This window comes from Musa acuminata, chromosome BXJ3-11, assembly GCF_036884655.1.
Source record: "Musa acuminata AAA Group cultivar baxijiao chromosome BXJ3-11, Cavendish_Baxijiao_AAA, whole genome shotgun sequence".
Taxonomy (NCBI): Eukaryota; Viridiplantae; Streptophyta; class Magnoliopsida; order Zingiberales; family Musaceae; genus Musa; species Musa acuminata.
The window spans coordinates 7,926,457-7,998,545 of NC_088359.1; the positions used below are offsets into that span (position 1 = coordinate 7,926,457).

General features: G+C 41.9%; 2 protein-coding genes and 1 pseudogene across 2 annotated transcripts; all 3 read left to right on the forward strand.

The window, feature by feature from the left end:
* The first annotated feature begins 30,403 nt into the window (after window positions 1-30,403).
* Window positions 30,404-32,083, forward strand: LOC135652641 (pentatricopeptide repeat-containing protein At3g26630, chloroplastic-like; annotated as a pseudogene).
* A 6,145-nt stretch (window positions 32,084-38,228) lies between these two features.
* On the forward strand, window positions 38,229-39,843 carry LOC135652360 (UPF0481 protein At3g47200-like). Its single transcript, XM_065173209.1, has 2 exons — window positions 38,229-38,909; window positions 38,951-39,843. Exons 1-2 carry the CDS (start codon window positions 38,247-38,249, stop codon window positions 39,677-39,679), a joined length of 1,392 nt encoding a protein of 463 aa, XP_065029281.1. The 5' UTR covers window positions 38,229-38,246; the 3' UTR covers window positions 39,680-39,843.
* Window positions 39,844-46,535: 6,692 nt separating this feature from the next.
* LOC135652689 (UPF0481 protein At3g47200-like) lies at window positions 46,536-48,031 on the forward strand. The gene is made up of 2 exons (XM_065173831.1): window positions 46,536-47,133; window positions 47,212-48,031. The coding sequence occupies exons 1-2, from the start codon at window positions 46,543-46,545 to the stop codon at window positions 47,914-47,916; spliced, it is 1,296 nt and encodes a 431-aa protein (XP_065029903.1). The 5' UTR covers window positions 46,536-46,542; the 3' UTR covers window positions 47,917-48,031.
* The last annotated feature ends 24,058 nt before the right edge of the window (window positions 48,032-72,089 follow it).

Genomic DNA, 72,089 nt, shown 5'->3' on the forward strand with positions numbered 1-72,089 from the left:
AACTGTGGCAAATCTAGGGAAGCTACAACCACTACCCATACCAGACTCAGTATGGACTGACATCTCCATGGACTTCATTGAAGGGCTGCCATCTTCCAAAGGTAAAAAAGCATGATTCTCGTGGTGGTTGATCGACTTACGAAATATGCTCATTTTTGTGCTGTGAGAAATCCCTACACTGCTGCTAGTATTGCTCAGATTTTCATAGAAAATATTGTTAAACTGCATGGGATGCTAAGGTCCATCGTAAGTGATCGTGACAGGATCTTCACTAGTAAATTTTGGACCGAGTTATTTCATTTACAAGGCACCAAACTCAAGATGAGCACAGCGTATCATCCATAAACTAACGGCCAAACAGAGGTGGTAAATAGGTGCTTAGAGACGTACCTCCGGTGTTTCGCTAAAGACCAACCAAAAGAGTGGGCGAAATGGCTTCCCTGGGCTGAATGGTGTTATAATACTACATATCATTCATCTACAAAATGTGCCCCTTATGAAGCATTGTATGGTCGACCAGCCCCTGTGATTCCAAAGTATGTAATTGGTTCGGCCAAGGTAGATCAGGTTGACCAAGAATTGATTGATAGGGACAAACTCTTACAACTGTTAAAAGATAATCTCTCTACTGCTCAAGCCAGAATGAAGCAGCAAGCTGACACACGACGAAGTGAAAGAGAATTTTCAGTAGGAGATTGGGTTTATCTTCACCTACAACTATACAAGCAACTCTCTATCAACACTCGAGCCTCCATGAAGCTATCCCCATGTTTTTATGGGCCCTATCAGATCACAGAGCGTATTGGAGCTGTGGCGTACAGACTTAAATTACCTGAGGATGCCAAACTTCACCCTGTCTTCCACGTATCATGCCTAAAGCCCAAGTTGGGAGAACACGAGTCACCCCAGATCCAACTGCCCAACACAACTGAGGATGGAGTTATTCAAGCCCAACCACAAGCCATCCTCGATCGCAGGATCGTGATGCGTCGCCGACATCCCTCTACTGAAGTACTAGTGCATTGGAATAATCTACCACTTGAAGACGCCACATGGGAACCATATGAGGAGCTGAAGACCCGGTTCCCTGAGTTCATGGAATCTCAGCCTTGAGGACAAGGCTGATTTGAAGAGGGCGGGTCTGTTAGGACTGTAGCTAGGAGAGTCCTAATTGAGAGGGACATTCTGTTAGGACACTAGCTATGAGAGTCCTAATTGAGAGGGACATTCATATAGGAGGTTTTTTCTTAGAGAAGGATTAGGAGTTGTAAGGGAATAGGAGTCTTGAGTAGGAGTTGGTTAGAAGTAAGAGTCTTAAGTAGGAGTCCTATTAGGAGTTAGGGTTTAGAAGCCCTATAAATAGCCATGTATTCCTTCTCTTTTCTTAAGCAATAGATGAATCTTTTCTGCAGCCTTTGAGCAGCAACTTGGAGGGAGGAACCCCTATAGAGTTCCAAGGAGGCCGATCCCCTAAAGAGATCAACCCCAAGTTTAGAATCTGCAAGGGTTCTAACACCGTCCTTCCTGCTTCCATCCTTCGTCCTATGCCTTGGCTTTTTGCTTGCAAACTTGAGGTCGGGATGTCTCCGTCATCGTCCTCGTTGTTATCTTCATCTCCTTCCCCTTCTCCTCCTCCTTCTCCTTCTTCTTCTCCTTCTGAGGGTTCCTGGGACGAGGTAGTCTGTGCGTCTTCGGGTAGCGCCTCCTCGGAGGCCTTAGGGAGTTCGGCTGCGCTTAGGGCTCTCAAGTCGTGGCATGACATGGACTCGGTGGTGACCGAGGACCTTTTGAGAGTACTTCAGGATTGCTACCACATCCCAGAGAATTACGGTCTGCATGTCCCTTAGCTCGGGCAGTGATCGTATGATCGGTTTCCCAATGGGTTCGGGCTGACCGTGGGGGCGCTAGAGGCGGGGCTGTGTTTCCCAATGCACCCTATCATTAGGGACTATCTTTGCCTCTGGGGGATCTCGCCCTCCCAAGTGTCACCGAACTCATGGCGGTACTTGGTGGCCTTCATTTGGGAGTGTCGGGTGGCTGGGATCAAGCCGTCTCGGGCCCTCTTTTTGACTTGCTTCCGCTTGGGCAAGGGGCCAGGCGGGTACTACTTGATCGCCCATAGCGGTTTTAAGATCAGTGGTGCGCCTTCCAACAACAAGGGTTGGAAGAGGTGTTTCTTCTTCATTAGCTGCAGCGAAGAGTGGGGCTTCAGCACTGGGTGGGCCTTTCAGACCATTGATAATGCCCCCCGGACGCTCTCCGGTGGGGAAACTACGATCGTGGATCGATTGAGGGGTATCATGTTCTCCTCTCGGGCAATTAAGGAGATGACCGAGGGGGGAATGGTTGAAGTAGAGATGAGTCCCGCTATCGGGGGTATGGTCGTTCGCCTATGATGGCTTGTTCGCCTGTCCTGACTTATTTGACTGACCAGTCCTCTCTTACAAATATGGTGGATCTTCGTTCCGTGAAGCAAACGACCTGCATCAAGGCTATCGTGCCCCCATCTCGGGATGGGGAGGGTTCCGGCAGCAAGGAGGGCACTCCTTCCTCTAGTGCCATGCCCCCATAGGAGGGCACTCCAAAGAGGGCGCCGGTGTCTCTGGCGGAGGGGCACCCTCTGAAAAGGACGAAGGTGCTAGCTCAAAAGACACCTGTGGGCCCCGCCACCCACTCGAGCATCGCCCTGGTATCACCCCGGGCCACCCCCTAGGGTGAGGGCTCAAGGGGCGTGAAGGGGAAGGAATCGGCCGAGGCATCCGACGAGGATCTTTCCAAGAGGGCACCGGTGTCCCCCCTGCCGATACGGGAGCTATGCTGCATCCACTCCTGGGCCGGCGGCAAGCAGTACCAGTCCCCGAGTATGGTCGGTCTTTCGGGGGCGACAGGCCTACTGCCCAGGAGTTCATCCGGGAGGTGCTCCATTCGATCATAACCAAAGACCTGTACGACTCCCGCTCAAAGGAGCTGGCCGAGCGGGCGGCCAAGTTGCTCGTCTAGGTAAGTGGTGGCTTCCTTTTCCTACTTGTGCCCATTTTGCCTGGGTGCTGATGTTGACCTTCGTGCAGAGCCAGCACTACGACATGGCGATGGTCGACTGAGTCCTCGATGCCGGGCGTGTGATTGGGTGCTAGTTGGAGGTCGACACTGCCCTCCGAAAGGAGAACTTGGAGTTGAGGGCCTAGGGGGGCCAGAGGCCATTATTGTTACCGCGGCCGAGAAGCGCGCCTCGGTACTGGGTGAAGAGGTGGCTCGTTTGAAGACCTAGCTGGAAGAAAGCTGGTCACACGTCCAATCTCTGGATGACGAGCTGTTGACACTTTCCCATGATGTCGAGACTGCCAGGTCCACCGCTTGGGGTGCCGAGGAGGCCCTAAAGGAGGAGCGGCTGGGGCTGCCTAAGAAGATCGATGAGGCAATCGCTGGGTACAAAGCATCCGCCGAGTTCGAACGTGGCCTAGTGCGGTTAGGGCGGGCCACGTATGAGTACGGGTACCGGGTGGCCTGCGCTCGCTTTCGGGTGAAGTACCCGGACTTGGAGCTCGAGTCAGATCCCTTTGTTGACAATCCAGTGGACCAGGATGTCAACATGCCGGCGAGCATCTCCTTCGATGATGGGCTAGAGACTCCCCCCTCGAGCTAAGGGTCGTGCTTCCCTTCCTCCTCTTTCTTCTTATTCATTTTTTTTTTTTTTGCTGGTCGATTTTGGGGTTGTCCCGCCCGACCTCTTCATGTAATGCCTCCTTTTGCCAGGAAATGTTTTCATTTTAAAATTCTGTCTAGGGTTTCTCCCGGCTGCATGTGCATATGCTTCACATGTCTTTCCCACACCCCGACCCGCTTTTCTCATAGGTAGAATTTCCTTAGGGTTTCTGCGTTCCAAGCTTTTGACAGGGGGCTTCCCTCCATGGTTTTGAGTTGGTAGGTCCCCTCTCGGACCACGTTGTAGACCCGATATGGGACTTCCCAGTTAGGCGCCAGCTTCCCTCTTGCTCGGGTCGAGTCACTCACCTCGGCCCTTCGGAGGACAAGGTCCCTGACTTTGATCGGCCATGGGCGGACCTTGCGGTTGTATACCTACATTGTTGCTTTCTTGTATGCCAAGGCATGTGGATGTGCCTTGGCTCTCCTTTCTTCGATGAGATCTAAGTTTACTCGGAGGCCTTCCCCGGAAGCCCTTTGTTCGTAATTGGAGGTGCGCAAGGTCGGGAACACCATCTCGGGCAGAAGGACCGCCTCGGTCCCATAAGCGAGGCTGAACAAAGATTCTCCAGAGGCTATTTTGGGAGTTATCTACATTGCCCATAAGATGCTGGGAAGCTCCTCCACCCAAGCTCCATGTGCGCCCGAGACCCTCCTCTTGAGGCCTTCTAAAATTGCCCGGTTCATTACCTCTGTTTGGCCATTGGTTTGGGGGTGCGCGACAGAGCTGAACTTTAGTTGGATCCCGTATGATTGGCAATAGGCCTTGAACTTAGCATTGTTGAATTGATCTCCGTTGTCGGTGATGATAGCCTTCAGGATCCTGAACCGAGTGATTATGTTCTTCCATGTGAAGCTTCAGACTTGCTTCTCAGTAATGGTGGCCAAGGGTTCGGCTTTGACCCACTTTGTGAAGTAGTCGATGCCAACTATAAGAAAGCCCCACTGTTCCGATGCTGGCGAGAAAGGTTCAAGAAGATCAAGCCCCCATTGGGCGAAGGGCTAGGCCGTGTCCATCGGGGTAAGGGGGACCGTCGGCTGGTGTGGTAGTCGGACATGCCTTTGGCATTGCGGGCACTGCTATACATATGGCAGGGCGTCCCGGTGCATGGTTGGCCAATAGTATCCCTGCCGAAGAATCTTGAAGGCCAAGGTTCGTCCCTCGATGTGCTCCCCACAGATCCCCTCGTGGAGCTCGACGAGGACTATCTCAACTTCCGATGGCGCGAGGCAACGTAAGAGAGATTGAGAGAAGACCCTTCGGTATAGCCTCCCTCCAACAACGCAGTACCAGTGTTGGGTTCGCCTTAACCGTCTCATGGTCGCCGGGTCATTGGGTTCCCTTCCGTCCATCTTGGAGCGGAGGATTTCCTCCATCTAGTTAGGCAGTAGATCTGTTTCGGTGACCTCGTGAGTCGCCACTATCGGTGTCGTTATGGACTCAATCGTTGGGACTGACGTCGAGTCACAGACGGAGGCCATCCTGGCTAGTGCGTCAACCCACACGTTCTGTGCCCAGGATATTCTAGCGATTGAGAGACGGTTGAAGTGGTGGAAGAGTCGCTTTGCTTCCATGAAGTATAGTGCCATCGTTGGGTCGCGGGATTCATAGCTCTCGTCGATGTGTCCCGTCACCAACTGGGAGTCGCTGAAAACCTGAAGGTTGTCCACATGCATCTCCAGAGCGAGGCGCAGGTCGTGGAGTAACACCTCATACTCGGCCTCGTTGTTGGTGGCTCAGAACTGTAACTGGAGCGACCTCTCATAGGTTTCCCCCGATGGGTCCTTGAGGATAAGCCCGATGCCAGCCGCTCCGGTAGTGGATGAGCCATCCACATGCAGGGTCCATGTGTTCTGGTTGTTGTCCTGCCCCACGTCAAGATCTTTAGGGGTTAGCTCGGAAACGAAATCAACCAGTACTTGAGCTTTGATGGCAGTCCTAGGGGAGTACTAAATGTCGAATTCGCTGAGCTCAATTGACCATCGCAGCATACGTCCCGCTGCATTGAAGTTGGAAAGGATCTGTCACAGCAGTTGGTCGATGATCACTTTGATCGGGTGGGCTTGGAAGTAGGGTCGCAACTTTCGGGCCATCTTCATGAGGGCGAGAGCCAGCCTCTCGATCGGGAGGTACCATGCCTCTGGCCCGACAAGGATATGGCTGACATAATATATGAGCTGTTGAGTAGGTGGCTCCTCCCCGACTAACACCGAGCCGATTGCTTGTGGCAAGGCTGCTAAGTAGAGACTAAGGGTTTCACCCGGTTTGGGCGAGGCGAGCCGGGGCAAGCGGGCGAGGCACACCTTTAGCTTTTGGAAGGCTTCCTCGCACTCCAGGGTCCATGTAAAACCGTCGACCTATCGTAGAGCCCGAAAAAGGGGGAGGCACTTGTCTCCTGATCGCGACACTAACCCGTTGAGCGCCGCCATCCTCCCAGCAAGTTGTTGTACCTCCTTGATTGAGCGGGGGGAGTGCATTTCGGCTATGGCCCGCACCTTTTCTAGGTTGGCGTCTATCCCCCTTTGGTGAATGATAAAGCCGAGAAACCTCCCCGAGTTGACTCCGAAGATGTGCTTTGCCAGATTTAGATGCATGTTGAATCGCCGGAGTGTCCGAAACATCTCCTCCAGTTCGGTTAGGTGTGCACTTGCGGCCCTACTCTTTACGATCATGTCGTCCATGTACACCTCCATATTCCTTCCGAGATGGTATTTAAAAAGTTTGTCGACCATCCTCTGGTAGGTCATGCTGGCGTTTTTTAGGCCGAAGGGCATTACTTTGTAACAGTATGCTCCTATGTGGGTGATGAAGGCTGTGTTCCCTTGATCCTGAGTTGCCATTTGGATTTGGTTGTAGCTGAAGAATGCATCCATGAACATAAGGAGCTCGTGGCCTATGGTGGCGTCGACCAATTGATCCACCCTGGGGAGCATATAGCAGTCCTTGGGGCATGTCTGGTTAAGATCAGTGTAATCAACACACATCCTCCAGCTTCTATTAGATTTCTTAACAAGGACTACATTCTACAGCCAACGAAGGTATTGGACCTTGGTAATAAATCTGACCTTTTTAAGGCGGTCGACCTCATTGTCGATCGCCTTCAATCGGTCGGGAGCGAACTTCCTCGGTCTTTGTCTCACTGGTCGAGCCTCGGGGACAATGTTGAGCTAGTGTTGGTCCACTTCCGGGCTGATCCCGGGCATCTCCTCGAGGGACCACGTGAACATATCGGCGTTCCTCCTCAGGAAGTCTATGAGGTGGAGTTGGTCCGCCTCGGGAAGTGTGGTTCTGACCTTGACGATCTAGTCAGGTCGGCTCCTTTTCAATGGCACCTTGATGAGCCGCTCGGGAGGCTCCAGTGGCATTAGTGCTGCGAGTCCTTCGTGCGGGTCAGGAAACTGAGCGGGGTGCGATTTTCCTGGGAGAGTAACCGCTGTGAGATAGCATTGCCTCGACTCCCTTGGGTCGCTGCGGGCCTCCCCGATCCCCGTCGAAGTCAGAAACTTGATGGCCTAGTGATAGGTGGAGACCACTGCCTTTAACTTGTTCAGCGTCGGTCGGCCGAGAATGATGTTGTAAGCCGAGGGGAGGTCGACTACCATAACGGTGGTTATCATTGTCTTCACTCTTGGTTCCTCTCCAATGGGGATAGGGAGGGTCGTAGTCCCGAGCAGGGATATAGAATCCCTCGTGAATCCTGTGAGTGCAGACGCCATGGGGGTGAGGTCTCAAGCCGAGCCTCCGGAAGGTGTCAAAGTAAAGAACGTTGGTGGAGCTTCCGGTGTCGACCATCACTCTTTTTACTCGAGCGTTGGTGACCTGGATGGAGATTACCAAGGCATCATAATGGTGGGAGCGCTCGACTTCTCCGGCCCCGAAGGTGATTTCGGGCTCGATCTCAGGCCGGGGACGTTTCTCGATCGTGCTGCGAGCGTAGGCTTTTCTTGCCACAAAGCTGTTGCCATCGGCCGCATGTCCCCTGGAGATGACGTCGATTTGTCTTTCAACAGGTTCCTTGGGGCATGAAGTGGCTTCCCGGGGTTCCCTGAGATAGCGCCCGAGGTGGCCTCTGCGGATCAGCCCCTCTATTTGGTTATGGAGGTCATGGTAGTCCTCCATATCATGGTCGTAGTCTCGGTGGAACCTGCAAAATTTAGACCGATCCTTGTGAGTGGCTCTCATGGGACATGGATGTCACAAGAGACCTTTTTCCTTAATTTGGAGGAAGATCTCAGTGCGGGAGGTTTTCAGGGGAAGAGGCAGGGGCCTCGGAAGTAGCTCTTATCGATCAGGCCCCCGGCGGGGTGGCGCCAAGGTTACTGAGGTTGATCCCCAGGGTTGTTCAGCCCTTGGCCTCTTGCCTCCCATACGCTTCACTGCCACCAACGCTTCGGCGGCGACGTACTGGTTGGTGCATTGAAGCATTTCGGAGATGGTCACCGGCGGCTTCTCGATGAGCGACCAGAAGAACCTTGAAGGCTTCAAACCCATCAGAAACATTTGCATGATTAGAGAGGGGTGAGCATTTGGGAATCCCTGGATCTCAGTGGTAAAACATGCCATGAATTGAGAAAGCGGCTCATCTTTACGTTGGGATAATGCGAGTAGGGTGGCCATGAAAAGCCTAGGTCGCACGCTGGCGAGGAAGTTCTGTTCGAACTCCCTAGCAAGCTGGTCGAAGGACGAGACCGAGTATTGACGTAAGCAGTTGAACCACGCTCGCGCCGGTCCCTCAGGGTGGTCGGGAATGCCTGGCACATTAATGCATTGGAGGTGCCATAGAGGGCCATCTGAGCCCGGAATACAAAGACGTGCTCCGCGGGGTCGGAGCCGTCGTCGTACATCTCTAATGCCGGCAGCCTGAAGTTGAGGGGTACCGGCTTGTCTTGTACTTCCTAAGTGAAAGGGGACCCGCCTGAGCCATTTTCGTTGGACTCGCTCTGCGACTTTCGAAACTCATGCTGGAAATCGTCCAAGAGTTGATTGACCGGGGACAGCTAGGCCCTAAGCGAATCGTCCACCGAATCGGATGATATGGTGTCAGGCTCGAGGTGGGGTAGGGTGACTCGGGTATGTTTTGTCCGGTCGGACCTCTCGTGTCCGTTGCTTGCTCTCGGGCTTCTCCAGTCCCGACCTGCTCCCCGCTCGACCCCTGCCGGGCCGGGTCAGTCGGGGGAGTTGCTAGCCACACGATCTGAGGAATGAGCAGAGCGAGCATTTGCATCATGCCCGCCATGGTCTGCACTTGCTTGGATAGGCCCAGGAACGCCTCGGGTGTAACAGCCGAGGGTCTTGTGACGAATCCGGGGGGCGACAACCCCGGGTCATTGAATAGGCGCCAGTAGCGATCTGGCATTGAGGTCAGAATCCCGCCATCTCTGGGAGCAGGGAGGGCCTGACTTTCAGGTTCGATGGAAGGGCGGTCGACATGTGGTTCTCCCTCAGGGAGGACTCCGGCCAAATGCTCCTGCCACATGGCCCTCCTTCTAGCGCCAAAATGTTGGTGAACAAATGCGCCATGGCTAGTGAGTCAGCATGGCCTGGTCCATGGGTTGATGTTGGGAGCTTTCTGTAGGGTGATTCGGATGATGAGGTACCCGAGCTCTTGGGAAGGAGTGCTAGTTGGCGTTGGTCGGAATCGGGGTTGATCAGCGAATTCCTTGGTGCTGGGCGAATCGTGCTTCCGTGCCGAGTCCTTCACCATTGATGAGTGGTCGCCCTCCTACAAAAATGGCCTTCGCCGGGTGGTACCCGGCCATGGCCCCTCCGACGAGCAAGTTAGTAATGAGTGGGATTACTTTTTCCCTCCTTTTTTCTTCTCCTCTGGCTGGAGGCTGGCCAGGGGTTTTATACCTTGGCGAGAGGGCTAAGGGCACATCGATTTGGTGTCATTGTTGGTCCCCGAGGGATGGGACGGCCCTTCTGACTGGCCACCGCACCGAGGCATGCAGTGCGACGTCAGACGGCATTGCCTCGAGCTGCCGGGATAGGATGTGTGGTATATCTTCTTAGTACGAGCTCCCAGGACGGGACGTGTGGCGTGGGGCTCTGACTTGGCGTCTGTGTCGGCTATGATATCTTCAGACTACCAAAATATACCGTATCAGCTGTCATCGTCTTGTTGGTCCTCACGGTGGTGTAGACCATATACACCGTGTTGCAGTTCCACATATCTGCATGAACTCTGTCGCCTTAATATATGATTATCTGCTTGGTTTGATTTCTTTCCTTATTTCTACGTATAGGGAAAATTTATTATAATAAAATTTTATTTTTCTCTTTTATATTTCTCATCAAAATATCAACTTGTTACCAAACGCAAATATTAACCAAAGTAACATAAATAGTAGAACAATGAATCAATAATAAAGTGAGATATCGAATTTTTATGTAAAAAAATCAATGCGAGAAAAAACACTGGACCATAATCTACTTCAAGCTTCCACTATCACTAATAATGATAGTAGGTTTACAATAAATATTTTCAAGAATAATCAGATGGTCATAAAAACATCAAGAACACATAACTCAATAATAACATATCATTATCACAAAGAAAAATTTTAGATTTCATAAAATAGGTATAGTAGGAAAGCACCTTAGAGAGGATAAATTACGGATCTGTATCATTAAGATTGTAGAACTTATTACAAGAATTTTTTACATAAAATTTGGATCAAAATTGATGAAGTTTAACTGCTTGATCATATAGCAAAAGCCCCAAGTCAATTAGTTCAAACTCACCTATAGGCTGAATTTAACAATTCTCCCCCTCTAGCTCATATGGTGGGCTATACTAAGCCCCTTTTTCATCTACATGCTTCAAGCTTTTCCTTAGATAAAGACTTTGTCAACATGTCTGATCCATTCTCATTGGTATACATATTTTTCAAGTACAATTCTTTCATCTCAAGCACATCACGAATCTAATGATATCTTACATCAATATGCTTGAATTTAGAATAATATCTTGAATTCTTAGTAAGGTGAATGATATTTTGACTATCACAATAAATAGTATATCCTTCATGTTTCAAGCCCAATTCTTGTAGAAACTTTTTAATCCATAAAGCTTCCTTGCAGGCTTCAGTAATTACTATGTATTCTACTTCTATGGTTGATAGAGTAATACAATTCTATAACTTAGACTGCCAAGAGACTACTTCCCTTGCAAATGTCATCAAGAACACTGGAGTTGACTTCTTGGAATCAGTATTACCTATCATGTCTGCATTTGTATACCCTTCTAGCACAGGTTCACCACTGCTAAAACATAAACACAACTTGAAAGTACCTCTTAGATGTCTTAATATTCATTTCACTATTGCCTAATGTTCTTTACCAGGATTATAGAGAGATTGACTGACAACTCTAATTGCATGAGCTATATCTGGCTTAGTACAAATTATAGCATAAATCAAACTACCTACTGCAGATGAGTACGGAACTTTAGATATTTCTTCTTTTTTTCTTACTTATAGGACATTATTTCGAACTAAGCTTGAAATGACCTACAAATAAAGAACAAACTACTTTGGCTTTATGTTAGGATCAAGAGCACTAAGAAAGGGGGGGGGGGAATTAGTGCAGCGCGAAACTTTCGACGATTTAAAATAACGTTCGTACGATAAAAACGATTTCGGTAAGAAAGCCGATTCGGAAATCACTTTAACTTATGATCAAGCGAGATGCAGTTAAAGTAAAAATATAGAGGCAGTTTGCAGTTAAGATAGAGAACATAATGTAATTGCAAATTGAAATACGACGTTCGTACGATAAAAGCAATTTCGGTATGAAAGCCGATTTGAAAGTTGCTTTAACTTAGATTAGGCGAAGTGCAATTAAAGTAATAAGGAAGTAAAGCACATATGGAGGTTTGCAGTAAGGTAAGCAGCAAGAAGAAATGCAAACCAAAGAGCACCGTAATTTTAGAGTGGTTCGGTCAATCTTGACCTACATCCACTTTTGGCTTCCTCCTCCGACGAGGTCACCGACGTCCACTAGAGGCCTTCCTTCAATAGGTGAAGGCCAATCACCCTTTTACAGTTTCACTCCTTTTGACGGGCTTAGGAGACAACCCTTACAAACTTTTCTCTCCTCTCTTGAAAGATCAAAACTTGAAAGAAAAGAGGGAGGAGAACTTCTAGCCTTTACAATACTTTTCTAAAAATCACAGAGTAAGATTGGATTTTCGATGCTTTTGGTTGCCCTTTTATGTAGAAAAGGGTGGGGTTTATATAGGCCCCAAACTGGTTTGAATTTGGAGCTCAAAAGTGTCTTTTCCCGGATTTCCGATGTCCTAGTGGTACTACCTCATGACTGGGGCGGTACAACTGCCTAACAGAGCTCGGAGACCGAGCTCTGGCGGTGCCACGGCCTGACAGGGGCGGTTGCACCACCCAATCTCACTCGGAGACTGAACCCAAGCGGTGCCACCGCCTGATTGGGGCGGTTGCACCACCAAGTCTCGCTCGGAGACTGAGCCCAAGCGGTGCCACCGCCTAACCTGGGCGGTTGCATCGCCCAGCTTTCCTGGGAGACTATCTCCTGGGCGGTGCCACCGCCTAGCAGGAATTCTGGTCCGAATGGGTTGATCCATTCGGCCCAATTTGAGTCTATCAAGGGCCCAATTGCCCCTAGGTTAAGTTAATGGGATCACCTCTCATTCCTAACTTAATCTACATGCTAACTATGATATTTCTTAAGACATTTACTGCAACTATCTTCGGTGCGTCAATCACTTCTTCCGACGAGCTTGTTAGGACTCTAGCTTGGAGAGTCCTAATTGAGAGGGACAATCATGTAAAAATGTTAGGACTCTAGCTAGGAGAGTCCTAATTGAGAGGGACATTCTGTTAGGACTCTAGCTAGGAGAGTCCTAATTGTGAGGGGCATTCATGTAGGAGGTTTTTTCTTAGAGAAGAATTAGGAGTTGTAAGGGAATAGAAGTCTTGAGTAGGAGTCCTATTAGGAGTTGGTTAGAAGTAAGAGTCTTAAGTAGGAGTCCTATTAGGAGTTAGGGTTTAGAAGCCCTATAAATAGCCATGTATTCCTTCTCTTTTCTTAAGCAATAGATGAATCTTTTATGCAGCCTTTGAGCAGCAACTTGGAGGGAGGAACCCCTATAGAGTTCCAAGGAGGCCGATCCCCTAAAGAGATCAACCCCAAGTTTAGAATCTGCAAGGGTTCTAACACCTGGTATCAGAGCAGCGTTCTTGGCATCTCGCTGCCCTTCCACTGCCATCCATCAACCCTCCACAACTGCCCAAAGCAATTCCCACAATTGCTTAAAAGATCGTCGCCAAATTCCACCGTCATCTCCACCACCGCAGATCATCCTTTGATCTCCCCGTGAATTGCAACAGGTTCTGGTTTCCTACCTTACTGCTGCTGCAATTTAGTTATCCTTATTCGAAAATCCAAAAAAAAAAAAATTGTTCCTATATTGTTGCATAAACCTTTCGTCACAAAGTTTTCATCTCTACGACGAAAGATAAATTGCAGAATTCTAGCCGCATAGCACCATCTGTTTGATCTTGCTACTGTGCTTTTTCTATCCAAATTTCTATGAAATTTTTATGACATCTTTGACACTTCCTAATAGCAGATTTCCCTTTGGTTTTTTCGAAAAATTCTCAATATAAACTATTGATCTTTTACGTCTAATCTGCTATACTTAAAAATCTGCACTGTAAAATTTCAGCCGCATAGCACTGTTTTTTGATCTTGATACTACGTTGTTTCTATCCAAATCTCTACGAAATTTTTATGATAGCTTTGACAGTTCCTAATAGTGGATTTTCCTTTGGTTTCATAAAAAAATTCTCAATATAAACTACTGATCTTTTACGTCCAATCTGCTATACCTAAAAATCTGTGCTGTAGAAAATTTCAGCCGCATATTGTTGCCTTAACCCATCTATTTGCAATCTTTTTTGAATGAAATTTCTTATACACTTCATAGATCATCTTGGCTTCCATCTAAGATTGATATATTAAGAAATTAATCTCTAAAAATGATTTTATATTGCTGCAAATTTTCGTCGTAACCTGCTGAAATTTTTGGACGAGAATTCTGCAACCGCAACTTGAACCAATTTCCTTACTGTTATACTGCCGAAATTTTCTTGATTAAATTAGATATCCTTGCTGTCATATAAACTGTGATTTTCTTATCAATTCTCTCCTCAATTCTCTCAAGTTTTTGGTGGAAATTACGTCGAGAAACCGCTTTTTCTTCGACGACAATTCTGCTCTTACAAGACAGCACATACTTGCTGTAACTTCCACTGATTTTTCTCAAACCTTTGCTGCCATCTACCACAGATCCAAAAACTTTCATCCACAGCCCTAAAACTCCACCAAACCACACCCTCAAACTGCACCCAAAACAGCCACAAAACAAGCCTAAATCGTAGCCTACATCCACCGATCCACCAACCCTTTCGACCATCACTTCTCTCAACCTATACATGCCTTTAACCTGACAACAAAAGAGAGATCTTAACATCATAGATTTGGAGGCATATACTATGGCATCTAAGAAGGCAATCGATGCTAAATTCGAAGCCTTGGAGGCACGAATGGAGGATAAGATTCGGATGCTCTTTACCGAACTCAGGTTGGGTCGACCACTAAGCCCGAAGAAATCACATCAAAGAGAGAGCTTTGACCAATCACACCAACCCCAAAGATATGACTTCCAAGAGAGGGGAAGCTCTATGACCAACCCTAACTATCCATGCATGAGAGTGGACTTCCCTAGATGGAAGAAGGAGACCCGATTGGTTGGATCTCGCGCGCGGAGCGATATTTTCGGTACCACAAAACCGCGGATGTATCTATGGTGAAAATTGCAACTATACATCTTGAAGGGGATGCTATACAGTGGTTTGACTGGTTTGAACATACTTATGGAGTCCTTTCATGGCGACAATTCAAAGAAGGACTGCTGATTCGCTTCAGACCAACCGATTACGAGAATATTGACGAACAACTAGCAAAGATCCAACAAACCTCCACCATTCAGGAGTACCAAACCAGGTTTGAAAGGTTATCTAATCAAACTCATGATTGGTCTCAAAAACAGCTATTGTGGACTTTCATTGAGGGCTTGAAGCCGGAGATCCGAGGAGAAGTTAAAGCGCGACAACCGTATACGCTTATGGCAGCCATCTCTTTCGCACGACATCAAGAGGAGCAATTGAACCATGAAGCTCGGAGGACTAGGGTCTCTCCTCAACCAGTAATATTGAAGCCCTTAGCCCCCCCACTGTCGACCAAGTCCCTACACTAAAGAGGTTAACAAGAGAAGAGCTTCGGGAGCGATATGCGAAGGGGTTATGTTGGTATTGTGACGAGCCGTGGAGCCGTGAGCATCACTGTAGTAAAGGGGGACTTCTTATGATTGAACCGATAGAAGAAGAGGTCATTGAACATCCAAAAGAGAGCCTTGAATATGAAGAAGAAGATGCAGAAGAAGAGACACAACCGACCGAAGTTACGGTACATACACTAGCTAGCTACTCAAACCCGGAAACGATGAAAATTGGAGGCCTTCTCAAACAACAATCAATCACTGTTCTCATCGACACGGGCAGTACTACTAACTTCCTAAATAGTAAGCTTGCTGTTCGGATATCATTACCTATCGAGAATTGCTGCAGGTTTGATGTTAAGGTCACCGACGGACGGATTTTGAATTGTGATCATAGGCGCTTGCAGGAGAAACTATTGCTGCAGGACCAAGAGATAATTGCATATTTCTTCCTTCTCCCTCTTAACAATCATGAGGCCATGCTCAGAATTAAATGGTTGACGACATTAGGTGATATTTCTTGGAATTTTATGAAACTAATTATGAAATTTTACAGTAAGGAGAAATAGGTGACATTGCACGGGAAACGTGGGGGCGACATAACAACGATTTGCACACAACAAATGGAGAATGTTTTGCATAAAGCATGCAGAGGCTTTTTGGTACAACTTGAGCAGCAAACTAAGGGAGAGCCAACAGAATTTGAAGATCCAAATCTACTTCCTTTGCTTGCTGAATTTTTAAATATATTTGACGAACCGCGCAACCTACCTCTTACCTATCGGCATGATCATTGTATAATGATTCTTCCAGGCAAATCTTCAGCAAATGCTCAGCCATATCAGTATCCACATCTCCAGAAGGATGAAATAGAAAGGATTATAAAAGAGATGCTCGAAACAGGAGTTATTCGGCCAAGTTGCAACCTCTACTCTTCGCCGGTGCTACTTGTACGCAAGAAGGACGGAACAACGCGAATATGTGTTGATTACCGAGCTCTCGATGGCATAATCATCAAGGACAAATACTTTATTCCAATAGTAGATGAATTGCTAGATGAAAGGGAGCACAAATCTTTACAAAGCTGGACCTTTGATCCGGGTATCATCAAATACGAGCATGCGAAGAAGACATATGGAAAACCACCTTTTGAACACACAACAACCACGAATTTTTGCTTTCTTCAACAAAAGGTGGAATATCTTGGGCATATCATATCAGAGGAAGGTGTGGCAGTGGACCCCTTCAAAATTGGAGCAATGTAAAACTGGCCAACCTCGAGAAACATAAAATTGCTAAATGGCTTTCTGGGTTTAACAGGCTACTACCGCAAGTTCGTGAAAAACTATGGAAATATCAGTGCACCACTTACTTTCTTACTAGAAAAAGATGTCTTCCAATGGTTGGACAGAGCCTCCGCTGCCTTCGACAAACTTAAGGTAGCCATGACGACGATGCCGGTGCTAACACTACCAGATTTCAACCGACCCTTCATTATTGAGGCCGACACATCTGGAGTCAGAATTGGAGCCATTCTCATGCAAGATGGTCGACCCCCATGGCTGGAAGATTCAGATATTAGTAAGATTATAAAAAAATTGGAGGAAGCACCAACCCCCATGGCTCATTACAATTGGGACTCAAAAGAATTACACTATAAGGGTACTAAATTGAAAAGGAGTACGACATATCACCCACAAACCAACAGCCAATCGGAAGTTTTAAACAGGTGCTTGGAGACAGCCCAAAGCCACCCACCAAATATGACTACCCAAAGAGAACTCCAGACCCAGCCAAGTGCCATTATTGATCGACGGATCGTGACTCGACGACGACGACCCACTAATGAAGTGCTAATACAGTGGGCGAACCTACCAAAAGAAGATGCCACTTGGGAGAACTATGACGACTTGAAGATCAAATTCCCAGAATTCATGAATCATCAGCCTCGAGGACAAGGCTGATTTGAAGAGGGCGGGTCTGTTAGGACTCTAGCTTGGAGAGTCCTAATTGAGAGGGACAATCATGTAAAAATGTTAGGACTCTAGCTAGGAGAGTCCTAATTGAGAGGGACATTCTGTTAGGACTCTAGCTAGGAGAGTCCTAATTGTGAGGGGCATTCATGTAGGAGGTTTTTTCTTAGAGAAGAATTAGGAGTTGTAAGGGAATAGGAGTCTTGAGTAGGAGTCCTATTAGGAGTTGGTTAGAAGTAAGAGTCTTAAGTAGGAGTCCTATTAGGAGTTAGGGTTTAGTAGCCCTATAAATAGCCATGTATTCCTTCTCTTTTTTTAAGTAATAGATGAATCTTTTATGCAGCCTTTGAGCAGCAACTTGGAGGGAGGAACCCCTATAGAGTTCCAAGGAGGCCGATCCCCTAAAGAGATCAACCCCAAGTTTAGAATCTGCAAGGGTTCTAACAGAGCTTCCGGCGAACTTCCAACAAACATCCGACGAACCTTCGATAATGCTCCAGTGGACTTCCGGCAAACTCCTCGACTTGAGACGATCCACTTGGCGAGTTCCGATGAGCTTCTTTGGCGAGCTCCTGGACTTCTCGGATTTATTCCCGTAGAACCTCCGATGACCGTCCGGACTTCCGTCGAACTCTCGAACTCCCAACATGATCATAGTCTTGACTCTGGTGCAACTCCTACTGCATGTCTTACTTCCATCGTAGTTAATCCTACACATGTAAAACAAAACTTCGATTGAGACAATTAATCCTAAGTAATTAACCAAGTTGTCCGGCATATCATTTGTCCCTCGACGCTTCGTCTGATTATTCGGCGCATCGTCCTCTCCTATGGCCTATTGCCTAATCGGTCAGTTGACTCCGCAACTCCGATATCGTTGGCGCAATACCCGCTCTTCTTGGCCCGATGCCCGAATCCATGGCCCAAAGCCTTCTGTCGATACGTTGATCGATCCACCGGCCTGACATCCAATCTTCTGACATGTTCCTCTAGCACAACATGATTTTTCCTGCTTTAATTGTCTCATCCTGATTGAAGCATCCTGTGTCACTCAAAACACAGATTAAAACATAAACACAATTATCAATTGGTTTCATCATCAAAATACGAGATTCAACAATCTCCCCCTTTTTTATGATGACAACCAATTGATGACGGAGTTAAACTTAACTCTCGGAGTTTGAACAAACTTCCCCTATCAATATGCCATATTGATAGAACTTTAAATTCAAACTGAATTCAAGTCATTACAATATTCATCATTAATACTTGCAACATGTCATCATGAACTTATGCATAAACTTATGCATATTATCATATTTCTCCTCCTTTGTCATCAATAAAAAGGAGAAGTCCAACTATTCTTGTGTTTGTAGTATTAATTCAACTTATTGCATGAAAAACATAATATCAAGTTTTATCATCATGCAGTTTTGAAGCTAGAAAATTTAACAAGTGTTACATCATGCTTAGAATATTCAAGCTATCAAGTTTTAGATATACAAGTTTTACAGCATACAAGATAGCACTTTTGGTAATGTTCAAGATAGCGAGTTCTACATCATGCAAGCTAGCAATGTTATAACATTTTAGAATATGCAAGCTAGCAATTTAGAGATGTTCAATAAAGCAACTCTTGCTTCTTGAAATATACAAGTTTTACAATATACAAGCTAGCAAATTCAAATATATGCAAGTTGGCATATTTGCTTTTCTTGAGATAGGCACGATAACACATTTTTGTATTTTCTTGAGATTTCAAGCTAGCAATTCTCGGTAGATAGCAATTTCTTCTCTTTTAAGAAGTGCAATTTTTGCTTTCTTCTTGAATTGTGCAAGCTAGCTATCTCCCCCTCAAAAAGAAGGGAAGACCCTTTATGTCAATTTCTAAATCATGACAAAGGTGAGTAATCATTCTTATTTCAAAATTCCATAATTGAGATAAACCTTGAATTCAAATTAAGATAATTTTAATCATGATTCATATCATATGCAATACATCACATACATCATAATAAAAAACATAAGTATTGCATGCATCATTTTAGCAACAAATCGTAGCATTTCATCACATGACAAGATATCAGCAAGTAAAATTACGATACAAGTTCTTGATATCTTAACATGATGCAAACATAGCATATTGGCAATCATAGCATTTCGATCATCAATTTACCATATATTTCGATGCAAGCTTCTTTTGATATCTTAACATAATTCAAATCCAAATATGGCACTTGTAGCATCAATTCATATATTTCTCATTCAAATATGGCAGTCATAGTATCAATTCATATATTTCTCCCCCTTTGTCATCAACAAAAGGAGAAGTAGCTCTAGCTATTTTAAAAGATATGCAAGTTTTTGTAACATGAAGCTAGATTTTCATCACAACATATAAGCACAAAAGCATAGCAAGATTCTTAAGTTCAATCATGGCAATTCAACACTTGCTTCTTGTGCAAGATTGCACTTTGCTTTTCTTTGCATGTTCTAACTAGCAAAAGCTTTCTCCCCTTTGTTTTTGTCGAAAAGAAGGGAAGAGTACAAGCTAGCCAGCATTTGCCTTGAGCTAGCAATCTTTCTCCCCCTATGTCATTGCCGAAAAGAAGGAGAGGAACCAATGATTTAGACTTTTACATAAACTATGAATTTGCATCAATCAATATTTCAATCATCACATGATACAAACAAGATAACAATGCAAAGAAATCATGTCATGAAAGACATCAATTGTTAAACATGATATGATAATAGTCTTAAAAATTTTAATTTGCGATACATGTGATACATTGCGATACACTAAAAAATTTAATACGATGCTTTTAAGGATATCAACCTATTTTTTATACAAAGCATGGTAAAAGCAATTATATTGCAAGTTTTCTAAGTTTTACATTTTTTTGCTTCTTTCGAGATAGCAATTCTTTGCTTCTCTTTAGATTGCAAGATTTGCAATTCATTGGTAGTGTTCATGATAGCAAATTCTTTCAATGAAATAATCAAGCTAGCAAATTTTCCTTCCTTTGAAATATGCAGGCTAGTAAACTAACTCCCCCTTTATCATTATCGAAAAGAAGGGAGAAATCAATGGCTAAAAAATTTTAATCATTATACAAGCCATATTACAAAATCATGTCATGATATCAAGAAAATTCAAGAAGGACATGATTCATTCGACAAATCTTTTTAATTGAGCAAAAGAATTATACAACCAAGAATCATGATTAAAATATATCAATATCATAGATCAAGTCATGATTCGTAATTCATCATAAAGCAAATTAATTTTCAGTCATCACATAAGGCATTTAAAGAATTTTTAAAACATAGGAGAATGATTAATTTAAGCATGCAATGTTTCAATCAAATTCAAGTCATGAATACCAATACTTTCATATTGTGAGTATTAATTTATGAATACCAAAAGATATTATTTGTGATTCCAATTTTGCAAGATCAAGATTATCATTTAGATAAAACTCATTCAAATCAAATCGTTAACTTGAAACTCATAATCAAGTCATCGAAATCAATTTCGAGATTCACAAAATATCATGAAATCATTAATCTCGATCAGATGGAAAATGTATTTTTTAAGTGATTCTTTTTCATCTAAGCATGCCTTAGTCTTTATATGCCAAATCAAGATAAGCATGAAAGTTCAAGACATAAAGACAAAATCTTATAAAACAACTCATCAAGCAAGATTTTAAACATCTATTTTCAAGCCATATAAAAAGTAAGTCAAGGATTCAATTATCTCATGTCATGAATTCCAATAGGCATCTCAAAATATCAACATCACATTAAAAAAATATTTCAAAAAGATATATCGATAAGTGATTCATTTGTATCATTTCATTCATTCGGAAGATTCTCCTCTTTGTTAAATAAATCTAGGAGAACAAAATGAATTAAAGGAGATATAACATGATTGATGCATTGAACATTATTCATATTTAAAATATGTCTCATGTCATAAGTATGAATCAAGCATTTATGAAATCCGAAATCATCCTCGAAGTCACATTCAATAAATTCATACATGACAAGCATAGATTTATTAAAAAGTCGATAAGATAGAGGATCGCATTTCGTTTTTATAAATTTCTATTCATATGATTTGCTTCTTATAAGCATGCCTTTACCTTTAATAAAACAAGTGTCAACATTTAAGATGAAAAGGTAAATTTCATAAAACAAATCATCAAGCATGATTCCATGATAACATCCTTTTAATATCTTGATATTTATCATCAAGTATGATTTCAAAAAGTATGTTCAAGAGAAACTAGTAAGACCAAATACATGATACACTCATTTATTTTCAAAATATTCATCATGTTTATTTTCATGAGATTCACAAGATTGGTAAAATAAATTCATTAATCTCAATAGGATAGAAAATTCATTTCCATTTCATACAATTGATTCCATGTGAGGGTATTCAAGTCTTTTGTGAAAACATGTATCATCATTTAAAATCGAAACATAAGTTTTATCATGAAACCGTCAAGACCAAACACATCATGATATCACATCTATCATCAAAAGACTATCAAGAAATTCATACATAGATGTACATGCACTATGTCATCTTAATATGTCATGAGAATGTCATCTTAATTCGTCATAAAAACGATTAGACCAAAAATATGTTAATCTAAAATGAGAGTTTCAAATCAACATTTACTTCAAAAACTCATGCATGACATAAAATCATCAAGATACACATGCATGGATTAATCCTAAGCATTATCATATATCATATAATTATTATCCCTAATGTTGCATATATCATTCAACATTTCAAAACATAATATGCATGAAACCTTAGCAATATACTTTTCATGATCAAATTTTTAATTTTTTAATGATGCTAAAAAGAGAAACATGATATAATTTTTGAAAAATAATTTTTTATTTCCTATTCCTACTATCTAAATTAAGCACTCATGAAAAACTTCAAGTAATTTCAAAATAATTCAAGAGAGTTGAGTTACTTACCTTGTAGTCGAAGCCCGTCGAAGCCCGTCAAAGCCTAATTCATCGTTTCACCTTTGGAAGTTCTTGATTCATCCTTGGTTGTCTTCCTCTTCTTTGGCCTCTTCCTCCATTCAAGTTCATTGTTTATTTTAGATTTTTGTTTAATAAACTTATTAAGATTTAGTATTCAAAGTTCAAGTTCATCATTATCCTCATCACTTGAGTCATCGCTCAAGTGGTATTCATTTGTCCGGAGTTTCAAATCCTTCCTATTCTTTGGAAAGTGATTCAAGTGCTCATCGGGTTCAAAATGTTCCAAAAGTATCATTTCATAGGTCATTAATGACCCGATTAATTCTTCTAATGGAAAATCATTTAAATTTTTTATCTCTTTTATTGCGGTTATTTTAGGATCCCACCTTTTTGGAAGGGATCTTAAGATCTTGCTTACGAGATCAAAATTCAAAAAAGATTTACTAAGAACTCTTAGATTATTGACAATATCTGTAAAACGGGTGTACATGTCGCCTATAGTCTCGCTTGGTTGCATTCGGAAAAGCTCAAAATCATGCAATAAAATGTTAACTTTCGAGTCTTTGACTCTACTAGTTCCCTCGTGCGTGATTTCAGGTGTTCACTAAATATCAAAAGTTGTTTCGCATGTAGAAATCCGATTGAACTCATTTTTGTCCAAAGCGCAAAATAAGGCATTCATAGCCTTTGCGTTTAAAGAAAAATACTTCTTCTCCAAATCCGACCATTCGTTCATCGGTTTAGAGGGAAGTTGAAAACCGTTTTCAATAATATTCCACAAATCCAAATTCATAGAAATCAAAAAAACTCTCATTCGAGTTTTCCAATAAGTATAGTCTAATCCGTTAAACAACGGTGGACGAACAACCGATAAGCCCTCTTGAAAGCCATAAAGAGTCATTTCTCTCGGGTGTAAATCTGAAATGAGAAATACCGAGCTCTGATACCAATTGTTATGATCAAGAGCACTAAGGAGGGGGGGGGGCGGGATGGAATTATTGCAGCGGAAAACTTTCGACGATTTAAAATGACGTTCGTATGATAAAAATGATTTCGGTAAGAAAGCCGATTCGAAAATAACTTTAACTTGTGATCAAGCGAGATGCAGTTAAAGTAAAGATATAGAGGCAGTTTGTAGTTAAGATAGAGAATAGAATGTAATTGCAAATTGAAATACGACGTTCGTACGATAAAAGCGATTTCGGTATGAAAGCCGATTCGGAAGTTGCTTTAACTTAGATTAGGTGAAGTGCAGTTAAAGTAATAAGGAAGTAAAGCATATATGGAGGTTTACAGTAAAGTAAGCAGCAAGAAGAAATGCAAACCAAAGATCACCGCAATTTTAGAGTGGTTCGGTCAATCGTGACCTACATCCACTTTTGGCTTCCTCCTCCGATGAGGTCATCGATGTCCACTAGAGGCCTTCCTTCAATAGGCGAAGACCAATCACCCTTTTACAATTTCACTCCTTTTGACGGGCTTAGGAGACAACCCTTACAAACTTTTCTCTCCTCTCTTGAAAGATCAAAACTTGGAAGAAAAGAGGGAGGAGAACTTCTAGCCTTTACAACAATTTTGAGCTCTAAAAATCACATAGTAAGATTGGATTTTTGGTGCTTTTGATTGCCCTTTCATACAAGAAAGGGTGGGGTTTATATAGGCCCTAAACTGGTTTGAATTTAGAGCTCAAAAGTGTCTTTTTCCGGATTTTCGGGGTCCTGGCGGTACTACCTCCTGACTGGGGCGGTACAACCGCCTGTTAGAGCTCGGAGACTGAGCTCTGGCGGTGCCACCGCCTGATAGGGGCAGTTGCACCACCTAGTCTCACTCAGAGACTGAGCCCAAGCGGTGCCACCGCCCAGCAGGAATTATGGTCCGAATAAGTTGATCCATTCGGCCCAATTTGAGTCTATCAAGAGCTCAATTGCCCCCATATTAAGTTAATGGGATCACCTCCCATTCTTAACTTAATCTATATGCTAACTATAATATTTCTTAAGATATTTACTACAACTTGCTCTGGTGCGTCAATCGCTTTTTCCGACGAGCTTCCGACGAACTTCCAGCGAACATCCGACGAACCTTCGACAATGCTCTAGTGGACTTCCGGCAAACTCTTGGACTTGAGACGATCCACTTGGCGAGTTCCGATGAGCTTCTTTGGCAAGCTCCTGGACTTCTCGGATTTGTTCCCGTAGAACCTCCGACGACCGTCCGAACTTCCGTCGAACTCTCGAACTCTCAACGTGATCATAGCCTTGACTCCGGTGCAACTCCTACTGCATGTCTTACTTCCATCATAGTTAATCCTGTACATATAAAACAAAACTTTGATCGAGACAATTAATCCTAAGCAATTAACCAAGTTGTCCGGCATGTCATTGGTCCCTCGACGCTTCGTCTGATTATTCGGCGCATCGTCCTCTCCTACGGCCTATTGCCTAATCGGCCAATTGACTCTGCAACTCCGATATCCTTGGCGCAATACCCGCTCTTCTTGGTCTGATGCCCGAATCCACGGCCCGAAGCCTTTTGTCGATACGTCGACCGATCCACCGGCCCAACGTCTAATCTTCTGACATGTTCCTTCGGCATAACATGATTTTTTCTGCTTTAATTGTCTCATCCTGATCGAAGCATCCTACGTCACTCAAAACACAGATTAAAACATAAATACAATTATCAATTGGTTTCATCATCAAAATACGAGATTCAACACTTTACTTATTGAATCTTTCAAGAACATTTTCAATGTAGGTCTCTTGATATAGTCAAATTTTCTCATTCTTCCTATCACGAAGAATCTTCATGTCAAGTATTTATTTTGTCGATCTTAAGTCTTTCATGGCAAAAGACTTAGCTCTCTTTTAAGCTTTTCAATTTTACTAGCATCATAGCCAACAATCAACATACCATCAACATATAGTAGGAGAATAATGAAATCATCATTTAAAATTATTTTTATAAATATACAATAATTAGATATGGTTCTATTGTATCCTTGGCTCATCATAAAAGAATCAAACTTTTTATATCACTGTTTGGGTGCTTGTTTGAGACCATATAAGTTTTTCTTAATATTGCACACTGTATTTTCTTTTCCCTTGACTTTGAAACCTTTTGGTTGCTCTTTGTAAATTTTTTCTTCTAAGTTACCACAAAGAAATACTGTTTTCAAATTAGTTTGCTCAACTTCTAAGTTTAAATTGACAGCCAAACCAAGAACAACTTAGATAGAGGATATTTCACTATAGGAGAAAATATTTTTTCAAAGTCAATACATTTCTTCTGACTGAATCATTTTACAACTAGTCGTACCTTGTATCTTTGTTATGAGCTATTAGTTTTAGTCTTCAATTTGTAAAGTCATTTATTCTTGAGAGCTTTCTTTCTTTTAGACAACTTTACTAAGTCATAGATATGGTTTTCAAGCAAGGATCTCATATCTTCTTACGTGGCTTTAACTCACTCATTCTTTTACTCATGTAAAATAGCTTCTTCGTAAGTTTTTGGCTCTCCCCATTAATAAGCATAACATACTCATGTGGAGGATATCTTGTAGATGGTTGTCGCTCTCCTGTAGATCTTTTCAATGGAATCTCAACTGGTGGTGGAGGTGCTTGTTCAAATTGTTTAGTTAGTTCAACATCATCAACTATAAGAGCATAATCACTAATATTCTCACCATAATCTTCTTGTTCATCTCTCTCATGATCATCATGAACTATAGGTGGAGGAATTTAACCCAAACTCTAAGGAATATAAATAGAGGTTTTTGACTTCAACATTGTCACCATCATCAAACAATTGGTCCTCAAGAAACACAATATCTCTACTTCTAATAATCTTCTTATTCACTAGATTTCATAATCTGTACCCACACTCTTCATGACTATACCCCAAGAAAATATATGCTTTTGCCTTATTATCAAGCTTGGACCTCTCATCTTTGGGAATATGAATAAATGCTTTATACTTAAAGACTCTTAAATGATCATAAGATATATCTTTTCCTTTTCATACTCTTTTTGGAACATGACCTTTTAGAGGAACTGATGGAGAAAGATTTATCAAGTCAACTATAGTTCTCATAGCCTCCCCTTAAAATGACTTAGGTAACTTGGCATGAGAAAGCATACACTTAATTCTTTCTTTAATGATTTTGTTCATTCTTTCTGCCACACTGTTTTGTTGAGGAGTTTTAGGAATTATTTTCTCAAACCTGATACCATGGAATCTATAATAATTCTCAAAAAGACCCTTGTACTCGCTACTATTATCTACTCAAATACACTTTAGCTTTTTGCCAGTTTTTCTTTCAACACTAACATGAAACTCTTTGAAAATATCGAGTACTTAATATTTAGATTTCAAAGCAAAGGCTCAAACTTTTCTAGAATGATCATCAACAAAAGTAATAAAATAAATAGCACCTCAAAGAGTTTTAGTTTGCATAGTACAAATATCAGTGTGAATCAAATCAATAACATTTGATCTTTTAAATAATGGATAAGTATGAAAAGTAACTCTATGTGTTTTTCCAACTAAGTAATGATCAAAAGATTTAAGAGATGTACCTTGCAATTCTAGTAAGATATGCTTTCTAGCAAGAGTTTGAAGTGACTTCTCACCGATATGACTAAGTCTCTTATGCGAAAGATCTATGCTTTCACCCTTTTAAATTGCATTAATCTCTCATTTGTGTAGCTTAGCTTCCATAACATAAAAAGAGTTTAGCTTCTTTCCTCTCGCTATAATTAGAAAAATTTTAGTGAACTTTCATTTACTTTCACCAAAATAGTATGTAAATCATTTATCATCAAGTCTGCTTGTAGATATCAAGTTAAGATGAATATCTAGAACATGTTTAACATCTTGATAAATATATAACTATTGGGCTTATATTTTGGTGACCCACTTATCGAGAGTTGAAAATTTAAAATATTATCCAATATATTTTACACTTAAAAGGCTAGTTTGGTGGTGGGGAACTAGGCTTAATTATGTTGAAAGTGTAAGTTAGCTTAGCTGGTTAAGATTTTGATAGATTATCATAAGGTTTTAAATTCGAATCACACCATTGTCACTTATCCTTATCATACTTACTATATAAAAGGGATCTCATATCTCTTGATTAGGAAATCATATATTCCCTAATTTCTACCATAAAAGAGATTTGACATCCCTTAATTTGTGTAAATTCAACTGTTTATGAGATTGATTTGATTATCTTTTACCCTATAAATAGGGTATATAACAAATATTAAGTAAAATTATAAGCTTCTTCTTATTTCTTTTTTTATAACATGATATTAGAGTTATTCTCTTGATAATCTTATACTCTATCGCTACTTCTACTCCATCGCTCGCAAACTTATGATCTACATAACTATAATAGTTTCTATTGCCCTTCTCGTGAGATTCCTTCACTATTGTGATTATTCTTTTATCTCTCTCCAGTTGAGTATAATCAAGATCTTACCCTTATCAACTGCTGAACATAGTCGAGATCCTACCCTAGTTAGATTCTTCGTTGTTAAACACAATTGAGATCTTGCTCTCACTATATCCTCTATCGCTGAGCACAGCCAAGCTCCTTTGTTATATATCTCATTGTCCTGACTCGATTATGTACTAAAGGATGGCATCATCCTCTAGAAGCATACCTTCATTGGATCTCCTTTTACCTCTAGTTAACAATATCATACTTTTATTAGTTTGCATTATATGAAATAATCCCTAGGTCAATCTATTAATGAATTTTATTTTCAGATGATATTTCTTTAGGATAAACTTATTTTATATAAACCTCGACGGGGATGCAAAAATAATGCTACATTATTTGAGACATATTATGATATATTAAGATTAAATTATATTTTAACAGCTTTAAATGATGATTCTGAGTGCTTTTTGGGTTTATTGCAAATTGATTCTTTGTTACTAATGCATAGTTAAATAAGTTGTAATAATCTAATAACTTAGCCATTGTTTAGTATTTGCAAACCTGATTCTCATGACCATTGTAAAAGCCTAAGGTATATTGTCATTTGACGCTGAGTTAAGTATCTCTACTCTAATTGTCTTTTAATTTGATACTATTAAACTGAATCTTTTGAACCTTATTATTAACTTAAAATATGAAAGAAGTTTTGCCAGCCCGAACATAATCTTATAAGAACTTGGCACGAGGATGTAATGTTTTCACTCTTAGCCATCCTATAACATAGGGTTAAGGTTCATTTTAGCTTATGCAGTTTTGGTCATCGATCACTTAAGTTCTTATAATTTACTCATATCTAAAATAACTCATTTATTTTTTAAAATATAACATATAAACCTCTAGTTAACAGACGTTAGTGTTTGCTTACGTTGCATGCTAACTCATAATAAATTATTAATATAATGATATATATAATTTAAGTTTAAAAAAAGATATCTATTCTAGCCCTTGTGGTTTTGATTATGGACAACTTAAGCCCTTATGGTTTTATTTATGTTTAAAATAACCTATACATTTTTAAAAAACGTAGCATATAAGCTCCTCCCGTCAAGTTTGAGTTAAGAAACGTTAAAGTATGCTTACATGGCATATTGACTCACAATAAATTATTAATATAATGACATGTGTAATTTAAGTTAAAAAAAATCTATCTTATCAAGAAAGAGGAAGCGACGGAGGCCATAGTAGCGAACAAAAGCGGAAAGGTAAAGGTAGGAGAAGTCGGAGGTAGAAGTGAGGAAAAGCTGGACCACCATATCGTAAACACGATAGGTGAAAGCATGGGAGAGGACGAAGTGAGAAGTGGTGGGGATGAAGATGCCCAGGAGAAAGAAGAGGGACCAGGATACCATTGTATAGCTAGCATCAGACTGATTAATGAACATCCACCTAAGGTAGGATCGGAAGCTCTTGAGCTTATCATTAGCGTGGGAGAGGCTACGTGCATACGACGCCCAACTAGGCAGTAGCAACTTAGTGTTGTTTCTAGTGAACGCTTCCATAATCATGCCTCCTCTCGTTATTGATGGTGGTCTCAATTTTTTTAATTTAAATTATATATATTATTATATTAATAATTTATTGTGAGTCAGTATATGACGTAAATATACTCTAATATCTGTTAACTCAAACTTGATAGGAAGGACTTATATGCTATGTTTTTTAAAATATAAAGGTTCTTTTAGACACGAGCAAAATCATAAGGGTATAAGTGGTCAATGATCAAAATCATAACTACTCAAATGGATCTTTTTTAATTTAAATTATGTATCATTATATTAATAGTTTATTATGAGTCAGCATGTTATGTTAGCAGATTCTAACATTGGTTAATTCAGACTTAATGGGAAGACCTTATATGTTATATTTTTAAAAATATAAGAATTATTTTAGACATGAGTAAACCATAAAGACTTAGTCAATGACCAAAACCTGCTAAAAAGAACTAAAATTAATATGTTCATGAACTAAAATTAAGTGGTCCATGACCTATAACATGTTCGAAAAAAAGATCAATCATTAATTGAACTAATCGGCTTATATGTATCAAATTAAGTGGTCCATGACCACTTAATTTTAGTCTTATGTAACCCATCTAACATAAGACTAAAATTAAAAAGACACATTCAATATATCTATAAATGTATATATATGCCTATATGTATCTAATCGGCTTTAGTCAAATTAAAATACCATTAATTGAACTTCGAAGGTTTTTGTCACTAAGCTCAAATAACAACGAAAAAAAGTATTTGGACAGCTATTATGTCATGATACTCTACCACAGCTATATGTCTACAGTTATGCTTGCAAATTATTATACTATTGCAAGAACTTTCATCTGAATTTGGTGGACCACAATCCATTCATTTAGATCAATAAAAAATACAAATCATTTATCTTGATATTCGGATAACCATTGCATTCCATTCATTCTCAAATGTTACTTGGCATAACCATTGCATTCATTCTCAAATGTTACTTGGCAGCTACTCAAGTTCCTTCCAAAACCATTGTTATTATTCGGATCGATCGATAGTCGATATGATTCTGATCTTATCCTAAAAGATACAAAATCATCTTAATAATCTGTATGACAATCTGACAAGATAATTCTTATGACATTAAGATGTTCGAGATGACTTTTCGCAATTGACGAACCACTCAGAATATTTTCTATCAATCAATATCCTAAAGAGAGATTTAATTTTATCATGCAATCTCATAAAACATATCATCAAATAATTGCTCAATCTCTAAGGTGCCATATTTGATTATTTTTTTAAAATTTAATTAATAATATATCATCATCATCATCATCATCAAGGAGATGACGTGGACCTGCGACACGTTCCCTCCTCAAGTTGGAGATAAGTAGGTCGACGGCACACTTGAAGAGGACAGAACGCCAGTAACTCCTCGCCGAACATATGCTATTATGCCTCGCCTGCAACCTCGATCCATTCGCCCACCGCAACTCCCATTCAGGCCGCGCGCCCGCCGACGGCGCGCTCGCCCTCGAGCCCCGCGAGGCTCTCCGCCTCCTCAGCCGAAGCGCCTCCACCACCCTGGGACATGTCAAGCTTACCCACGCCCGCATCTTCCGCTCCGGCCTGTACCACAACCCCGCCCTCCTCCCCTCCCTCCTCCGCCTCTACTCCTCCCACTGCCGTCTCGATCTCGCCGCCCGCCTCCTCGCCACCTTCCCCGACCCTCCCACCATCCCATGGAACCTCATGATCCGCGCCCACGCCGGCGCGGGCGCCCCCCTCGACGCCGTCCTTCTCTATAACCGCATGCTCTCCCGCGGCCTCCGACCTGATAAGTTCACCTTCCCCTTCGTCGTCAAGGCCTGTTCGATGCTCCTGGAGGTTAGTAAGGGCAAGGAGGTCCACGCCTTTGCTATCAAGTCTGGGTTCTGGCCTGACACGTTCCTGCGGAACGCCCTCATTCATCTCTACCTCTGCTGCGGCGACCCAGTGAGCGGGCGGAAGGTGTTCGACGAAATGCCAGTTAAAAGCGTCGTGTCGTGGACCGCTCTGCTTTCGGGACTCGTGGCGTGCGGCGAGGTAGAGGCCGCTAGAACCGTCTTCGACACCATGCCGATCCGAATCGTGGTGACTTGGACGGCGATGATCGACGGGTACGCGAGGAATGGGCGCCCAGATGAGGCGTTCAGGCTGTTCCGGAGGATGCAGGACGACGACGTGATGCCGAACGAGTTCACGGTGGTGGCGCTGTTGATCGCGTGCGCAGAGCTTGGGAGCCTGAGTGTGGGCCGTTGTGCATGAGTTTGCCCAAAAGAATGGCGGACTCGACAAGGTCGTCTTCGTGGGCACTGCGCTCATAGATATGTACAGCAAATGTGGAAGCTTGGAGGACGCGGTGAGAGTGTTTGATCATATGCCAGTCAAGAGCGTGGCAACTTGGAACTCCATGATCACTAGCTTCGGCGTTCATGGGCGGGGAAAGGAAGCGGTGGCTTTTTCATGGAAATGGAGAAGGCAAAGGTGCTGCCGGATGGAATCACCTTTGTGGGCGTCTTGAGCGCCTATGTGAGGGAGTGCATGGTGGAGGAGGCCTGCAGGTTCTTTGGGTCCATGGTCGAACGATATGGCATCGGCCCATGTCGCGAGCATTACGACTGTCTCGTGGAGCTCTTGAATCGTGCTGATGACTTAGATGAAGCAACCAAAATGGTTGATAATTCGCTGCTAAAGCTTGGCGTTGCTGCAAGACAAATGCTGAAGAAATTGTGCCAAACAAATGCCGACATGAGGCTCCAAAAAGTTAGTTGTTCATCCTCATGGATTCGAAAACCTTCAAAAGCCTTGAGCGTGAAGTAGAATAGTTTCAGCCTGGAAAACAAAGATGAGTGCTACCAAGACATGGCCGACAAGTTTATGCTAAGAATTGCAACTCTATTGCAGTGCTGGATCCTGGATTCCAGTCTCTGTAAACCTTACAGTTCAGTAGAAGAAGCTGGCTGTCTAAGATAAATGAAATGCGTGTTAGGCAAAACAGCAGAAAATGAACATTCAAACGGGAGTGTCTATTTCTTTGAAGCACTAGCGATCAGTTCCTCTCCCTCTTGGAAGTTCCGCTTTCTCCTCCCCTGGTACTACCTGACACAATTCCCTCTTCCTCTCTTGTTCATGGCAGCTGTGCTGCTATTCCCCCTGAAGCCCTCTTCGCCCCTATCTCGGATGGGTCTCGCCTCTACATGGCTTCAACCTCCCCCATCGTCTCGGGCAAATCTATTAACAAAAAAGCTAAAGGTGTTGCGGATGGGCAGATCGATCCCGTTCTTTAAAGGCAGTTCTTCCAGATTCAGTGCAAGTCCAACCTCAAGTTGGACCTATATGTCGATTAGTTTTCTTTCGCCTGTGATGGCTAGCAAACCAATCTATCTGACAAATTTTTGAGTAAAATTCTTTCACTTGACCTTATGAAATCTCTGTTTCCAAAGATTTGAAACCTGCCAGTTGGACGCGATATTATCCACCAAAGGTTTTTTTTTTCTTTTGATTTCACTTGTGGTGGAAATGAATCACGTCTTCTAGAGAGGACCCTAGTATTTCAAAATCAATCCCTCATCCTCGTCCTTTGAAAATTATATTTTTAGCTTTTATTGAAAAAAAAAAGCCCATCCCCACCTAGTTACAACTTTTGGGCCCTCTCTTGCAATTCCTTCTAACCCTAATTCCTCTCTCAAACATCTCTCAATAGTTTCTCAAAGTCAATCAAGCCACCTTATCCCTTGTCCATGACAATTTTACTTGGATTTGTGTTCTCTACAATCTTACTCAGTCAGCCCCAGGGAATTTGGATTCAAGTTGCCAATACAGTTTTTTCAAACCTCCCTAACATCTATTTTAGATGTGGGAAAAGCTTCCGATTACGAGTTTTCCCTTTAACCCATTCTATCTCCGGTTGCGGCCTTAGACATACATCTCAGGTTGATCATAGGGTTTCATCCCGAGTTTGAGGTGGACGATGAATTATTGTATGGGTCGTGGGTTCGAATCTAGAGAAGAACTAGATCCAAACCTTTTCTAGTTTGACAAGGGAAGAAACTAGTCTATGAACCTGTCAACTCTGATAGCTAGCTCCAACCTAATTCCTCTCTTTGCTTTAGCATCTTCAATACTCATTTTGGAGCCTTGCTTGCTCTCAAGACAGGTGAGGCAAACCTCTAAAGGACAAGTTGACAACTCATTATCATCATCCTCCATTAGGTCGAGACATACCCCTCGCACATGAGTTTAGTTGTGTCAAGATAAACCATCCCCCTCCCGTCCCATCAAATATTCCCCAAACTCTAACCCATCCCTACTACTAAATAACCCCATCGTCCCCCTCAACATCTACTAAATAACCCATCCCTCTCTTAGGTTTCTAATAATGCTCATTTATACTTCTCAACACAATCTAGAAATTCAAGAAATACTTTTTACCAACCTCTTTCATTTACTGCCCCCAGTAGTATGATTTTTTGGTAGAAAAAATAAATATTGCAGTCCAAAAACTTATTAATGAAGATGCCTTGATAAGCGACCCAAGCTTCCTTGAAGGTGAAATGGAAGAGTGGATTGCTCTGCCTATGAAAAAGAACTCTAAAGTCTAGCGCAGACTTATTTAGAAGAGTCTTAATTTGTCTTTAAAATATAGAAATAAAAAGAAAAAAAACTGAGGCTATTAAACCCCATGTTTTATCATAGTTTTTTATTGGATTCACTATTAACTCTTCCCATGATAATATTTCCTTGTGACTAAAGAGATTATCGTAAAATTTTATTTAGTTTGATTTATTCTTATAACTTAAACTTTATTGTGCTCTATGAAATACATACGCAGGAGACTTATTCCAAATCCTTCATTTAGTATATGGGGCAATAATAGCATGGAGAGTATATAGTAGCTTCAGGGAGATCAGGTAGAGTCCTAATTCTTTGTAAGCATGACAAATGTAAGGCTTCCCTCATTAGTTATAATTCTCAAACCCTAAATCCTAAACCTAATAATATTAAGGTAATCCTCCATGGCTCTTATTTGTTATTTATACTACTGATCTCACCCGTATTTGTAAGATGCTTTGGGATGAGTTTTTCTCAATTGATTCTCTTATAATTATTTTATATTTTCTATGTGGGAATTTTTTATTAATAACTTTTAGATTTTTTTATTCCATAATTTTTTGATCACCCATCTCCCTATATTACACTCTAACCATTCTCCCTTATTGATCAATGTTAGGTATAGCTCTCCTTAAACCAGATCTATAGGCCTTTTAAATTTGAGAATTATTAGATTGAGCATTGTGAGGTCCACTCCATTGTTCATGATCTGTTTGCTAACCCTGATTCAAGATTGTCCAATCTCATACTCTCTCTTCATCAGTGTTTATCTTCCTTTAGTGTCTCCATATCTTAGTGGAGAAGCAAGCACGACTATAATCTTGAAACCTCCATTAAGTAAACTTTTGTTGAGCTATCTTAACTAGAACTCAAAGAGGATTCTGGGTCCTCTCGAATCTTGAACATTTGCCTCTTCAAACCATACACAACAAACCGCTATCCTTAATCATCAACAACATCATAAGTAGTGGTCCCATACTAAAATCCAATGTATGGAGCAAAGAGATAAGAATATGAAATTCTTCCACAAGTTAGCCTCTTGTGTAAGCATAGGAAGAATTTTATTTCTCACATCAAAAAGGAGGATGGATCCTTTCTTTTTTTATCATATCTTAACTACTTTTTCCAACAGGTATACTAATCTTTGAGCTCCTACCTCCTTTAAACTCTTAATTGGACCCTTTGCCTCTTCTTTTCTATTATTCATGAAGCTATTCTCTCTAGTCTATCTAAGAATTTACTATCATCGAAATTGAAATTGCCCTCCACCAAACGAGTCGAGGTAAGAGTCCAAGTCTTAATAGTTTTAATGTAGAATTCTATAAATCCTTTTAGGAGTTCTTAAGAATCTCATTCTCTAGTCTTCTTCGTTCATTTCTATAATCTCTTTCCTCTTATTGGGGAAGAATTCAGTTTATCTTTATTTCGAAAAAGGTCAATCCTTCCCTAATCAAAGACTTTCATATGATTGCTCTATGTAATGTTATTTTTAAGTTTCTTTCTAAAGTCTTCACCAATTGCATTAAATCTATTCTCCCTGATATGATTAGCTCAAAATAATTCACTTTTATATAATGTAGATCCATCTATGATAATATTCTTATATCTAACGAGTTGGTTCCCAATATATCCAAATCTAAGGGCAAGTCCCCTATCATCATTCTCAAGCTAGATTTAGAGAAAGTATTTGACTCATTTTCTTAGAATATTATCCTTAAATTTCTCTCATTGATGAACATTTCTCCTATTTTTACCAAGTGGGTTGCTACTTCCATTTTTTTGCTTTCCTTCTCCTATCTTATAAATAGTTCCTCCTTGGCCACTAGAGGAATAAGGTAAGGAGACCCCATATCTTCTTACATTTTCATCTTTGCTTAATAAATCCTCTCATCCCTAATCTCTACCTCGGTTGAAAGGAAACATATTACTCCTTTTAACCTTAAAGGGATCAAATTAACTCATTTGATGTTTGATGATCTCCTTTTTGCTTAGGCCAACAATAAATCTTGTTCAAAGATATTGAAGATTCTTAACACTTTTTAGTAACTTATTAATCTCAAGGTTAACCTTCATAAATCATATATTAGAATTAAAGAAAGATTTTGGCCTATTAAATATCTATGTTCATTTATATCTTTAGGTCACTTTATCCTCAGTCATCAAAATATCCTTATTGACAAAGCTTGATCGAAAGTTCAAAGCTAATATAAAGGTCTTCTATCCCAAGTGAAAAAATGATTTTAATTAATTCAGTGGTGATTCCTACCCATTTTCTCTTTGACCATTGTATTTCAAACTCTATTTCAAACACATGACCAAAATGGTTAAAAATTTCTTCTAAAGTTTTGATTCTTTTTACATTTAGGCTAAAACTCATAAGTAGGGATATTATTACTAAGCCTAAGGACTATAGTGAGCTTAGGTTGAGAGATGTACTCACTATTAAAAGATTCATATGTGTAAAACATATTCTATCACTCCTGAACGATATTGATATATTTTGGGTTTAAATCCTTAAAGCTAAGCATGGAGACCTTTATCGGTGTCAAATTTCTCCACCTTGTCTAGATCTAAGAGAAACATTAATAAGTTTACTAAGCATATTAGACTTGGATTTAGGAGATTAATTAATGATGAAAAAATCATTAATATTTGGATAGAGTCTTGGTTTGATAATATTTCTATCAGTTTTTAGCCGGTTAACTTAGGAGTTATGATTTCTTTCTACCATGACATCTGATAGTCTATAATTATTGGAGCTTTTGAAGTTTGAATTATTTTTTCACCCTATCTTAATTGATAGGATTTTGATGATTCATGTTGTTTGACTTCTCAACTTTTTAAGTTTAAAACTAATTGGATAACACTTTCTTATTTCCCCGTCTTTCTCATAAATTCTCTCCTTGGCCATACGTGTTATGTCTATCATCTCTTTGAGAATTCTTCAACTCACATTTTTCTTAATTGTTCCTCTTCCCTCGTTTTTTTAAGCTTTCTTCAGAACCGAATAGGCCTCAAATTCAAATACTTTGATTCTTGGTCATTGTGCACCTGGCTGCGGAAGGGGAAGGGTATAACAAACCTATCTATAGCTAATTTCTAAGTCTTATTTTCTACTCTTTGGCTCAATAGGAACGGTGATGGATTTTTCAACCATTGTGTCAGTCCCTTTAACATAGTTTAAAAGGCTCTTATCCTCCTTAATGAAACTCTCAGCTCATAACCCCTATCTGAGGGGCCTAGCATATGGGTGTACTAACTATACTTTGAAGTGTGATGGATCTTTTCTTTCTCCTAATTTACCTACAGGTATCTAACATACTCTATAGGCTCCTAATGGCAGTGCTTTAGCAGTTGGTTTAGCAGTTGGTTGCTCAGTTTGCAAGGCCCACAATGCTCCTATGGTGAAAGTGATGGCCACATGCAGAATACGAGGGTTGGAAGAATTTTCTCCTTTAAATTGATGTGCAAACCATTGTCCACAGTGTTAATGGCTTCCAACACCCCCTCTTCCATGCAATCGTTTCATACATCCTCCGCTTAATGTCTAATCTCCTTGGCATTTGTTATATTTTCAGATCTTGGAACAGCAAGTCTCATCAGTTTGCTGCTTTTAGCAGAACCTCTGAGTTGTTAATTATTATTATTATTACCTTGGATGACTTAGAGAGCTCGTCCACCCCTTAAGCTCAGTTTTACTTACACAACAAAACTGGAAAAAACAGCAGAAAATGTTGCAACAGAAGCAATGCTGCCTCATCAACGAGAAAAGAACTCAAACCCATGGCTTAAGGATACAATCTGCAGCCTAAGCTGTCATCTCCTCTGGATTAGTTTCACTAGCAGATCACTCATACCGTGATTTCTTTTGTCTCTCTTCTTGGCTGTTCATCTTGTTGAACGAATCAATTTTGACCATGTTGGTATATCATCAGAAACACACATGACACGAATGGAGTATCTATGACTTGGTTCCTAAATATCCAGTCGGTGAATTAATGGGTATGAAGTAGTGAGTTTGTTTTTTAGGTGGCAAAGTGTTCTCTTGAATTTGCTCAGAGACTTTGGGGAAGTTCTTTGCTGCGTTCGTTACGGATCTATCACCGACTTTAATGCTTTTATTGTTGCCTTGCCCTATTAAATGTTCTCATTCCATGATAGCTTGTGGCTTTCACACACCCACACCGAAAGATTTTGTCTTGTAGAAGTTGGCGCCACTTTGTGTGCATTACGCACGAGAGAGGAATAGGTGACGTGATCCAAAGGAAGAATCTTAAAGGAGTGCCATTTTGTGTGCATTACGCACAAGTTGGTGCCACAGCATCCTTCAATCTCAAAGGAACACTCAACTCTCCCCTAACACGTTCGAGTTGGCTTCATGCTTTATTGGGTAGTGTAGTTTCGCGGAAATATCCCTAATAACTCCTTCAGATATATTCATCTGTTATGCATCCTCGGATCACTAATTGGTCCCAATGCTCCAATTAAACAGGTAATGACGTGGAAATGTTCCACGTTGCATGCTTATAAAGCACAGCCAAGTGATGGCGTTTTTAAGCTGCTTGGACTACCGAACACCACACCCACTTCCATGGCCACTAGAGAGAACAAGTGGGCGGTGAAGATTAGTGACCAGCCCATGGCCGCCGAAGAGAGAAGCTGGGCGGTGGAGATCGATGACCAACACAAGAACACCGGTAAGTCGGCCGAGAAGCAGCAAAGCCCGAAGCCATCCATATACATAGTTCCTCCTTACATCAGAAATTTGAACTGCCATGCCTACAAGCCACACATCGTCTCCTTTGGACCATACCACCATGGTGACCCCGACGTCATGCCGATGGAGGAGCACAAGGATCGGGCCCTCACCCGCTTCCTCAAGAGAGCCAATAAGTCTCTCCAAGACGTCATGACCGCCATAGAGGAGGTCGTGCAACAGCTACGGGGCGCTTATCAGAGCCTCGACGGGAAGTGGGCGGAGGACAAGAGGTTCATGCATCTGATGATCCTTGACGGGTGCTTCATGCTCGAGATAATTCGTGTCGCGACCAAGAAGCCGGATGACGGTGGCCATGGCTACGAAATGGATGAACCCATCTTTAGCGACCACGGGAATCTGTACACCGTGCCCTGCATAAAGCGAGATATGATGATGATCGAGAACCAGCTGCCCCTGCTTGTTTTGTACAAACTGGTTTTTGTTGAGGGTGGTAGAAATTGCGTGGTAATACTAACTTTTATTCTCTGTCTGTGTCTATAATTTCCCCTTAATTCTTGTCTCACTAATCTGCACACCAGAAGGTCGTGAACGAACTGGTGCTGAAATTCTGGGGCAAGCCGTCGACGGTGGAAGAAGAACACCTCCTCCTTGAAGAACGCCGCCACCTCCTTGACTTGCTCCGACTTAGCCGGTTGGTTAAGCGATCGTCAACGGACAATAGTCGTGGCCGGACAAACAGGCGAAAAGTCTCGAACATCCGGTCGGCTTTTGAGCTGCGCGAGGCTGGCATCCACTTCAGGAAGAGCAATTCCAACAGCCTCCTTGACATCGAGTTCAAGCACGGTGTCCTCAGCCTGCCGAATCTTACAGTCGACGACAACACGGAGTACATGTTTCTCAACCTCATGGCCTTCGAGCGCCTCAATGTCGGCACCGGCAACGAGGTCACTTCCTACGTCGTGTTCATGGACAGCATCATCGACTCCGCCAAGGACGTCAGCCTGCTGCAGTCCAAGGATATCATCGAGAACGCGTTCGGGAGCGATGAGGCCGCCGCCGAGCTGTTCAACCGCCTCTCCAAGGACGTGGTCATCCCCCCGCAAGGCATCCTTGGCGACGTGTATGGGGAGGTTAAATATTACTTCGGGAGGCGCCGGAACAGGTGGTGGGCCAACTTGAAGCACACTCACTTCAGCAGCCCTTGGAGCCTTCTCTCGCTTGTCGCCGCCATTGTGCTGCTGGTTCTCACGGTGTTGCAGACCATCTACACCTTGTTGCAATTCTACCACCCGCCGTCTGCTTAGCCATTCTAATCAGGCGCTTCATCTGCTTGGTTTTGTTTGTTTGTTTCTTCTTCTCCTTTCTAATTCGGGTATGATGTGAGTTTACGTATTCAAGTTTATGTATTCACTATTTGGGGGGGTTTATGTTTTTGGAGACAACTTTTGCAAGGTTTATTGGTGATATGTTGGCAGATGCAATTTACTTCTCTATGTAGCATTATTCTCTGTTCCACACAGCATGAGTATTAGGATCAAATGCATCAAGACAAAATTGATTACTTGTTTAGCGTCTAAATCATATTCTTTTACCATTTTGCGAACGAAAAGGTACATATATATATATATAGTCATTGAGATTTATAAAAGATGAAGTTATAAAAATATTTTTCTGGACTATAGAACTGATTATGATGAAGATGATACATCAAACATTAAATGACGAATCATGTGAGCACTTGCATGCGCTCCAACTTTATACCATTGCGTACGGTGGCCATTAGCCATCACAAACAAATCAAAGATCCAATTATTATATTACAGACATCCAATCCTACATGAACCAACTTAGGTTCTCACTCACAATTTGTGATGTTCTTGACCCGAATTGTCTTAAACTTTCTTTAAAGCCTAAGCTTTTCTTTAGCTTAATTAGCCTCCTTTCTTCTCAGCTAGGTAGTGGCACTCTTCATGGCTACCGACAAAAGAAACCTTTGAAGGAGCCTTGGCGTAGGGTTTAGGGTTAGGGTACGGGCTGAAAGAACACGGAGGACACAACAAGAGGATGCATCTGAAAGTTCATTTGAGGTTGAGATCATTGCAGTTACTTAGCCTTTTATAAAAGATTCCCACCAGTTCTTCCTGAACAACAGATAGTCAGTTCACGAGACACACTTTCCCTTATGCAAATTAACTTCCGCCCAATTGCTTCCAAGCAATTGAATGAGCTCGGTGATACTGCGACGAACCGCCCATTACGAGAGTATGGGATTCATGGTTCCTTTCCCCTCTAACGGTGTGCCTCTATTCAAAATGAACAATCGATTGCTTCTATTCAAAATGATATGCTCGTTTAGAGATGGAGATTATTGGGGGCATTACATGAACTCGGAGTTTGGTATTGTTGGGAAAAAATATGTTAAAGTGAAATAATTATTTTTCCTCTTTGTGTATAAAAATGGGTTCCTTATCAAAATACCAACTTGATATCAAAATACAAATATCAATCAGCACAGCATAAATAATAGAGCAATAAATCAATCACAGACCAAATCTTTTAACGTGAAAAACCCAATGAGGAAAAATCACGGGACCGTAGTTCACCTTAAACTTCTACTATCAATAATAATGATAACAGGTTTACAGTAAATCTTTTCTAGAATAACCAAAGGATTATAATAACATTAAGAACATAGATCTTGGCTCAAGAATAGTATATCTTCATCACATAGGATGGATCTCATCAAAAGAGAATTCTAGGTCTCACAAAGTGGATATAGCAGAAAAACACCTTAAAGAGGGTAAACTATAGATCAACACTATTAGGATTATAGAGCTTGCTACAAAGATTCTCTGCACAAAATTTGAGCCAAAACTGACAACGTTTGGTCACTGATCGTCAAGTAAAAAACTCAATATTATCTCTCCTTTTTCTCTCTCTCTTTGTGCCATCGTTGCTCGCTGTGCGCTCACTGCTCATGCTCGCTACCCTCACCTTTTGCCTTTTAATTAATATTTGGGTTCAAAAAAGCCCAATTGTCCAAGCCCACATATGGGTTGGACCTAACAATTCTCCCCCTCCAGCTCATTTGGTGGGCTGTACTAAGCCCGCTCTTCGCTTACATGCTTTAAACTTCTCCTTAGGCAAAGACTTTGTCAATATATTTGAATCATTCTCATTGGTATGCACTTTTTCTAACTGTAATTCTCTCATCTCAAGCACATTACAAATCCAGTGATATCTCACATCAATATGCTTGGATCTAGAATAATATGTTGAATTCATGGAGAGGTGAATGACACTTTGACTATCACAGTAAATAGTATATCCTTCATGTTTCAAGCCCAATTCTTGTAAAAACCTTTTCATTTATAAAGTTTTCTTACAGGCTTCAGTAATTGTTATGTATTCTGCTTTTGTGGTTGATAGAGTAACACAATTCTGTAACTTTGATTGCCAAGAGACTACTCCCCCTACAAATGTCATTAAGAACCCCGAAGTAGATTTCCTAGGATCAGTATCACCTACCATGTTTGCATCTGTGTAGCCTTCTAACATAGGTTTATCATTGCCAAAACATAAACATAACCTGGAAGTATCTCTTAGATATCTTATTATCCATTTCACTACTACCCAATATTCCTTTATAGGATTAGAGAGAAATCGACTGACAACTCTAAATACATAAGTTATATCTGACCTAGTATAAACCATAACATACATCAAACTGCCTACTGTATATGAGTAAGGCACTCTGAACATTTCTTCTTTTTCTTTCTCGTTTGTAGGATATTGTTTCGAACTAAGCTTGAAATGATCTACAAGTGGAGAACAAACTGCTTTGGCTTTACTCATATTGAATCTTTCAAGAACCTTTTTAACGTAAGTCTCCTGAGATAGTCAAATCTCCCTTCTCTTCCTATCACGAAAAATCTTCATGCCAAGTATTTGTTTCACCGATCCCAAGTTTTTCATGGCAAAAGACTTACTTAGTTCTCTTTTAAGCTTTTCAATTTTACCAGGATCATGGTCAATAATTAGCATATCATCAACATATAACAGTAGAATAATAAAATCATAATCTGAAAATTTCTTCATAAACACACAATGATCATATGTAGTTCTATCATTCCCTTGGCTCATCATAAAGGAATCAAACTTCTTGTATTATTGTCTAGGTGCCTGTTTAAGTCCATATAAGTTTTTCCTAAGTTTACACACTAGATTTTCTTTTCCCTTGACTTTGAAACCTTCAGGTTGCTTTATGTAAATTTCTTCTTCTAAATCACCATGAAGAAATGCTGTTTTCACATCAAGTTGCTCAACTTCTAAATTCAAGCGTAGCCAAACCAAGAATAACTCAGATAGAGAACATTTTCACCATAGGAGAAAATATTTCTTCAAAGTCAATACCTTTCTTCTGACTGAATCCTTTCACAACTAGTTGTGCCTTGTATCTTTGTTGTGAGCTATTATTTTTAGTCTTCAATTTGTAAACCCACTCATTCTTGAGAGCTTTTTTCTTTTTAAACAACTTTACCAAGTCATAGGTGTGGTTCTCAAGCAAAGATCTCATTTCTTCTTGCATGACTTTAACCCACTCATTCTTATACTTATGTAGAATAGCTTCTTGCTAAGTTTCTAACTCTCTCCCGTCAGTAAGCATAACATACTCATGTGGAGGATATCTAGTAGATAGTTGTTTCTCTCTAGTGGATCTTCTCAATGAAATCTCAACTGGTGGTAGAGGTGCTTGTTCAGTTGGTTCAACATCATCAACTATAGGAGTATCATCACTTACATTCTCACCACAATCTTCTTGGTTATCTCCCCCATGATTATCATGAACTACAGGTGAAGGAACTAGACCCAAACTCCAAAGAATATAAACAGAGGTTTCTGGCTTCTCAATATTATCATCATCATTAAACAATTGGTCTTCAAGAAATACAACATCTCTGTTTCTAATAATCTTCTTGTTCACTAGATCTCATAATCTGTACCCAAACTCTTCATGACTATATCCCAAGAAGAAACATGCTTTTGTCTTATTATCAAGCTTCGACCTCTCATCTTTGGAAATATAAATAAATGCTTTATACCTAAAGACTCTCAAATGATTATAATATATATCTTTTCCTCTCCATACTTTCTCTGGAACATCACCTTTCAGATGAATTATTGGAAAAAGATTTATCAGGTCAACTATAGTTCTCATAGCCTCCCCTCCAAAATGACTTAGGTAACTTGGCATGGGAAATCACCTAATCCTTTCTTCAATTATTTTGTTCATCCTTTCTACCACACCGTTTTGCTGAGGAGTTTTAGGAACTATTTTCTCAAGCCTGATACCATGGAACCTATAATAATTCTCAAAAGGACCCTTGTACTCGTTACCATTATCTGATCAAACACACTTTAGCTTTCTGTCAGTTTCTATTTCAACACTAACATGAAACTCTTTGAAAACATCGAGTACCTAGTCTTTAGATTTCAAAGTAAAAGCTCACACTTTTCTAGAATGGTCATCAATAAAAGTATCAAATAAAAAGTACATCCAAGAGTTGTAGTTTGCATAGTACAAACATCAGTATGAACTAAATCAATAACATCTAATCTTCTAGATGATAGATATGTATAAAATGCAACTCTATGTGTTTTTCCAACTAAGCAATGATCACAAGATTTAAGAGATGTACCTTACAACTCTAGTAAGAACTGCTTTATAGCAAGAGTTTGAAGTTCCTTCTAGTTGATATGACCAAGCCTCTTATGTCAAAGATCTATACTTTCACCTTTTTGAATTGCATTAATCTCTCCTTTATGTAGCTCAGCTTCCATGACATAAAAAGAGTTAAGCTTCTTTCCTCTTGCCACAATTAGAGAACCTTTAGTGAGTTTCTATTTGCTTTTACTAAAATAATGTGCAAAGCCCTCATCATCAAGTTTTCCTGTAGATATCAAGTTAAGACAAATATCTGAAACATGCCATACATCTTTGAGTATCAATTTGCTCCCAATACCGGCCTCCAAGCAAATATCTCTAATACCCACAATCTTAGATGTACCATTGTTTCCCATTCTAACATTACCAAAATCACCAACAGTGTAAGATCTAAAGAAATCAATATGAGAAGTGACATGAAATGAAGCACCAAAGTCAATTACCTAGTTACTATCCTGAGTTGCAAGACTGACACAACCGTCATCACAAACAATAATGATATTACCTTTAGCAACAACTTTATTGGTCTTTTTCTTTATTTTTCTTCATTTCATTCTGTTATTGTTTCCAAAACATATACTCTTTTTTCATGTGACCTGGTCTATTACAGTGGAAACATTTGATATCTCTTCTAGACTTGGATCTTTCTCTATAACCATATGGATTTCTGCTATGACTTCTTCCACGTTTTTCTTGTTTTTCAGTAACAAATGCACCAGAAGAAGATTCATCCCGTTCTTTCCTTCTGGCATCTTCATTTAGCAAACTATCTTTAACCATATCTATATTTAGAGTCCCCTCTGGCGTAGAGTTACAAATTATCACCATAAATGTTTCTCAACTTTCTAGTAAAGAGCTGAGAAGTAATAATCCTTGCATCTCATCATCTATATTCATTTTCATAGCAACCAACTTGTTTGCAAGACTCTGAAATAGGCTTATATGCTCAACAATATTACCACCATCTTTATACTTTAAATTTACAAGCCTTTTGAGGAAAGAAATTTTATTTCCCATTGTCTTTTTCGCAAAGAGATTTTCTAACTTTTGACAAACAACATCAGCTCAGGTTTCATCTGAAATATACTCATGCAAGTTTATATCCATCCATCTTCTAATATAGGCCATAAATTTTCTATGTTGAACTTCCCATTCTTCATTATCCATAGTAGAAGGTTTATCTTTAACCTTGATGGGCTTATATAAATTTTACAATAAAGTATATCTTCCATCATACGCTTCCAAGTGGAATAATTTGATGAGTTCAATTTAATCATATCATCTGACTGCTCCATTTTAATCACACAAGAAAAACTAGCACCAAATAACCTATTGCTTTGATACCACTTATTGGAAAAAAACATGTTAAAACGGAATCATTATTTTCCCTCTTTGTGTATCAAAATGGGTTCCTCATCAAAATACCAACTTGATATCAAAATACAAATATCAACCAGCATAGCATAAACAATAGAGCAATAAATCAATCACATAGTGAGACCAAATCTTTTAACGTAGAAATCTCAATGTGAGAAAAACCACGGGACCACTGTCCACCTCAAATTTCCACTATTAATAGAAATGATAATAGGTTTACAGTAAATCTTCTCTAGAATAACCAGATGATCATAATAACATCAAGAACATAGATCTTGGCTAAGAATAATATATCTCATCAAAAGAGAATTCTAGGTCTCACAAAATGGGTATAGTAGAAAAATACCTTGAAGAGGGTAAACTACAGATGAACACCATTAAGATTGTAGAGCTTGCTCCAAGGATTCTCGGCATAAAATTTAGGTCAAAACTAATAACGTTTGACCATTAATCGTCAAGAAAACTCAATATCCTAATTTTTCTCTTTTTTTTTTCTTTTTCTCTTTCCCCTTTCTCTCTCTATCTCCGTGTTTACTGCTCTCAAAGTCGCTGCCCTAAATTTTTTACCTTTTAATTAATATTTGAGCTCAAAAAAAATTAATTGTCGAAGGCACATATGAGCTGGACCCCCACAGGTATCCCTCTCATAGTATACAGTTTTACTGCTTTTGTTGTTGCCTTGCGCCACTAAAAGCCTGTGGCTTTGATATATGCACAGCGATAGAGGGATGAAATTTTGTCTTGTAGACGTTGGTGCCACTTTATGTGCATGAGGGAACAGCTCAGGTGACGTAAACTAAAGAAGCGGGGCGGAAGAGCATAATGGCAATTGCTTGCTACCACAGTATGCTTCATTCTTAAAGGAACACCGGACAGTGAAGCTCCGATTACCCATCACGTCTTCTTTCCTTTTTGTTCTCTCCCGATTAATCAAGTTGTGCACATCCTTCATCCACGGAAAAGTAATCGTAACTGAGAAGTAGAGAGGAGAGAAGAGCTTAAAGCATCCTGAGACCTGTGAACTGCATGCTCCACTTCTCATTCTTGTATTCCATGGCACGGGTGATGGAGATTGACGATGGGACCGTGGGAGAGAAAAGCTGGGTGGTGGAGATCGATGGCCAGTCCAAGAAAATCGATCCACTAATCGAGAACAAACAATGGTCGAAGCAGTCCATATACAGGGTTCCTGCTTGCATAAAAAAATTGAACAGAGCGGTCTACACGCCCCAGATCGTCTCCTTCGGCCCGTACCACCATGGCGAGAATGACCTCATGCCGATGGAGGAGCACAAGCACAGAGCACTGCTCCACTTCCTCAAGAAAGCAAAGAAGCCTTTCCACGAGTTCATGGCCGCCATGGAGGCTGAGTTTGAGCGACTGCAAGAGGCTTATCAGAGCCTCGACGAGCGATGGAAGGATAAGGAATCGTTCCTGCGGCTGATGATCCTCGATGGCTGCTTCATGCTCGAGATAATGCGCGTCAAGACGAAGAAGTCCTCCGACCATGGCTACGCGTACGATGATCCCGTCTTTAGCGAAAGTGGCATTCACCACAACGTGCCCTACATAAAGCGAGATATGATGATGATCGAGAATCAACTGCCTCTGCTGGTTTTGGACCAACTGGTTCTCGTTGAGGGTCTTCATCGCACGGTAAGTGCAGCTTTACGCTTTCTTATTTCGTTTTACCTGAATTATTACCTCGTCTTTCGACGTTGAACTATGCCACAGGCGGAGAAGTACGTAGACGAGCTGATGCAAAGATTCTGGGAGTGGAATTCCACGGCGAGCCTGGGGCAGCGCCTCCACCCCCTTGGCGTGCTCCACAGCGTCCTGCTGAAACCCTGCGGGAAGAAGAACAGGGATCCCAAGACGCCGAAGATGGACACGATCATCCGGTCGGCGGTTGAGCTGCACGAGGCCGGCATCCGCTTCAAGACGAGCGAGTCCGACAGCCTCCTTGACATCTGGTTCGATAACGGTGTCCTCAGCCTGCCGAAACTTACAGTCGACGACAACACCAAGTACATGTTCCTCAACCTCATGGCGTTCGAGCGCCTCCACGTCCGCGCCGGCAACGACGTCACCTCCTTCGTCTGCTTCATGGACCACATCATCGACTCCGCCAAGGACATCAACCTGCTGCACTACAAGGGGATCATCCTGAACGCGGTGGGAAGCGACGAGGCCGCCGCCGAGCTGTTCAACCGCCTGACCAAGGACGTGGTACTCGACCCCAGCAGCAGCCTCGGCAAGGTCCAAAACGACGTCAAGAATTATATCCAGAATGATTGGAGAAGGCATCGGGCCAACCTCAGACACACCTACTTCACGAGCCCATGGACCACCCTCTCACTCATGGCCGCCATCGTCTTGTTGATTCTCACGGTGCTGCAGACCATTTACACCATGTTGCAGTTCCACCTATCTGCATGATCTCTGTCGCCGTAATCTGTGATGCTCTGCTTGGTTTGATTTCTTTTCTTATTGCTACGTCTTTACATGGCTTGACCAGACGGATCTTTTGATTCAGTTGTGTTTTCCTCTCATATCTACGAACAAGTTTCAATTACCGATATTTGTTTGGTTCATTGGGATTGGTTTGTAACATATTGATGTTTTTTTCCTTACAAGTGACCAAACTGGATTGGTTTGTGTTAAATTAGTTTTTGGTTATCTGTATGTTGATTCGGAGCTAATAAAGGTTCATCTTTCACTCTTATCATTAGGTGAATTCAGTCGAATTATGTCAAATCCTTCTTATAAAGATACATCGAAAACACTCCCAACAAAATATCGAAATCTTCGATGTCTAAATTGTTAGAATAAAAATAAAAATAAATTAAATTAGTTTGAACTGAATTGATTTGGATTGAAAACCTACTGCTCCGAACCAAAGGGCAACGCTGTACTTCTCTACCATTTATAAATTATTGTTACCTCAACTATTCTTATTCAAGGAATATATATCTATTCTACCGCGGCTGGACAATCGGATAGAATTTACTGCATCATTAGGAAGGATCTCTCACCCTTCATCTCGTGAAGACGATCACAAGCGACTTCGTCAGCATCCATATCCACCTGCAATCCCGATATAAATTCGAACAGAGAAAATTAGGCAAATGTTGCTGAATTGATAGAGACGTCGACCCTCTTTTGGCCCATACATCTCAAGCTTGGATCGCTTTCCAATCCAGTTTGCAAGTTTGTCTTCTCTTATGTTCGAGCTATGCTTAATCCTGTGGACACTTTGCTTCCAGCAGGTGGAGAAGTACGTAGACGAGCTGATGCAAAGTTTCTGGGAGCGGAAGTCCACGGCGAGCCTGGGGCAGCGCCTCCACCCCCTTGCGTGCTCCACAGCTGCCTGCTGAAACGCGGCGGGCAGCAGAACAGGGATCTCAAGACACCGAAGAAGGACACGATCATCCGGTCGGCGGTTGAGCTGCACGAGGCCGGCATCCGCTTCGAGAGCAGGCAGTTAAGCAGCATCAACGACATCGAGTTCAAGGACGGCGTCCTCAGCATCCCCGTGTTCACTGTCGATGATAACACTGAGTACATGTATCTCAATCTCATGGCGTTCGAACGCCTCTACGGTCGCGCCGGCTGATGGGGATATAAACAAGAATAATCTTTGTATATGAACAAATATTAGAAGATCATAATACGCAGCGGAATTAAATGAAAGCATAATCAAACAGAACACCAAGATATATGTGGAAAACCCCTCCAATGTGAAGGGTAAAAACCATGGGGCAAACTAGAGATAATCCACTATGAGAATAATGAATATACAAATCTCAATCTTTTGCCTTAAACCCTAGCAACAATCTCAAGAGAATAACTAGGATACAATGATCACGTCACTGCCCACAATATCTAAAATCTTCCCAAGTAATCACAGCAAGAGTCTACTATAGATTTAATCTAACCTGAGATAGAACACTGCTAGATGATTGAGAATAGCCTCTCTGCGTTGTCCTTGTCTTCTTCCCTTTCTTTTTCTTCCTTTTCTGCCTTGTTTTCCTCCTTTTCTTTGGAATCCCGTGGCTATTTTCTTCTCCCACATTGTTGCCCTATTTATGCCTTTTTCTGCCTCCAAAACGCAGCCACCACACCCCTATAATGTTAATTAGGGTTAGGTTAAGAGAGGGTGTGGGCTGTGGGCTGCCCAAGCCCACTATGGGCTGAATCTGTAGGCTGCCAGCCCAACAACCTCCTCCTTCAGCCCATAAGAGAGGCTGTCCCATGACTCCTCAATGTGAAGCCATGTCGACCAGTTGTCGGCATATCTCCTGCCTTTCTTTTGATAAGGCTTTCATTCCATTTGGTAGCAGTACCAAATCATAAGTGTGATTCTTCTGAAGAGCATCCATCTCTTCTTGCATAGCAACTAACCACTTCTCTATCTGTGGGAAGTTGCTCTCCAACTTCTTCTTGCTCAACATGTCCTGTAGGTAGATCAACATCAGGCTCTACACCATCTTCCTGCACATCTCCCCCATCACCCTGATATACTAGAGGAATAACTGGGTCACAATCTGCTAATCCTTTTGTAGAAGTCTTGGCTGGTGCCTTCTTCTTCAAATCCTCAAAGGTTTGATCCTCAAAAAAGACTACATCTCTGCTTCTAAACACCTTCTGCTTTTCTGGATCCCAAAGCCTGTAACCAAAATGATCATGTGAGTAACCAAGAAAAATATATTCTTTAGTCTTACCATCCAGCTTGGACCTCTCATTATCTGAAACATATGCAAATGCACGACAACCAAACACTCTCAAATGCCTGTAGGAAACATCTTTCCATGACCATACATGCTCTGCAACATCACCATCTAGGGCTGTACATGGTGATAAGTTGATCACATCAACTACAGTACTCAAAGCCTCATCCCAAAACCTTTTGGGTAGCTTGGCCTGTGAAAGCATACATCTGATCTTTTCCATGACGGTGCGGTTCATCCTCTCTGCAATTGCATTATGCTGAGGTGTACCAAGAACTGTCATCTCATGTTGGATCCCATATGACCTGCAATAGTCATTAAACAATCCTGTATACTCACTACCATTATCTGATCTTATGTATTTCAATTGCCTTTTTGTCTCCCTTTCAACCCTAGCATGAAATTCTTTGAAGATATTAATCACCTGATCTTTAGTCTTCAAAGCATAGGCCCAAACTTTCTTGGAAAAATCATCTATAAAAGTGACAAAATAAAGTGCACCACTTATACCAAGAACATCAACAGATCCACCAAGAGTTTTTGTCCTTCAAGGACCACATACATCTGTATAAACACGGTCTAAGGCATGCATTTTTCTAGACAAAGCAGGACTAGCAAATAAAACTCTATGTTGTTTACCTGCCAAACAATCAATACAAGGATTCAAATGTATACCTCTGAGGTTTGGTAATACCTCTCTCTTGGAAAGAGCTTGCAACCCCTTCTCGCTTATGTGTCCCAGTCGCCTATGCCACAACTCCATGCTGAAGTTTTTTTCTATAGCATTTAATTGCTCACCATAAGCTTTAGCTTGCAACCTGTACAAAGTATGATATTTCTTTCCATTAGCTATAACAAGAGAACCCTTACTGAGATTTCATTGCCCTTTGTGAAATCTGCTTTCATAGTCTTCGTTATCTAGCCTTCCAACTGAAATTAGATTCAGCCTCAAGTCAACCACATGCCTCACATCCTTAAGCACCAACTTACAGTCAAAGTTGGTCTTTAAATGGATATCACCCGTGCCTATGATGTCTGTTATGTCATAGTTGCCCATCTTGACAATACCAAAATTTCCAGACCTGTATGTAGCAAAAAACTCTCTCCGTGGTGTAGCATGATAAGAAGCACTTGTGTCAATCACCCACTCAAGATCCTGACACACACAAGAAAAAATATCATCAGAAGGAGACAAAATCAAATAATCACCACCCTGCATTGTAGCTGTGATATTATCTTTTGACTCTATAGACTCCACTTCTTTTCCCTTTTTCTTGCTCTTCTTAGGTTGCTTACATTGGTTCTTGTATTATCCTTTCTCACCATAATTATAGCAAACAATATCTTTTCTTGATCTTGACTTGCTTCTACCCATGCGTGAACTGCTTCTAGACTTTGACCTTCCTCTGTTCTCTGAGATAAGTGCCTGTGAATCATTCTGAGATGTTGCTGAATTCTTTCTTTTCAACTCCTCATTCAACAAACTGCTTGTTACTTGACTCATAATGACAACACCATCTAGCGCAGAATTACTGAGGGAAACCACCAGTGTCTCCCAACTTTCTGGTAATGAATTGAGAAGTAACAATGCCTGCAACTCATCATCAAGAGACATTTTCATAGAGGATAACTGGTTAGTAATACTTTGCATTTCATTCAAATGTTCAGCAATAGAAGCACCCTCTCTATATTTTAGGTTCACAAGTTTTCTGATCAAAAAAGCTTTGTTGCCAGCTATTTTTCTTTCATAGAGACTTTCCAACTTTTTCCAAAAAGAATATGCAGAAATTTCAGTAGAAACATGGTGAAAGACACTATCATCAAGCCACTGTTGAATAAATCCAATTGTTTTTTGATCTAACCTCTTCCACTCATCATTTGTCATAGTTGTGGGTTTTGCATTATCCCCCTGCAAAGGTCCATACAAATCTTTGTAATACAAGAGATCTTCCATTCTTGGTTTCATATCATCCAATTGTTTCCATTCAAACTAATCATGCGAGAAACATTACTGGCCTCTATGTTCAAATACAAAATTTAAATCACCAAAACCCCTTGCTCTGATACCAGTTGATGGGGATATAAACAGAAATAACCTTTGTATATGAATAAATACTAGAAGACCATAATATGCAGCGGAATTAAATGGAAGCACAATCAAACAGAACACCAAGATATACATGGAAAACCCCTCCAATGTGAAGGGTAAAAACCATAGGACAAACTAGAGATAATCCACTATGAGAATAATGAATCTATAAATCTCAATCTTTTGCCCTAAACCCTAGCAACAATCTCAAGAGAATAACTGGGATACAAGGATCACGTCACTGCCCACAATATCTAAAACCTTCCCAAGTAATCACAGCAAGAATCTACTGTAGATTTGATCTAACCTGAGATAGAACACTACTAGATGATTGAGAACAGCCTCTCTGCGTTGTCCTTGTCTTCTTCCCTTTCTTTCTCTTCCTTTTCTGCCTTGTTTTCCTCCTTTTCTTTAGAATCCCGTGGCTGTTTTCTTCTCCCACATTGTTGCCCTATTTATGCCTTTTTCTACCTCCAAAACGTAGCTACCACACCCCCCTAATGTTAATTAGGGTTAGGTTAAGAAGGGGTGTGGGCTGTGGGCTACCCAAGCCCACTATGGGCTGAATCTGTGGGCTGCCAGCCCAACACCGGCAACGACGTCACCTCCTTCATCTGCTTCATGGACCACATCATTGACTCCGCCAAAGACATCAACTTGCTGCACTATAAGGGGATCATCCTAAACGCGGTGAGAAGCGATGAGGCCGCCGCCGAACTGTTCAACCGCCTGACCAAGGACGTGGTACTCGACCCTAACAACAGCTTCGATAAGGTGTTAGGAATCTAGCTAGGAGAGTCCTAATTGAGAGGGATATTCATGTAAAACCTACCTAAGCTGACCCTTATTAAAGAGGTGAAGAGGCCGGCTAGGGTTGGGAGGTTGTTTCTTAGAGAAGAATTAGGAGTTGCAAAGGAATAGGAGTCTTGAGTAGAAGTCCTATTAGGAGTTGGTTAGAAGTAGGAGTCTTGAGTAGGAGTCCTATTAGGAGTTAGGGTTTAGAAACCCTATAAATAGCTATGTATTCCTCCTCTTTTAATAAGCAATAGATGAATCTTTTCTGTAGCCTTTGAGCAGCAACTTGGAGGGAGGAACCCCTATAGAGTTCCAAGGAGGTCGATCCCCTAAAGAGATCAACCCCAAGTTTAGAATCTATAAGGGTTCTAACACCTAGTATCAGAGCAGCGTTCTTGGTATCTCGCTGCCCTTCCACTGCCATCCATCAGGCTTCCACAACCGCCCAAAGTAATTCCCACAATTGCTTAAAAGATCGTCGCCGAATTCCACTATCATCTCCACCACCGCGGATCATCCTTTGATCTCCCCGTGAATTGCAACAAGTTCTGGTTTCCAACCTTACTGCTACTGTAATTTAGTTATCCTTATTTGAAAATAAAAAAAAAAACTGTTCCTATATTGCTGCATAAACATTTCGTCACAAAGTTTTTATCTCTATGACGAAAGATACATTGCAGAATTCCAACCACACAACACCATCTGTTTGATCTTGCTACTGTGCTTTTTCTATCCAAATTTCTATGAAATTTTTATGACATCTTTGATACTTCCTAACAACAGATTTCCCTTTAGTTTTTTTTTTAAATTCTCAATATAAACCATTGATCTTTTATGTCTAATCTGCTATACTTAAAAATCTACATTGTAAAATTTCAGCCGCATAACACTGTTTGTTTGATCTTGATACAATATATTTTCTATCCAAATCTCTATGAAATTTTTATGATAGCTTTGACACTTCCTAACAGTGGATTTTCCTTTGGTTTCACCAAAAAATTTTCAATATAAACTACTGATCTTTTATATCCAATATGCTATACTTGAAAATCTGTGCTGTAGAAAATTTCAACCGCATATTATTGCTTTAACCCATCTATTTGTAATCTTTTTTAGATAAAATTTCGTATACACTTCATAAATCATCTTTGCTTCCATCTAAGATTGATCTATAGAGGAATTCATCTCTAAAAATGATTTTGTGTTTTTGTAAATTTTCGTCCCAAACCGCTGAAATTTTTCGATAAGAATTTGCTATCGTAGCTTGCACCAATTTCCTTGCTGTTATACTACCGAAATTTTTTTAATTAAATTAGAGATCCTTGCTGTCATATAAACTATGATTTTGCTGTCAATTCCCTCCTTAAATCTCTCAAGTTTTCGGTGGAAATTTCATCGAGAAACTACTATTTCTTCGACGACAATTCTGCTCTTACAAGACAGCACATACTTGCAGCAACTTCTACTGATTTCTTTCAAACCTTTACTTCCATCTACCACAGATCCAAAACTTTCATCCATAGCCCTAAAACTCCACTAAACCACACCCTCAAACTGCACCCAAAACAGCTACAAAACAAGCCTAAACCGCAGCCTACATCTACCAATCCACCAACCCTTTCGACCATCACCTCTCTTAACCTATACACGCCTTTAACCCGACAACAAAAGAGAGATCATAACATCACAGATTTGGAGGCATGTACAATGGCATCTGAGGAGGCAATCAATGCTAAATTCAAAGCCTTTGAGGCATGAATGGAGGATACGATTCAGACACTCTTTACTGAACTCAGATTGGGCCGACCACTAAGCCCGAAGAAATCACATTAAGGAGAGAGCTCTACCCAATCTCACCAAGCCCGAAGAGATGACTTCAAAATGAGGGGAGGTTCTATGATCGATCCCAACTATCCACGCATGAGGGTGGACTTCCATAGATGGGAAGAAGGAGACCCAATTGGTTGGATCTCGCGCGCGGAGCGATATTTTCGGTACCACAAAACCACGGATGCATCTATGGTGAAAATTGCAGCTATACATCTTGAAGGGGATGCTATATAGTGATTTGACTAGTTTGAACATACTTATGGAGTCCTTTCATGGTGACAATTCAAAGAAGGATTGCTGATCCGCTTCAGACCAACCGATTACGAGAATATTGACGGTCAATTAGCAAAGATCCGACAAACCTTTACCATTCTGGAGTACCAAACCAGGTTTGAAAGGTTATCTAATCAAACTCATGATTGGTCTTAAAAATAGCTATTGAGGACCTTTATTGAGGGCTTGAAGCTGGAGATCCGGGGAGAAGTTAAAGCGCGACAACCGTACACGCTTATGGCAGCCATCTCTTTCGTACGACATCAAGAGGAGCGATTGAATCATGAAGCTTGGAGGACTAGAGTTGCTCCTCAACCAGAAATATTGAAGCCCTCAGCCCCCCCTACTGTCGATCGAGTCCCTGCACCAAAGAGGTTGATAAGAGAAGAGCTTCGGGAGCAATCTGTGAAGCGGTTATGTTGGTATTGTGACGAGCCGTGGAGTTACAAGCATTGCTGTAGAAAAGGGAGACTTCTTTTGATTGAACCAATAGAAGAAGAGGTCATTGAGCATTCAAAAGAGAGCCTTAAACATAATGAAGAAGATGCAGAAGAAGAGCCACAACCGACCGACATTACAGTACACACACTAGCTGGCTACTCAAACCCACAAACAATGAAAGGGAGACTTCTTATGATTGAACCAATAGAAGAAGAGGTTATTGAACATTCAGAAGAGAACCTTGAATATAAAGAAGATGCAGAAGAAGAGCCACAACCGACTAACGTTACAGTACACGCACTAGCCGGCTACTCAAACCCGCAAACGATGAAAGTTGGAGGCCTTCTCAAACAATAACCGATCACTGTTCTCATCGACATGGGCAGTACTACTAACTTCCTAAATAGTAAGCTTGTTGTTCGGATAGTATTACCTATCGAGAATTGCTGTAGGTTTGATGTTAAGGTCACCGACAGACGGATTTTGAATTGTGATTGTAAGCGCCCGTAGGATAAACTATTGCTACAGGACCAAGAGATAATTACAGATTTCTTCCTTCTCCCACTGAACAATCATGAGGCCATGCTCAGAATTAAATGGTTGACGACATTAGGTGATGTTTCCTGGAATTTTATGAAACTAATTATGAAATTTTACAGTAAGGAGAAACATATGACATTGCACGGGAAACGTGGGGGCGACATAACAATGATTTGCACACAACAAATGGTGAAGGTTTTGCATAAAGCATGCAGCAGCTTTTTGGTACAACTTGAGCAGCAAACAAAGGGAGAGCCAATAGAATTTGAAGATCCAAATATACATCCTTTGCTTGCTGAATTTTCAAATATATTTGACGAACCGCCAACCTACCTCTTACCCGTCGGCATGATCATTGTATAACGATTCTTCCAGGCAAATCTTCAACAAATGCTCAGCCATATCAGTATCCACATCTCCAGAAGGATGAAATAGAAAGGATTATAAAAGAGATGCTCGAAATAAGAGTTATTCGGCCAAGTTGCAACCTCTACTCTTCACCAGTGCTACTTGTACGTAAGAAGGACGGAACAAGGCGAATATGTGTTGATTATCGAGCTCTCAATGGCATAACCATCAAGGACAAATACCTTATTCCAATAGTAGATGAATTGCTAGATGAAAGGGAGAACAAATCTTCACAAAGCTGGACCTTTGATCCGAGTATCATCAAATACGAGCTTGCGAAGAAGACATACCGAAAACCACCTTTTGAACACACAACAACCATTACGAATTTTTGTTTTCTTCAACAAAAGGTGGAATATCTTGGGCATATCATATCAGAGGAAGGTATAGCAGTGGACCCCTTCAAAATTGGAGCAATGCAAAACAGGTCGACCCCGAGAAACATAAAATTGCTACATGGCTTTCTAGGTTTAATAGGCTACTACCGCAAGTTCGTGAAAAACTATGGAAAGATCAATGCACCACTTACTTCCTTACTGGAAAAAGATGTCTTCCAATGGTTGGTTAGAGCCTCCGCTTCCTTTGACAAACTTAAGGCAACCATGACGACGACGCCGGTGCTAACACTACCAGATTTCAACCGACCCTTCATTATTGAGGCCGACGCATCTGGAGTCGGAATTGGAGCCATTCTCATGTAAGATGGTCGACCACTCGCATACACTAACAAGACATTATCTCCCTCCCATCAAAATAAGTCAATATATGATAAGGAGATGCTCGCCATTATGCGCGCAACAACGAGATGGAGACCCTACTTGATTGGTCGACGATTTCAAATTAAAACCGACCATAAAAGCCTCAAGTACTTTTTGGAACAAAAGATATCATCCCCTGAGCAGCAAAAATGGCTACCCGAGCAAGCTGAAGTTTCGGCCGTTTCACTTTCGACTAGTGACTTCCTTGAGGATATTAAGATGGAATGGTAGGAAGATTCAGAGACTAGTAAGATTATAAAAAATTTGGTGGAAGCACCAAGCTCCGTGGCTCATTATAATTGGGACTAAAAAAATTTACACTATAAGGGACGCATTGTGCTTATGATAAATTCTACTTGCATCATCACGAGCAGATTTTGGACAAAGTTATTCTATATGCAGGGTACTAAATTGAAAAAGAGTACGGCATATCACCCATAAATCGACGGTCAGACAGAAGTTGTAAATAGGTACTTGGAGACAGCCCAAAGCCACCCGCCAAATATGACTATCCAAGGAGAACTCTAGACCCAGCCAAGTACCATTATTGATTGACGGATCATGACTCGATGACGACGACCCACTACTAAAGTGCTAATACAGTTGGTGAACCTACCAACAGAAGATGCCACTTGGGAGAACTATGACGACTTGAAGATCAAATTTCCAAAATTCATGAATCATCAGCCTCGAGGACAAGGCTGATTTGAAGAGGGCAGGTCTATTAGGACTCTAGTTAGGAGAGTCCTAATTGACAAGGACATTCATGTAAAACCTACCTAAGCCGACCCCTATTAAAGAGGTGAAGAGGCCGGCTAGGGTTAGGAGGTTGTTTCTTAGAGAAGAATTAGGAGTTGTAAAGGAATAGGAGTCTTGAGTAGAAGTCATATTAGGAGTTGGTTAGAAGTAGGAGTCTTGAGTAGGAGTCCTATTGGGAGTTAGGGTTTAGAAACCCTATAAATAGTCATGTATTTCTCCTCTTTTGATAAGCAATAGATGAATCTTTTCTGCAGCCTTTGAGCAGTAACTTGGAGGGAGGAACCCCTATAGAATTCCAAGGAGGCCGATCCCCTAAAGAGATCAACCCCAAGTTTAGAATTTGTAAGGGTTCTAACACAAGGTCCATAACGAAGTCAAGATGTATTGCTCGAACAAATGTAGAAGGCATCGGGCCAACCTCTGCCACACCTACTTCATGAGCCCATGGGCCACCCTCTCACTCATGGCTACTATTGGTGAACAAATGCGTTGTGGCTGGTGAGTCAGCACGGCCTGGTCCACGGGTCGATGTCGGGAGCTTTCTGTAGGGTGATTTGGATGATGAGGTACCCGAGCTCTCGGGAAGGGGTGCTGGTTGGCGTTGGTCAGAATCAGGGTTGATTAGCGAATTCCTTGGTACCGGGCGAATCGTGCTTCCATGCCGAGTCCTTCACCGTCAATGAGTGGTCGCCCTCCTGCAAAAATGACCTCTGCCGGGTGGTACCCAACCGTGGCCCCTCCGACAAGCAAGTTAGTAACGAGTGGGATTGCTTTTTCCCTCCTTTTTTCTTCTCCTCTGGTCGGAGGCTAGCCAGGGGTTTTATACCTTGGTGAGAGGGCTGAGGGAGCATCGATTTGGCATCACCGCTAGTCCTCGAGGGATGGGACGGCCCTTCCGACTGGCCGCCGCGCCAGGGCGTGCAGTGCGGCATCAAACGACACCGCCCCGAGCTCTCGGGATAAGACATGTGGTATATCTTCTTGGTACAAGCTCCCGGGATGGGACGTGTGGCATGGGGCTCTGACTTGTTGTCTGTGTCGGCTGTGACGTGTTCAGACTGCCAAAATATTCCGTATCACTTCTCCCCCCCCAGGCGTGTCGTGGGGTCCTTAACGAGCCAGAAGGCATGCCTGAGTTGGAGGGATGTTGGTCGTTTAGGAGAAAAAAAATGAAATTGACTCGTCGTGGGGCGATCAAAGGAGCAATGCCCCGTGCCTTGGGCAGGGTTAACTCTGCTGATCAGGCAGTCGGGACCTATGGCCCTTGTCGGTCGAATGACCCGGTTTGGCGTGGGTCGGAGTTACGAAACCCGATTTTATGAGTCGGTGAGCGAACCGAGGTGACCCGGTTAGGGCTGTTAGATGGAATCGAGGATCGACCGTGAGGTGTGACTCAAGTGTTAGGTCTTTCGAGATGCGGCTCGGGCATCAGATCGACTGCGAGGTATGACTCGGGCGTTGGGTCATTCGAGATGTGGCTCGAGCATCAGATCGACCGCGAGGTATGACTCGGGCGTTGGGTCATTCGAGATGTGGTTGAGGCATCGAATCCATACCTGTGGGCTGAGTGGTTTATACTCGTGCTTGGGTTTCGGTGTCGGCGGGTCGCTTGTCGAGAGCAATCTGGAGTGACCCAGGCAGAGTCGGCGAGCGAACCGAGTGACTATGCTCAGGCTCGGGCCTTGGTGCCGGCGGGTCGCTTGTCGAGAGCGATCTGGAGCGACCCGGCCAAGAACTTGACATGCGGGCCGAGCAACTATGCTCGTGCTTAGGTTTTGGTGCCGGTGGGTCGCTTGTCGAGAGTGATCTAGAGCAATCCAGGTAGAGTCGGTGAGCGAACCGAGTGACTATGCTCGGGCTCGGGCCTTGGTGCCAGCGGGTCACCTGTCGAGAGCGATCTGGAGCGACCCGGGCAAGAGTCGGCTAGCGAACTGAGTGACTATGCTCGGGCTCGGGCCTTGGTGCCAGCGGGTCACCAGTTGAGAGCGATCTAGAGCGACTTGGGCAAGAGCTTGACCTGCGGGCTGAGCGACTACACTCGTGCTCAAGTTTCAGTGCTGGTGGGTCGCCTATTAAGAGCGATCTGAGGCAGAGTCGACGAGCGAATCGAGTGACTATGCTCGAGCTCGAGCCTTGGTGCCGACGGGTCACCTGTCGAGAGCGATCTCGAGCGACATGGGCAAGAGCCTGACCTGCGGGCTGAGCAACTATGCTGGATGTTGGTGTTAGGACTCTAGCTAGGAGAGTCCTAATTGAGAGAGACATTCATATAAAACTGTTAGGACTTTAGCTAGGAGAGTCCTAATTGAGAGGGACATTCTGTTAGGACTCTAGTTAGGAGAGTCCTAATTGAGAGGGACATTCTGTTAGGACTCTAGTTAGGAGAGTCCTAATTGAGAGGGACATTCATGTAGGAGGTTTTTTCTTAGAGAAGAATTAGGAGTTGTAAGGGAATAGGAGTCTTGAGTAGGAGTCATATTAGGAGTTGGTTAGAAGTAAGAGTCTTAAGTAGGAGTCCTATTAGGAGTTAGGGTTTAGAAGCCCTATAAATAGCCATGTATTCCTCCTCTTTTCGGAAGGGAGGAACCCCTATAGAGTTCCAAGGAGGCCGATCCCCTAAAGAGATCAACCCCAAGTTTAGAATCTGCAAGGGTTCTATCACCTGGTATCAGAGCAGCGTTCTTGGCGTCTCGCTGCCCTTCCACAGCCATCCATCAACCCTCCACAACCGTCCAAAGCAATTCCCATAATTGCTTAAAAGATCATCGCCGAATTCTGCCATCATCTCCACCACCACGGATCATCCTTTGATCTCCCCGTGAATTGCAACAGGTTCTGGTTTTCTACCTTACTGCTGCTGCAATTTAGTTATCTTTATTTGAAAATCCCAAAAAAATTATTCCTATATTGCTGCATAAACTTTTTGTCATAAAGTTTTCATCTCTACGACGAAAGATACATTGCAGAATTGCAACCGTATAACACTGTCTGTTTGATCTTGCTACTATATTTTTTCTATCCAAATCTTCACAAAATTTTATGACATCTTTGACACTTCCTAACAGAAGATTTCCCTTTAGTTTTTTCAAAAAATTCTCAATATAAACTATTGATATTTTACATCTAATCTGCTATACTTGAAAATCTGCACCGTAAAATTTCAGCCGCATAGCACTGATTGTTTGATCTTGATACTACGTTGTTTCTATCAAAATCTCTACGAAATTTTTATGATAGCTTTGACACTTCCTAATAGTGGATTCCCCTTTGGTTTCATCAAAAAATTCTCAATATAAACTTCTGATCTTTTACGTCCAATCTGCTATACTTAAAAATCTATGGTGCAGAAAATTTCAGCCGCATATTGTTGCCTTAACCCATCTAATTGTAATCTTTTTTGAATGAAATTTCTTATACACTTTATAGATCATCTTGGCTTCCATCTAAGATTGACCTATTGAGGAATTCATCTCTAAAACCAATTTTTGTGTTGATATAAATTTTTATCGTAAACCGCTGAAATTTTTCGACGAGAATTCTGCAATCGCAACTTGCACCAATTTCCTTGCTGTTATACTGCCGAAATTTTCTTGATTAAATTAGTCATCCTTGCTGTCATATAAACTATGATTTTTCTATCAATTCCCTCCTCAATTCTCTCAAGTTTTTGGTGGAAATTACATCGAGAAACCGCTGTTTCTTCGACGACAATTCTGCTCTTACAAGACAGCACATACTTGCTGCAACTTCCACTGATTTCTCTCAAACCTTTGCTGCCATCTACCACAGATCCAAAACTTTCATCCACAGCCCTAAAACTCCACCAAACCACACCCTCAAACTGTACCCAAAACAGCCACAAAACAAGCCTAAATCGTAGCCTACATCCACCGATCCACCAACCCTTTCGACCATCACTTCTCTCTTTAACCTGACAACAAAAGAGAGATCTTAACATCATAGATTTGGAGGCATATACTATGGCATCTAAGGAGGCAATCGATGCTAAATTCGAAGCCTTAGAGGTGCGAATGGAGGATAAGATTCGGACGCTCTTTACCGAACTCAGATTGGGCCAACTACTAAGCCCGAAAAAATCATATCACGGAGAGAGCTTTGCCCAATCGCACCAGGCCCGAAGAGATGAGTTCCAAGGGAGGGAAGGCTCTATGATCGATCCCAACTATCCACGCATAAGGGTGGACTTCCCTAGATGGGAAGAAGGAGACCCGATTGGTTGGATCTTGCACGTGGAGCGATATTTTTGGTACCATAAAACCGCGGATGCATCTATGGTGAAAATTGCAGCTATACATCTTGAAGGGGATGCTATACAATGGTTTGACTGGTTTGAACATACTTATGGAGTCCTCTCATGGCAACAATTCAAAGAAGGACTGCTGATCCGCTTCAGACCAACCGATTACGAGAATATTGACGGACAACTAGCAAAGATCCGACAAACCTCCACCATTCAGGAGTACCAAACCAGGTTTGAAAGGTTATCTAATCAAACTCTTGATTGGTCTCAAAAACAGCTATTGAGGACCTTTATTGAGGGCTTGAAGCCGGAGATCCGAGGAGAAGTTAAAGCGCGACAACCGTACACGCTTATGGCAGCCATCTCTTTCGCACGACATCAAGAGGAGCAATTGAACCATGAAGCTCGAAGGACTAGGGTCATTCCTCAACCAATAATATTGAAGCCCTTAGCCCCCGCTACTGTTGACCGAGTCCCTGCACCAAAAAGGTTGACAAGAGAAGAGCTTCAGGAGCGATCTGCGAAGGGGTTATGTTGGCATTACGACGAGCCGTGGAGCCATGAGCATCGCTGTAGTAAAGGGAGACTTTTTATCATTGAACCAGTAGAAGAAGAGGTCATTGAACATCCAGAAGAGAGCATTGAACATAAAGAAGAAGCTGCAGAAGAAGAGCCACAACCGACCGAAGTTACGGTACATGCACTAGCCGGCTACTCAAACCCGCAAATGATGAAAGTTGGAGGCCTTCTCAAACAACAACTGATCACTGTTTTCATCGACACGGGCAGCACTAATAATATCCTAAACAATAAGGTTGCTATCCGAATGGCATTAGCTATCGAGAATCATTGCAGGTTTGATGTTAAGGTCACCGACAGACGGATTTTGAAGTGTGATCGTAGGCGCCCGCAGGAGAAACTATTGCTGCAGGACCAAGAGATAATTGCAGATTTCTTCCTTCTCCCTCTTGATGATCATGAGGCCATGCTCAGAATTAAATGGTTGACAACATTAGGTGATTTTTCTTGGAATTTTATGAAACTAATTATGAAATTTTACAGTAAGGAGAAATAGGTGATACTGCATGGGAAACGTGGGGGCGACTTAACGATGATTTGCACACAACAAATGAAGAAGGTTTTGCATAAAGCATGCAGTGGCTTTTTGGTACAACTTGAGCAGCAAACTAAGGGAGAGCCAACAAAATTGGAAGATCCAAATCTACTTCCTTTGCTTGCTGAATTTTCAGATATATTTGACGAACTACGCAACCTACCTCTTACCCGTCGGCATGATCATTGTATAACGATTCTTCCAAGCCAATCTCCAGCAAATGCTCAGCCATATCAGTATCCACATCTCCAGAAGGATGAAATAGAAAGGATTGTAAAAGAGATGCTCAAAACAGGAGTTATTCGGCCATGTTGTAGCCCCTACTCTTCACCGGTGCTCCTCATACGAAAGAAGGATGGAATATGGCGATTATATGTTGATTACCGAACTCTCAATGGCATAACCATCAAGGATAAATACCCTATTCCAGTAGTAGATGAGTTGCAAGATGAAAGGGAGCACAAATCTTCACAAAGCTGGACCTTCGATCCGGGTTTCATCAAATACAAGTATGCGAAGAAGACATACCGAAAACCACCTTTTGAACACATAATAACCACTATGAATTTTTGCTTTCTTCAAAAGAAGGTGGAATATCTTGGGCATATCATATCAGAGGAAGGTGTGGCAGTAGACCCCTTTAAAATTGGAGCAATGCAAAATTGGCTGACCCCGAGGAACATAAAATTGCTACATGGCTTTCTGGGTTTGACAGGCTACTACTGCAAGTTCGTGAAAAACTATGGAGAGATCAGTGCACCACTTACTTCCTTTCTGAAAAAAGATGTCTTCCAATGGTCGGACAGAGCCTCCGTTGCCTTCGACAAACTTAAGGCAGCCATGACGACGATGCCGGTGCTAACACTACTAGATTTCAACCGACCCTTCATTATTGAGGCCGACACATCTGGAGCCGGAATTGGAGCAATTCTCATGCAAGATGGTCGACCACTCGCATACACTAGCAAGGCATTATCTCCCTCCCATCAAAATAGGTCAACATATGATAAGGAGATGCTCGCCATTGTGCGCGCAACAACGAGGTGGAGACCCTACTTGATTGGTCGACGATTTCAAATTAAAACCGACCATAAAAGCCTCAAGTACTTTTTGGAGCGAAAGATATCATCCCCTGAGCAGCAAAACTGGGTAACAAAACTTCTTGGATTTGATTATGAAATAACTTACAAAAAGGGGAAAGAGAATGTTCTTGCAGATACGCTTTCGCAGCTACCCGAGCAAGCTGAAGTTTTGGCCATTTCACTTCCGACCAGCGACTTCCTTGAGGATATTAAGATGGAATGGCAGGAAGATTCAGAGACTAGTAAGATTATAAAAAAATTGGAGGAAGCACCAAGCTCCGTAACTCATTACAATTGGGACTCAAAAGAATTACACTATAAGAGTACTAAATTGAAAAGGAGTATGGCATATCACTCACAATCCGACGGCAAGACATAAGTTGTAAATAAGTGCTTGGAGATAGCCCAAAGCCACCCACCAAATATGACTACCCAAGGAGGACTTCAGACTCAGCCAAGTGCCATTATTGATCGACGGATTATGACTCGACAACGACGATCCACTACTGAATTACTAATACAGTGGGCAAACCTACTAACAGAAGATGCCACTTTGGAGAACTATGATGACTTGAAGATCAAATTCCCAAAATTCATGAATCGTCAGCCTCGAGGACAAGGCTGATTTGAAGAGGGCGGGTTTGTTAGGACTCTAGCTAGGAGAGTCCTAATTGAGAGGGATATTCATGTAAAACTGTTAGGACTTTAGCTAGGAGAGTCCTAATTGACAGGGACATTCTGTTAGGACTCTAGTTAGGAGAGTCCTAATTGAGAGGGACATTCTGTTAGGACTCTAGTTAGGAGAGTCCTAATTGAGAGGGACATTCATGTAGGAGGATTTTTCTTAGAGAAGAATTAGGAGTTGTAAGGGAATAGGAGTCTTGAGTAGGAGTCCTATTAGGAGTTGGTTAGAAGTAAGAGTCTTAAGTAGGAGTCCTATTAGGAGTTAGGGTTTAGAAGCCCTATAAATAGCCATGTATTCCTCCTCTTTTCGGAAGCAATAGATGAAACTTTTCTGCAGCCTTTGAGCAGCACTTGGAGGGAGGAACCCCTATAGAGTTCCAAGGAGGCCGATCCCCTAAAGAGATCAACCCCAAGTTTAGAATCTGCAAGGGTTCTAACAGTTGGTTCACGCTATCGTGCCACGAGGCGGTCTGAGTGAAGCGTCACTTTGACCTGGTGAGAAACTTTTTATTTGAATGGCTTTTGGTAGCGGCCCTTGGGCGATGGGATGCTTCTAGCGCTGGCTCCAAGATGGGCGAATTTGGCGGATCCGAGGGATCGTGACGGGTTTTAAATGCGGGGACTGTTTCTCTCCTTGGGAAACCACAACCGCCGCCCCGCTATGGATAGCCTGGTTTTTATAAACCCTACCCCGGGTGGTTGTCATCACATTTGCCTTCAACCCCCCGTTTTGTGCCTCGGCTCCCTTCTTGCAACTCGATCGCCTGTTAGGACTCTAGCTAGGAGAGTCCTAATTGAGAGGGACATTCATGTATGAGGTTTTTTCTTAGAGAAGAATTAGGAGTTGTAAGGGAATAGGAGTCTTGAGTAGGAGTCATATTAGGAGTTGGTTAGAAGTAAGAGTCTTAAGTAGGAGTCCTATTAGGAGTTAGTGTTTAGAAGCCCTATAAATAGCCATGTATTCCTTCTCTTTTCTTAAGCAATAGATGAATCTTTTCTGCAGCCTTTGAGTAGCAACTTGGAGGGAGGAACCCCTATAGAGTTCCAAGGAGGCCGATCCCCTAAAGAGATCAACCCCAAGTTTAGAATTTGCAAGGGTTCTAACACCTGGTATCAGAGCAGCGTTCTTGGCATCTCGCTACCCTTCCACTGCCATCCATCAACCCTCCACAACTGTCCAAAGCAATTCCCACAATTGCTTAAAAGATCGTCGCCAAATTCCACCATCATCTCCACCACCGCGGATCATCCCGTGAATTGCAACAGGTTATGGTTTCCTACCTTACTACTGCTGCAATTTAGTTATCCCTATCCGAAAATCCAAAAAAAAAAAAAAATTGTTCCTATATTGCTGCAGAAACTTTTCGTCACAAAGTTTTCATCTCTACAACAAAAGATACATCGCAGAATTTCAGTCGCATAGCACTGTTTGTTTGATCTTGATACTATATTTTCTCTATCATATAAACTAAGATATTACTATCAATTCCCTTCTCAAATCTCTCAAATTTTTGGTGGAGATTTCGTCGAGAAACCGCTGTTTCTTCGACGATAATTCTGCTCTTACAAGACAACACAATTCTGCAGCAAACTTTCACTGATTTCTATCAAACCTATACATGCCTTTAACCCATCAACAAAAGAGAGATCTTAACATCACAGATTTAGAGTCATATACTATGGCATCTGAGGAGGCAATCAATGCTAAATTTGAAGCCTTTGAGGCACGAATGGAGGATAAGATTCGGACTCTCCTTACCGAATTCAGTTTGGGCCGACCACCAAGCCCGAAGAAATCACATCAAGGAGAGAGCTCTAACCAATCACATCATGCCCAAAGAGATGACTTCCAAGAGAGGGGAGGCTCTATGACCAACCCCAACTATTCACGCATGAGAGTGGACTTCCCTAGATGGGAAGAAGGAGACCCAATTGGTTGGATCTCGCGCGCGGAGCGATATTTTCGATACCATAAAACTGCGGATGCATCCATGGTGGAAATTACAGCTATACATCTTGAAGGGGATGCCATGCAATGGTTTGACTAGTTTGAACACACTTATGGAGTCCTTTTATGGCGATAATTCAAAGAAGGACTACTGATCCGCTTCGGACCAACTTATTACGAGAACATTGACGGACAACTAGCAAAGATCCGACAAACCTCCACCATTCAGGAGTACCAAATCAGGTTTGAAAGGTTATCTAATCAAACTCGTGATTGGTCTGAAAAACAACTATTATGAATTCTTGGTAATGCCTTTTGGACTCACTAATGCTCTTTCAACCTTTCAAAGTCTCATGAACGATATATTTCGGAGCTTTCTTCGTAAATTTGTGCTGGTATTTTTCGATGATATTCTCGTTTACAACCCTTATCTTGAGACTCACTTTCAGCATTTACAAATTGTTTTGACGATCCTTCGGGAGAATACTCTTTTTGTTAAGCAACCAAAGTGCAGCTTTCTCCAGCAAAAAGTAGAGTACCTTGGGCATATAATATCAGAAGGAGTGGCAGTAGACCCAACAAAAATTGAGGCAATGCAAGGCTGGCCGAAACCTACAAACGTGAAATTACTGCGGGGGTTCCTTGGACTAACGGGCTACTACCAAAAATTTGTTAAGGACTATGGGAAGATCAGTGCACCACTCACTTCTTTACTGAAAAAAGATGCTTTCCAATGGTCGGACAAAGCCTCTGCTACCTTCGACAAACTTAAAGCAGCCATGACAACGACGCTGGTGCTTGCACTACCAGATTTCAATAGACCCTTCATCATTGAGGCCGACGCATCTGAAGTCGGAATTGGAGCCGTTCTCATGCAAAATGGTCGACCACTCGTATACACTAGCAAGACATTATCTCCCTCCCATCAAAACATGTCAATATATGATAAGGAGATGCTTGTCATTGTACACGCAGTAACGAGGTGGAGATCCTACCTGATCGGCCGACGATTTCAATTTAAAACTGACCATAAAAGCCTCAAGTACTTTTTGGAGCAAAAGATATCATCCCCTGAGCAGCAAAAATGGGTAACCAAACTTCTTGGATTTGATTATGAAATTATTTACAAAAAGGGGAAAGAAAACGTTGTTGCAGATGCACTCTCACGGCTACCTGAACAAGCTAAGGTTTCAGCCATCTCCCTTCCTACCACCGGTCTCCTCGAGGACATTAGGGAAGAATGGAAGAAGGATCCAGAGATTAGCAACATCATAAAAAAATTGGAGGAGGATCTAAGTGCAATAGCCCACTACACCTGGGATTCGAGGGATCTATGCTACAAAGGTCGCATTGTGCTTATACCTGACTCCCCTTGCATCACAATCATCTTGCATGAAATGCACTCCATACCTTCAGCAGGGCACTCTGGATTCCTAAGAACCTACAAAAGAGTGAAGCAAAATTTTTATTGGAGAGGGATGAAAAAAATTATTGCTGAATATGTGGCACAATGTGATGTATGTCAACAGCACAAGGGTGAAACTGTGGCAAATCTAGGGAAGCTACAACCACTACCCATACCAGACTCAGTATGGACTGACATCTCCATGGACTTCATTGAAGGGCTGCCATCTTCCAAAGGTAAAAGCATGATTCTCATGGTGGTTGATCGACTTACGAAATATGCTCATTTTTGTGCTGTGAGAAATCCCTACACTGCTGCTAGTATTGCTCAGATTTTCATAGAAAATATTGTTAAACTGCATGGGATGCTAAGGTCCATCGTAAGTGATCGTGACAGGATCTTCACTAGTAAATTTTGGACCGAGTTATTTCATTTACAAGGCACCAAACTCAAGATGAGCACAGCGTATCATCCACAAACTAACGGCCAAACAGAGGTGGTAAATAGGTGCTTAGAGACGTACCTCCGGTGTTTCGCTAGCGACCGACCAAAAGAGTGGGCGAAATGGCTTCCCTGGGCTGAATGGTGGTATAATACTACATATCATTCATCTACAAAATGTGCCCCTTATGAAGCATTGTATGGTCGACCAACCCCTGTGATTCCAAAGTATGTAATTGGTTCGGCCAAGGTAGATCAGGTTGACCAAGAATTGATTGATAGGGACAAACTCTTACAACTGTTAAAAGATAATCTCTCTACTGCTCAAGCCAGAATGAAGCAGCAAGATGACACACGACGAAGTGAAAGAGAATTTTCAGTAGGAGATTGGGTTTATCTTCACCTACAACCATACAAGCAACTCTCTATCAACACTCGAGCCTCCATGAAGCTATCCCCACGTTTTTATGGGCCCTATCAGATCACAGAGCGTATTGGAGCTGTGGCGTACAGACTTAAATTACCTAAGGATGCCAAACTTCACCCTGTCTTCCACGTATCATGCCTAAAGCCCAAGTTGGGAGAACACGAGTCACCCCAGATCCAACTGCCCAACACAACTGAGGATGGAGTTATTCAAGCCCAACCACAAGCCATCCTCGATCGCAGGATCGTGATGCGTCGCCGACATCCCTCTACTGAAGTACTAGTGCATTGGAATAATCTACCACTTGAAGACGCCACATGGGAACCATATGAGGAGCTGAAGACCCGGTTCCCTGAGTTCATGGAATCTCAGCCTTGAGGACAAAGCTGATTTGAAGAGGGAGGGTCTGTTAGGACTGTAGCTAGGAGAGTCCTAATTGAGAGGGACAATTCTGTTAGGACACTAGCTATGAGAGTCCTAATTGAGAGGGACATTCATATAGGAGGTTTTTTCTTAGAGAAGGATTAGGAGTTGTAAGGGAATAGGAGTCTTGAGTAGGAGTCCTATTAGGAGTTGGTTAGAAGTAAGAGTCTTAAGTAGGAGTCCTATTAGGAGTTAGGGTTTAGAAGCCCTATAAATAGCCATGTATTCCTTCTCTTTTCTTAAGCAATAGATGAATCTTTTCTGCAGCCTTTGAGCAGCAACTTGGAGGGAGGAACTGTTGAATCTCGGATTTTGATGATATAATCAATTGGTGGGTTAATTGATCTAATCCATATTATTGAGTTAAGTGTGCAGGAACAAGACTCGACGTTCGCGGTTGAAAATTTGCTTAGGATGTTTTTGTGTTATGTAGTTCACTTGTAATTAGGATTAGGATTAAGAGATAATCCTATATCCTGGTTAGGGGCCAACTGGGCCCAAAGTCAGATTTGGTTTGGGCTAAAATTAAGCTCGCCGGAACTGTTGAAGCTCGCCGGAACAAGACTCGACGTTCGCGGTTGAAAATTTGCTTAGGATGTTTTTGTGTTATGTAGTTCACTTGTAATTAGGATTAGGATTAAGAGATAATCCTATATCCTGGTTAGGGGCCAACTGGGCCCAAAGTCAGATTTGGTTTGGGCTAAAATTAAGCCAAACCAATGAATCGGAGAGCCAAGCGGTGGCACCGCCTGGCTGGGCGGTGAAACCGCCCAGCACCCGAGAGCTGGGCGGTGACACCTCCTTGGCTGGGCGGTTGCACCGTCCAGCACCCGAGTGCTGGGCGGAGGCACCGCCTGGCTGGGCGGTGGAACCTCCAGCACCGGGAACCCTAAGAGAATTCAAATTTTGGAGCCCAAAATTTGAATCCTCTTGAGGCCTATAAATACCCCTCTAATCTCAGCTGAGGTTACAACTTTTGAGAAGCATTTTGATTGAGAGAAAAGTCTTAGAAAGTCTTAGCAAGTCTTGTTTTCAATTTGCTAGAGAGTTCTCCTCCTCCTTTCTTATTGAAAATTTGTAAGAGGTTGAGCTGCTTGTAAAAGGTTGTAAGAGGGGTGTTTACCCTTCCATTTCAAGAGACTTGCTAGTGGAAGGTGGGAGCCTCATCGAAGAGGGGCCTCGCAAGTGGAGTAGGTCATTTGACCGAACCACTCTAAAAATCGGCGTAATCTCTGGTTTGCTTTTTATTATTGTCATTTACATTACTGCAAATCTTCTTACTGCTTTAGTTCCTCATTACTCTTGCTGCGCAACTTTAAGAATACGCCTTCAAGTTAAATTTCTCAAGTTTCGTTCTTAACGTACGAAAGATTTTGATTAAAATCGAAGTTTTAATCCGCTGCACTAATTCACCCCCCCCTCTTAGTGCCGCTCCGATCCTAACAAGTGGTATCAGAGCGAGGTTATCTCTCATATTTGGTTTAATACCCAAGAGAGATGGCTTACTCCGGCATGCAAGAGGGTCATTCTATTGCACGACCACCTTTGTTTAATGGGTCGGATTACACATATTGGAAGACTCGCATGAGAATCTTCCTCATTTCTATGGACTTTGAGCTTTGGTCTATTGTCGAGAATGGATTTCAAAAATCTTCTCTTCCGATGAGCGAATGGGATGAATCGGAGAAGAAGGTTTTTGCTTTAAATGCAAAGGCTATGAATGCCTTGTTTTGTGCACTAGACAAAAACGAATTTAATCGTGTTTCAATGTGTGATTCGGCTTTTGATATTTGGAGAACTCTTGAGGTCACTCATGAAGGCACTAGCCGAGTGAAAGAGTCCAAAATCAACATCCTTGTGCACTCTTACGAACTTTTCCGAATGAAACCAAGTGAGTCCATCGGAGACATGTACACCCGGTTTACGGATGTCATCAATGGACTCAAAGCTCTTGGTAAAGATTTTACTAACTTTGAACTAGTAACTAAAATCTTAAGATCCCTCCCTAAAAGTTGGGATTCAAAAGTTACGGCCATTCAAGAGGCCAAAGACCTTAAAGCATTCCCTCTTGAAGAACTCATTGGGTCTCTAATGACCTACGAAATGACATGTCAAGCTCATGACGAGCTCGAGAACCCCCTTCCAAAGAACAGGAAGGATATGGCACTCAAATCACAAGAAGACCACTTGAAAGGAACATCAAG

Bases quoted from the DNA above. Each gene is read 5' to 3' on its own strand.
- LOC135652360 (XM_065173209.1), top strand. From the start codon at position 38,247: ATGGCCACTAGAGAGAACAAGTGGGCGGTGAAGATTAGTGACCAGCCC. The intron at 38,910-38,950 runs CTATAATTTCCC...TAATCTGCACAC, and splicing joins CTTTTATTCTCTGTCTGTGT to CAGAAGGTCGTGAACGAACT.
- LOC135652689 (XM_065173831.1), top strand. From the start codon at position 46,543: ATGGAGATTGACGATGGGACCGTGGGAGAGAAAAGCTGGGTGGTGGAG. The intron at 47,134-47,211 runs GTAAGTGCAGCT...ACTATGCCACAG, and splicing joins TTGAGGGTCTTCATCGCACG to GCGGAGAAGTACGTAGACGA.